This window comes from Mustela lutreola, chromosome 3 (genome assembly GCF_030435805.1).
Source record: "Mustela lutreola isolate mMusLut2 chromosome 3, mMusLut2.pri, whole genome shotgun sequence".
NCBI classification, from domain to species: domain Eukaryota; kingdom Metazoa; phylum Chordata; class Mammalia; order Carnivora; family Mustelidae; genus Mustela; species Mustela lutreola.
The window spans coordinates 1,033,295-1,088,190 of record NC_081292.1 but is presented as its reverse complement, the minus strand read 5'-3'; the positions used below and the strand labels follow the sequence as shown (position 1 = coordinate 1,088,190).

Genomic DNA, 54,896 nt, shown 5'->3' with positions numbered 1-54,896 from the left:
ACCACGGAGGGGACAGGGCGCAGGGCCAGCACCTCCCACTTTCTCTCCAGCTCTTCTCCCCGGCCGGCTCCCTCCTGTCCTGTCACGCTGAACTCTGTCCTCTGTCAAGAGTCAGGAGTCCCGGCGAGAGCCCCTGGGCTTGGCAAGTCCCTCTCACTCTGGCTATTGCTGGAAAACTGGAACCGGGCCAAGGAACTGCAGCAGACTCACCACTCCCCTCCCCACCGCACCCAGCCCGAGGTGTGGCAGCCCCAGGAAACGGCCTCAAGGCAGGCGGGAACCGTGGGCCACCCTCCGTGGTCACCGTGGCCCACATGGCCTAGGTGCTGCCCCTCCTGCCCGCCGATGGCTCCTGCCTGGCGCCCCTGCCTCACGCCCGGTCCCCCAGAGGCGGCTGCGTGCAGGGACCAGGCAGGACAGCCTTCTGGTACCCGCAACCCTGGGTGCGGCACAGGCCTGCGGCCCCCCAACCCGAGATCGCGCACAACACATACAAGCGTGTACAGACCCAAACACGCGCATGAGCACACACGTGGGGCCCCTGGGGGGCTGTTGGCTGACCAACGGCCTGCCGCTCGGGTCGGGCCCCCGGAGTCGTGGGAGCGATTCCCGCGTCAGGCTCCCCGCTGGATCGGGCTCTGCTGCTCCCTCTGAACTTCCCCTCTCATGCTCACTCGCTCCCATTCTCTCAATAAATAAAATCTTAAAAGAAAAGAAAAAGAGAAACAAACCGTGTACACGTCAGCCGTCACTCCCCGACCCCCGCAACCCGGCGACCTCTCATCTACTCTGTCTCTAGGGCTTGGGCGGGCGTTTGAGGCTCATCCGGGTCCCGGGCCGTCAGTATGTCCTTCCCTCCCTCCTGGGTCTTCCCCTGGACGGAGGTCCCGAGCCCGTTCCTCGGCTGATGCACCTCTGAGTTGCTGCTACGCTTTGGTGTTTCAGGGGATGCTGCGTGAGCCTTCGCGGCAGGCGAGTGCGTGAACAGACGCTGCTGTTTCTGTTGAACCCACGTAGGAGAGGAGAGGGCGAGGCTGAGCATGCCTGTCTGCGGCCCCGCAGGGTCCCTCTGCCCGGGTCCCGCTGCCCCCGCCCCCCTGCTCCGTGGGGTCTGTGACATGGGCTGGCAGGCGTGGAGTGGCCTCAGGGCAAGGCCCGGCTGGCGGCTCCCAGCTGGGTGTGGATGTGCACATCTCGGCATGCCGCCGTCTGCGCCTTCAGAGCCACGTCTGTTGGGCTCGAGCAGTGAGAAGGAAGCCACGGGAAGTACCTCCCGCTGGAGGAGGAGGCGAGGGCGCTGGGGCCGCGGGTGGGGCCCCACGGGGTGCACTGGCGGGGGCGTTTCTGGGAGGGCCGGGTCACGTCACTAGACTCAAGTTTCACTTTTGGGTCTGGGCTCCCACAGCCGTGCACTTCCCCGCACGCTTCCCAGCTCCGGTCTGCAGGGCGGACTTGCTTCCCGTGGTGGGCCCGGAACCAGGGGTGACCGTCGCGGTGAGCTGCAGCCCACGCCCAGTGCCGGCCCCACTGCCTGGTGAGGGGGAGCTCAGGCTGAGTGGGGGCGATGCCCCCCCGTTTGGGGGACCACGTGGTCCCAGCACCCTCCCAGACCAGCTTAGGAAACCCTGGGGCCTCTGGGCTCCCCGTCTGGGTTTGGGTTCGACCGCAGGGGGGGCCCTTCCAGGTACCCCGTGGCCCACTCTGAATCCAGATCAGGAGCGGGGCTCAAAGGTCACTGGCTGGCGGGAGTGGTCGGGAAAGGCTGGCTGCTCAGTCTGGGGCCCAGGGCTCCTGTGTCCTGGGTCAGGCCTGCTGTAGGCTCTGGTCCCTGAAGCCTCAGCCTCGAGCTGGGGGCTCATGCAACTCTGGGCACAGGAAGAGCCTTAGAGGGCATCCCTGGAAGCTGGGGACCCTGTGGCAGAGCCTCGCTGTGGCCCCTTGCCAAGTCCCCGGAAGCTTGGTGGGCCCTGCTGCTTCGCCTGCCTTCTGAACGCCTCACTCAGGGAGACGGCTGCTGCTGCAGTAGCGAGAGTGTGGGGTTGGGGGCAGCCTGAACGACCTGCCCTCCCCTGCCCCCCTGCCCAGCAAGCACTAAGAGTCCCGGGCTCTCCGGGGCTTCCCGTGGGCACTCCGGCCACAGTACGGAAGGCGCGGGTGGCCTGAATCCCACAGAGGCCTGCGAACCCCATCCCAGCCTAGAGGCGCACAGAAGCCCCAGGCGCGGCTGCGAGGGGATGACGGGGCAGACACTGTTCCTGTGCTGAGTGGTCAGCAGCAGGAGTGGAGCTTTCTGCCCGTCAGAGCGTCCCAGGCCGGCCTGTGGAGGAAGAGAGCTCCCTGCCAGTGGAGGCATCCAAGCAGCGACTGGTGCCCCCATTCCCCACTGTTCTAGCCCTGAGGGCAACACGGCTGGCCCATCTGTCCCCCTCAGGAGCCATGGCATCTACCTTCGAGGGCGTGGTCAAGAGGGTGATCCGGGAGCTGGACCACGGCGGCAAGCTGATCCCCGTGGACAGCCTGCAGAGCTCTGCCGGCTTCCAGCCCTACTGCTTGTTGCGCAGGAAGCTCCCAATGTCGCGGTTCCAGAAAGTCCGCTACACGGGCATCAACCTGTCCATCAGGGACATTCTGGAGCCTGGCGCCCCAGAACCAGGTACCCCGTCCGCTGGGAGGGGACGGACGGGGGGCCTGCTGCCCGTTCCGCGCCTCTAGGCTTTCAGCCTTCCAACAACAGAGCCTTTCCAACCCTCTGCGCGGGCGGGCGGGTGGCCGACGGGGGGACGGGGCCTCAGCTCTGGTCTGGCTCTAGACGTGAAACAAAGCACGCCCATCCGCGTCTTCGACTGCACGGACGGGGAGGCGCTGGGCGGCGGGGAGCTGGAAGCCGCGGGACAGGGGAGGCTCGCGGGCAAGGCGTCGGTGTCCGAGTACCTCAGGATCTCGATGAAAGTGTGCACACGGAAGGTGGACCCCAACGTCTGGGACGCCATGAAGCGAGAGAGGTGAGCCCCCGGGCAGCCCCCGGGTCACCAGCCCGGGCCATCAGGAGTTACCAGGTGGCCGTGAAAGGCCAAGGGTCAGCACGGCGGCCGGGGTGGGGGGACTACAGGCCCCAGGGGCACGCCGAGCCCGGCAGAGGGGGAGGAGGCTGCCGAGGAGATGGGTGACGGCGTCCTGAGGGCCGGCGTGGCCGGGCAGAGCCGAGCCCACACGCGGCGGGGGTGACGAGGAACAGCAGTGCAGGGTCGAGTTTTGAAATTTCAATCCAGGGAGGGGCAGCGAATGGGGGAAGGAGCAGCTAGAGGAGCAGCGGCCGAGGGGCGGGTCTCTCCAGGGTCTGCCGGTGTCCACGGAGCACTCCTGGGTCTTGTGCCTCCCCCCACCATGGCCCACCCCCCAGGAACACTGTTGGGAGCCCCCAGGGAGGGAATGATGGGAATCCAGGGCCTAGCCCCCCCGGAGGTCCTGGGCTCCTGGGCCGCAGCAGCCCCCAGCAGCGTGGCCCACAGCGGGGGAGGGCAGGACCCCCCCCGCACCCCCCACAGCCTCCAGGTCAACCACCTGCCACAGGCGCCTGCGGCAGCCCGAGCACAAGGTCCTGGGGCAGCTGCGCAACTGCAAGAGCGACGTGTTCGTGGTGACAGAGGTCCTGCAGACGCAGGAGGAGGTGACCGTCAGCCAGACCCAGAAGCACGAGGGCTCCGGCCAATTTGCGCTGCTTGGAGCCTTATCTTTCCAGGTGTGCGGCGAGAGCTGGGAACTGGGCAGGGGTCGGGGAGGCCAGCGGGGTGTCCCCAGGCAGAACCCCCACCACCAGCAACCAGCCTCCTCAGCCCATGACCTAGAGCCCAGGCCCAAGCCCCTCTCCGCCCCTCAGGGCCAAGGCCAGGGCCGCCGGAGCCAGAAGAAGAAGGTCAGCATCCCCGCGGGCACCGTCCTGGCCTTCCAAGTGGCCCAGCTGCTCGTTGACCCTGACTGGGGTGAGCTGGGATTGGGGTGCCTCCTGCGGCCCTGGCAGAGAGGCGAGGAGGCCCAGCTTCCCGGGCGGCCTAGGAGCCATGGTCGGGCCTGGGAGGGGGCAGGTTAGCCCCCGGGGGTGAGGCAGAGGCTGGGGTCACTGGGCGACCTGCCCCCATCTCTGCTCCCACCGGGCTACAGATGTCCTCCTCTACTGGGACAAGAGGGGCAAGAGGCCGAAGACCTTCAGGCCACCCAAGGAAGGTGAGGTGGGCGCCTCCCGACCAGCCCCGGGCCTTTTGCGCAGCCCAGCTCGGCCAGCAGGCCCCGGCCGGGGTCCCGGGTGCCACAGGAAACTCACTGGCACTGGGGGCAGGGGAGCTCTATGGATACACCCACACCAGCCCCGCCCAGCTTCACCCCTGCCTCGGTCCCGCCTTGCTCCTGCCCTGGGCTGCCAGTATTGGTTGGTGGTGATGCACTGTGAGGCCCAGGGCCCTGCTCCAGGCCCTGACTCATCCTGCCCAACCCAGACCGCCAGCCGGTTTTTGAAAGACCCACAAGCGACCGCCAACTCTCTGGAGGCTTAGAGTTACAGTCAGGTCAGACAACAGCTCGACAACACCGGGAACGTGGGTGGGAGCCTCATTCTGCCCCCCGGGAGTCTGCCCTTCCCGACCAGGGTTCTCCAAGGTCAGTGTTAGTCCTCTTGCCACAGACGGGTTTACTGAGGTCGGTCCTGCGTTCACGGGAAGCTTCCAGGGCCTGCAGGCAGAGGTGGCGGCCCAGACCCAGGCCCTCCGGTGCTTGTCCCGGGAACTGTGCGGGCAGCTGCTGGCGGGCTTGGCACAGGTGCTGCGGGAAGAGCGGGGCCTACAAACTCTGGAGGACGAGGTGAGCAGCCCCGGGACTGGAGGGCCTGAGGGAGGGGCCCGCGCCCACTGCCCAGACTCACCGGCCGGCCTCACGTCCCCAGCTGGAACAGGGCCTGAGCTGTGGGGTGGTGCCCACCCTGGAAGGTCCAGCGGGCGCCGTCCTGGAGTGCCTGGTGAACAGCTCTGGGGAGCTAGAAGGGCAGCTGGCGCGCCCTGTCCTCTACCTGGCGGAAGCACTGGCCGGTAAGAGGCTCCTGTGGTGGGGCCAGGCGGGGCAGGGGTAGGGGCTTGTCCGGCCAGGCCTTCTGGAACCCCTTCTGAGCGGAAGTGTCCCCCCAGTGCTGACTGAGACCCAGCATGCGGTGCTCGGGAAGATGCTGGAGACCGGAGAGCTATCTGGGCGGTTGGACCTGGTAAGACACATGCGGGTGGCTGGGCGCAGGGGCTCCTAAGAAGGAGCGATGGGGGGAGGCGGGCACGCGCAGCTCACAACAACCTCCCTCCCCATTCTAGCAGGTGGGGAGCATCTTGGAGCAGAGCAGCCCCTGGCAGCAGCGTAGGGACGTGTCCCTGCCGCCAGAGCTCCTGGGGAGCGGCTGGGGCCCGGAGACGCCTGCCTGGGTCCTGCTGGAGGAATGTGGGCTGGAGGTGCAGGCGGACGCCCCCCAGGTGCGCTGGGAGCCAGAGGCCCAGGACCTCACCTGCGCTCTCTTCGCCTGCCTGGTGCTGCTCCTGGGGCTGAGCCCGGACAGCTGCTGGGGCTGAGCTGCTCTCCAGCTCCCCTGGGCAGCTGCAGGGACACGGGGGTGGGACACAGCTCGAGCCCACCCCACCACCCCACCCCGCAAGGGGCCGAGAGCCCCAGCCAGCCCGTGGCCAGTTCGTCCCGGGGCCGTGCGTTGAGAGAGTCAATAAATGTGGTGTATGAGGGAGAGAGGCTCATGGAGTTGAAGCGGCCCCAGAACCGGGCAGGGAGCACGGCAGGGCGGGGGGCTCCTCCGCGGTCCTGCTGCTGTTCTGCCGTGGGGCTAAGGGGTCTGCCAGGTGTTGGGACCCGGTCCCGCCGGAAAGGACCGGCCACACAGCTGGGCCCCGGCCCTCCCCTGAAGGCCGGCCTCCCCGAGCGATGGCGGCAGAGCAGCTTGCCTGGGAAACTTGAGGACGCCCCGCTGTGGCCTCGAGGACGGAGCGGGGACCAGAGCACGGCTGTCTGACAGGAACACGGACTGGTCCTCCTGGGGCTGTGTCGACCTAACCCTAACCTTCTTCTGAACGGCTGGGTCAAGTCCAGGCACATCTGCTCAAGGCTAAGAGTCTGTCCCTGTGTGTGGGTGGGGTGTCCTGGCCCCTGAAGTGCAGATCCCTGGCCACTCGCGGGCCTCAGCCACCCACGGCAGAGGGGGACCCGAGGGCAGGCACAGGCGGGACCGATGAGGCCTCTTCGCCAAGAGCGTGCACAGCCGGGAAATCTGCCTTTCCTTGGTGGGAACCGCAGTCGGCCTTCCCCTGTGCGCCGGCAGGTAGACAAGGGGGGGTTCCGCCGTGGCTGCCCCTGAGAGGGGGCCCCAGGACTCACCGAACAGGAGGGACTGTAGTCTCAGAGCTAGGACCTCGGCCCCAGAGAATCTCTCGTGCCCCAGCCCGAGAGCGGAATGAATGCCAGGACAAAGCAGCCTGCGCCCCACACGTCCTCCATCCTGCCAGCTGGCGGGCAGAGGGTCTTGGGGGGCACAGCAAGCTGGGGGTGGGCACAGGACCACAAGCCGGGGGACGCACTGTGCAGGACACAGCCTGCGCTCCGGGAGGGTGGTGGGCACGACGGACCTGGGGCGGAAGGGGCCGGGTGCCGCCTGCCCGAGCCCTCCGCGGAGCCCGGGGCCTCCTTTCCAGAGCGCATCTCTGGCCGGCCGTGCCCTGCTTGGTGACGGAAGCGCGGCCATCACTCAGCCCAGGTTTTGTCTCCTGGGCGGCGGCCCTGGGGGGCTGGGCCTGCTTCCGACCTCAGCGGCCGTTACTGAGGCGAGCGTGAGGCTCCTGCCCCAGCCTCGGGCCCAGATCAAACCAGGGGCTCGCAGGACGTCCCCGCACACACCCGCTTCCTCGAGGGACACCGAAGGCGGACACCCAGCCCTGCCCAGCGCCCCCACCCTGGGAGCTGCGGTGCTGCCGGACAGGTGACTGGCTCGAGCCCCCAGGCCCGCACGGCCTCCCGGGACACCCCCAAACGGCCCTCTCCTTCCCTCTCGCAGCCTCCCTCGGGAGTCTGAGGGCCCCGGAGGTCGGGGACACGTTTCGTTAGTTCTAAACGGACACACCAGACCATACCCCCTGCTTCCACACCGACGGGTGCGCTCTGCCTGGCCCGCGTGGGCCTCCAGGACCTAACGACCTTCCTGCCTGAGCTCCGGAGCTTTCTCTCTGTCTGTGTCAGGTGAACCGTGCCTTCCCTGGCCGTAAACACGGACCCTGAACCGGCCTGACTCTAACCCCCGGCGGGCGGACCCTTACTCCTCGCTCGATACTCACTGCCTTATCTACCATCCCAGACTGAGCCAGACCACGGGCCAGGCCATGGTCATCAGGACTCCGTACTTGGCCCAGACCCAATTCCCAGACTCATACCAGACCCCTGTAACGCACCTGTGTTTATTTCACCACTTCCCCCAGGGGACAGGCGGGACCCCAAGAGAGTCCCCAGACGTGGAGGGACGGGTCTCAGCCCTCCAAGAGGTCGGCATGAGCCAAGGCCTCTCTGAGGACATGGCGTTGGGGGTTGGGTCTGGGAAGGCAAGAGAACGTCTGAAGACAGGCGTTCCGGGCGGAGGGGCCCGCCAGGACCCAGAGCCGCTTCCTCCCAGCACGTGCCCTCACTCTGCCCTCGTTCTGGCCCAGGGAGGGCCCTGGGGAGCCACCTGGGGCTCAGTCTGGAGGGGGCAGGAGGTGGTACCCCACACCTGAAGCCCACCTCCAGCCTCCAGTGGGGAAGTCAGGGGGAACCCAGAAAAGGTCTGGTGACCTTTCTGTGACGCGATGCACAGGAGTGTGGGGGCGATGGTGACAGGCCAGTGAGGAGTGGGACATGTGATGGGGGACTTTGGGCCACTGGGGAGGACAGCCCAGACAGGCGGGGGCGGAAGAGGGGGGAGGCCATACGTGAAGACCCAGCAAGCAGGCGGCCTCTCGTGGCACCAGCTCCCGGGGTTGGGCCAGGGTCACCATGACCCCCATCGGAACCCAGCTAGGTGCCAGGTGCCATCCAAACTGGGGGTGGGCACACTCAGGTTGCTGGCCTGAATGGGGACAGATGGGCCCACGCGGGCAAGAGACAAGGCGGGCTGCAGGCAAGATGGCGCTTGGACAGAAGGCGCCCCGGTCCTGGCTCACGAGGCTGTTGTGGCGGTGCGTCCCTAGCGAGGGAGGGTTGGAGCCCATCCAGGCCCGGGCCCAGGGGGGGGCCCTCAAGGGGAGCTGCTCCTGACCTGCCCCTGCCAGGACTGGCCCCGGAGCGGAGCGCTGCCTGTCTGCGACCCCGGGGACCCTCAGGCTGGCTCGGGCTCAGGCGCATTCGGGTCCCAGGCAGCCCCAGCGGCCTATGACGCTCCGGGGCTGGAATGGGCTGTTGGGGTAGACTGGTGGGGGCCGGGGGGGCGGGCTGCGGTGCCAGAGGCCTGGGCAGAGGAGAGGCAGGGGCAAGTTGAAGAGTCCTGGGCGGCGGGGCCAGGCCTGGGCGCGGGCCAGCAGCGCCACCTGTTGGGCGGACGCATGAGCCGCGGCGGCCACGGCGGGCTCTGGGTCACTCTGCAGCTGTCCCAGGTCTGCAGGAACAGGGCAGCTCAGGCAGGGCCAGAGAGCTCTCAGAACCACAACGTATCCCAGGCCCCGGGCTCTCCACCCGTCCATTCCCATCCGCTGCCACCTCGCGCCCCCAGCCTCTCCAGGACCCCACATGCCGGAGAGCGAGCTGGGCCCTCACCCTGGAGCAGAGAGTCCAGCAGGTCCTGGTGGACACGGTCAGGGCTGGTGTGGTGGATGAGGAAGCCTGGACCGAGACATGCCCGTGAGCGCTGGCCGCCGGCACTCATCAGGGAAGGGCCGGTCCGGCTCCCAGAGCTCTGAGCGCGAGGGACAGACACCAGGACTGCCTCACTCACCTAGGAGCACGGCCGCGCCCCAGCGCAAAGGGGTCTGTGGGCTCCGCAGGTAGCCCTGGGTCTGGCTCAGGAAGCTGGGGGTGTGACTTGGGTACCGCTGAACCTGGGGGCAGACAGGGCCATGACGGTATCGCAGGACCCATGGCACATGGAAAGCAGGTGGCAGACGTCAGCCCAGGGCATGGGGGGCCAGGGGAACCCCCAGGGCAATGCCTCAGGGCCAGAAGTCTTAGACCTGCGGCCACCTTGGCTGGGAGAGGGAGAAGACCGAGTTTTGGGGTAGTGCCTGGTGCATACCGGGCCAAGTGGGCAGCTGACCACACCCCATCGCTGTCACCGACCTCCCCCTACTGACCAGGCAGTGGCAGATGCGGCTTAGGGCCTCAGGGCTGTCATAGTGGGCCACAGTGACCGTGTCCTCCAGCAGGCCCCAACGTAAGGCCTGGTCACAGCGGGCCAGGGTCCACTCTGAACTCTAGGGCAGGGGAAGGGAACAGGGTTAGGGTCCACAAAGTGGCTGGAGGGAGCCAGGATGTGGCCAGGATGAGACGTGGAAGAGCCCAGGGCAAGTGGTCAGGAAAGACCAGGAACCCGGGAGCCCTGGACACTGGCACCTGAGGTCCTCGTAGAAATATAAGGAGCTGCGCAGGGTGGGCACGGGTGGGGACAGCAAAGGGACAGTCTTGGGGGGCAGCTGACCTCAGCGGCATCACGGCTGGGATCTTGCAGGCGCAACAGCAGAGGGATGACGCTCTGGAGCACCAGCTTCCGGAGGGGGCCGCGGAGCCCCACCCGGAGCCCGCCCCGGCCCCGCCGCACCAGCGTCCCGAGAAGCCCCACGGCCGAGGCGCGGACCGACTCCCTGGCCTGCGTGGGAGGGCGCGGACAGGACAGACGGAGAAGGCTGCGGTCACGACGGTGATCCGGGGGCCGGGGGGGGGGGGGTCTGGGGCGGGGGAGGGATGGGCCGGAACAGGGGTGGGGCGGGGTGGGGGCGCGGCCTGGAGGGGCGGGGCTTACGTCGTCCAGCAGCCGCGGTAGCCAGGGCCCCAGCTGGGCGCTCAGGAGGCGCACGGGCGCCCGCGGCTGCCGCAGGAGCCTCCCCAGCGCGCCCAGCGCCGCGTCCACGAGCCTCGCGTCGCCCTCGCCCAGCGCACCCAGCAGCGCGGGCAGCAGCCTGCTCCCGTGCCGCACCTGCGGGGGCAGCGACTCGTGGGCGGCCCCTCGCTGCCCCGGCCCGGTCTCCTGTCCCCCGGCCCTGTCCCTCACCTTCCCGCGGTCCAGCGCCAGGTGGCCGAGGCCCAGCAGACCCAGCCAGCGCACGGTGGGCTCGGGGTCGCCCTGCCAGGCCCGGAGCCGCTCCAGGATGACCTCCTCCCGCAGGAGCCTCGCCGTGGGCCGACTCTGCAGCAGCTGAGCGGGGGGGCCCTGCGGTCAGCGCGCGCGAGGGCCGCTTCACGCCGCCGGCGCCCCTCCCCGGCCGGGTGGGAAGCAGGCTCACCCCGGCGAAGAAGGCCATCGCCGTGAGGCGCTGCGCGTCGTCGGGGCTGCGCAGCTGTGGCAGCAAGTTCGCGAACAGGCCTCGCAGGTGGTGGTCCGCGTGGGCCACCATGGCACTGGATGGGAAGGAGATGGGGCGCTCTCTCGTCTCCCCTGCCGCCCCTGGAGGAGCCTCCAGCCGGCCCTGCCTGCCGCCCCCGCCTCTTCCCCCGCGCCCCCTCCCGCACCTGGCCAGCAGCAGGACGCCTTCTAGGTGGGTGTGGGCTCCCACCAGCCTCCTCCAGCCTCCGGCCTGCTCCATGCACGTGACTACCATGCGGCCACCGTCCCCGGCGAGCAAGGCCTTCAAGGCCTCCACCGCGCAGCTGGGTAGGGGCAGCAGCGGGTGGGTGGAAGCGCTGGGAGGGCACCGGCCCCGCCCCCCTTCCCTGGGCTGGGGCTGCGGGCCCTCACCTGGCGTGGCTGGGCGGCGGCCCTCGCTGCGAGGGGCCCCACACCTTCGGGGAGCCAGGGGCGCGCACGCCCCGCGCTAGCTGGTGTAGCTGCGTGACCAGCAGGAGCAGGAGCTGTGGGTAGAAGCCCCGCGTGGCACCCACGCAGCCAGACACAGCCAGCATCTCCCCAAGGGCCCGAGTGGCCTGCGGAACAAGCCGCCCGGCTCAGGCTCCGCCGCCGCAGAGCTAGGACGAGGCCTCGGACCCTTGAGGGACGTGACGAACGCGCCGGGCCTGCCGCCCTGGTGCCCCACCCCGGGGCCAGACCCTCCCACCCCCAAGGTCCACTCCCCGGCTGCGTGGGCCCCTCACCTACCGCCAAGGCCTCCAGCTGCCGCCCGGCTTGGTCCTTCAGCGCCCACAGCAGCTGGACCAGCACCTGCCCGTTCACGCACTGATTCCGGCTCAGGCTGGGCCACAGTTCAGCCACCGCCCTGGGGGTGGGAGCCGCTGAGACAGGGTCTGATGTGGGGAGTCCCCAGGTCAGGGTGGGAGGCAGCCCCGAGGACTCCAGCCTGGGGAGGAGTCGGGAAACCGACCCCAGGGCACTCCACCCACACACCCCAGAGGAAAAATTTGAGCTGCCCGGCGGGGGCAGATCAGGAATCCCTGGGGCCACCAGCAGGGCGACAGACCTGGTGTTGGGCACAGTCCCTGTACAGAAGGAAACCCCAGAGAACTTCTCCTGAGCAGAGTGACCCAAGAGCCAGGGTCGCTGGGGAGAAGCCGCCACCTGGCTCGCTCGTCCCACCTTGGAGCCCCGACCTGGGCTCCCACTGTGACCTGGAGGGGGAAGGCAGGCCGCCAGGCCATGACATCCCTGAGGACCCCCGAGGCGGGAGGGGTGGGGAGGGGACGGAGGACCCGAGTCGGGGCGGGGCGGGGCAATTCAGAGGCTCCGCCCCCGACCCACCGCCAATCAGGAAGGGGGAAGGAAGCTGCTTGGGGGCCTTGGGGATGTGGCTGCTGGCCTGGGGGAGGCGGGTTACCGGTCCGGGGACAGCGAGCTGCGCAGCAGCGCACGCACCACCTCCCGAGCGTGCTCCCGGGCCAGCGCGCTCAGCACCCGGAGGGCCGCCCGCCGGGGCCTCCCTTCGGCCAGGCTGGGCACCTGCGCCAGCAGCCGGCTCACCAGGGCATACACCTGGCGGGGAGGAACAGACGTCAGCGCCCTATGGCCACACCCCCGCGGGGCCGGTGCAGCCGTGCCCCAACCTTAGAACTCAACAGCAGGAGCTGGGGGCGGGGCGGGGGCGATGGCTCACCTGCGCCTCCAGAGGCTGGCCCTGGGCCTCCGGAGCTGAGGGCAGTGTGAGCTCTGTCGCCTGCGTCCCCACAAAGCCGGCCTCCTGCAGGCAGGCCGCGGTGTACGCCGCCAGGTCCGCAAGGGCCCCCTCCTCCCGGGAGCTCTGGGGGTCCTAGGGCAGGGTGGGTGGGATGGACCAAGTGCCCTGACTCTCCCAGCTGTCTTCCTCAGCGACCCCATCTTCCTTCGTGTGGTCCCTGCAGCCTCTCTTCCCACTCACCTGACAGGGTTCCTTAGAGGCCTCACATCCCGGGGCGGAGACGGCAGCCACACTCTTGGGATCCGACTCAGGTTCAAGCCCATGTGTGGGCTGACGGCCAAGGACAGAGCTACCTGGGGTCTGTCCCTGGTTGGCCTGGATCCCTTCAGCCAGAGCTGTCAGGGTTAGAGCCCCCACAGGGACCCCGCGGGACTGGCCCCACGCCCCCCAAGCCATGGCCCCCGGCACACCCCAAGCTGCGCAGCCAGATCCAGCAGCGCCCTCCGCTCCTTCTTCTGGGACGTCGTGCCGGGGCCTGACCTAGAAGCCAGCCCTGGGCAGGAAGGACCGGGGGCAGGTGTGGTAGCGCTTCCTGGGTGGGGGCTGGGGCGCTCCCAGACACACCCCCTGGTGTGCATATCCGGGGCCTGTGAAGGGCCTTCCTGCCCTTGCTGCTGGCAGTGAGTAGCTGTCCTGAAGCTGGAGTGTGGGGGTCGGGGGTCCCGTCTGCCCTCAGGGCCCCAGGGATGGTGCCCTGGGATGGTGCCCTGGGATGGTGCTTCTTTAATAAGAGGGGACCGGGGCCCTTCACCCTGACATCTGACCCCTCTGGGCTGGTGTGGACAGCCCTAAGGAGACCCCGCAGGGTCCAGGTCCAGACAGAGGTCAGGGCCCAGCCCTGAGCTCAGGCGCTGCCTGGGGCCCCGAGCTGGGCTGTCCCCACGGCATTCCGACCCAGCCAGACATCTTGGGGACAAGGATGGTTGAGATACGTGTCACTACCTCGGAGTTCAGGCGGGCCTGGGGTGGAGCAGAGCTGAGGGGGCGGCCCCACCGGCACCCAGGTGCCCTTACAGGGGCCTGCCACCGTCGGGGTGGGCCATCTGGGTCCTGGCCCGTTCTGAGGCTCCCCCTCCACCTGACCCTGGAGCACAGGGCTCCTGGGTCCTGGCCCGAGGAAGTGTGCTGCTGGGCAGCGGTGCCCCACGGGTGCCTGGGCCTGCTTCCGCCCTTGGGTGTTTGTGAGTCTGTATCTGTCCGAGCCTCAAGCTCCACAGGGCTGGCCTGACCGGGCCTCTGCCCCAAATCCTGTCACCCTCCCCCAGGGACGCGGACCAAGGCCCCACCTAAGCCTTGGGGTCCGGAAGAGCCAGTCTGGCCACAGATGCTTGAAGAGCTGACGTGTTCTCGGAAGCACCCCGGGAAGCCAGCACCCCGCCTTGCGTGCCCATGCCACCCGGTGCTGCCAGGGTCAGAGAGGCCTGGCTCCACCGCCCCACGGGACCGAGGACATCTCTCCCGGCTGGTTCTGGTGGAACCTGTCACCCAAGCCAGCGCACACCTGACCAGGTTCGTCCACACTGGAGCCGGACTGGCCCAGAGCTGCTCATCTCTTGGCTGGCTCTAACACACCCCCCGGGCCTTCCTCTCCTTGGTAAGGCTGCGGGGTCCGGAGCTGGCTTCCCCCAAGGCCAGCCTGGCTGGCCCCATGGCAGATGGTGGCGCCCAAGAGGACAGCGACCCACTGGTAGAGTCCTGCAGGGCGGCCTCTAGAGCGGCCACGGACGTCCGGGCTTCTCCTGGGCTTGGCAAGCATGAGGCGTCCCGCTGACCCCTGCACGGGGTACCTGTGGCCGGCAGTGGAATCTGGGGCCACGCCTGGATCTCAGAAATCCCCAAGACCCTCTGGCTTCCTCATCCCCAACCCGTGGCTCTCCCAACCTGGGCTCCTGCAGTAACCGCACCAGCTCCTAGGTGGGCACCATGAGCCGCCCTTTCCCTCCGGCCTCAGACCTGGCCCCACAGCCCAGCTGCACAAGTCTCCAACTGCCAGCCTCGGCCTAGCGCCCGGCCCCCCTCAGACCCCAGCCCCGGGCCGCCTCCCCACCCTGGCAGAGCCTGGGCCTCCCTGGGAGCTGGAACCCAGGTGCTGACCCCCGAGGGCAGCCTCCCTTGCAGAGCCTGGGGGTCCGGTGAGCGGCAACATGGGCAAAGAAAGACACATGACAAGGCGGGCAGGCCAGAGAGTGGCTCGTGTTGGTCTGTGGTGGCCCTGACCCCGTCGTGTTCATGAGGACCCTCTGGCCAGCAGGCTGGCCACCAGGGCCCGGAGCTTATCAGACAGCGCCACCTACAGGAAGGAGAGAGGTTGATGGGTGGCCACGGGGAATAGAGGGGAGGCTGGGGGACAAGGAGGCTGGGTGGGGGCGCATGAGGGCGGGGAGCACCTACGGGGTAGGGGGCAGGCTGCTCCAGCCGCTTGTGCTCCGGGCTCAGATGGCTCAGGGACAGCTGGGCGAAGGCTCTCGATTCGGCCAGAGATGGGAAGGGCTCACACAGCTGGAGGGAAGAGGGAAGGCCAGGGCCGGGTCCGTGGTCAGGGTCAGGGTCAGGGGCCAGAGCTCCACCTGGGTTGGAGCAGCAGACTAAGGGAGGAGGTGGAGGCGGCTACCTGTCCCCGCTGGACCCAGAGTCTCAGCAGGGGCTCCACACGGGCAGGCTTCACGGTCCAGGCTTCCTGGGCCCCTCGAGGCCAGACCCTGAGCTCTCGGCCAGCCTGGGGGGGTTGCTCCTCCGCCAACTGCAGCACGTCCAACAGCGGAGACCCTGAGCGTGTGCCGCGGGGACTTAGGGTTAGAATAACGCGGGGGGCCTGGGGACTTGAGGAGGACCACGGAGGCGTGGGAGGCGTGGGCCGGATCTCACCATCGGCGCGCAGGAGCCGGAAAGCGGCCTTGCTCCCTGGGAGCGTCTGTTTCCCGGGGTCCTCGGTCAGCTTCATGCGCGGCTGGCCTCCCACAGACACCAGCTGCAGAAATGGGTTTGCCGGACTCTCCTTCCCCGGCCAGTGGTCCCTCAGGCCCACCCCACTGGGTCCCAGATCCCACCCCGACCTTATAGACGCAGCCCAGGGAAGGCTGGCGGGGACACGTGACCACGCTGGTGCCGATGCCAATGACGTTGACCTCACTGCCCTGGACCAGGAGAGAGAAGGTGTCACGGAAGCCTGTCAGCGTCTGCAGGCCCAGGGCCCCCTGAGCCCCCCTCCGGCCCGCCCTGGCCCTACCCCACCTCCTGGGCCAGCCGGGCCAGCTCCTCCTCGCCAATGTTGTTGCTGACGGCGATGGAGATGGATTCCAGCCAGGGCGTCTGGAACCTGTGATGGGGGCAGCCCCTCACATGGTCCCTGGTGCACCGATCCGCTCTCCCTCCCCCGTTACGCACCCTCCCTCACACCTGACCGTCTGCCTCCGGCCACAAGGCCCCGGACTGTTGCTTATGAGCCCCCGGGCGAACCCATCCCTGATTTCCCTGTCAAGGTCCCGATGTCTCTACTCTGGCAGCAACGGGGTCAGACCTCCTCCCTTGGGGAGAGACACAGTGCTCCCTCCTCGGCCCCGGCCCAACGCCCCCGCCCCCAAGAGGATCTCTCCGTGGGCATAAGCCGCCCCAGGGGACTCACTGGGCAGAAACGGTCCTAAAGACCCTGCGGATCTCCTGGGCCTGCTGGAGCAAGTCACCGCTGTCCAGTCTCACACCCACCGCTCGGTAGCCCAGCTCCCCCAGCGCCAGGGCCACTGCCAGAAAGTTAGGGACACCGCTCCTGCCAGAGGAACGACCAGGTTCCAGGAGGGCCGCGGCTGCTCTGCAGGGCCCACCCAGGGGAGAACCTGGGCCTCACCTCTGCACACTGTACGTGTCCAGCAGGCCCTGAAAGGCCCGGGGGAAAGCCAGGGCATAGGCCACAAAGGCCGCCCGCTCCCCCCGGTGGGGCTCCCGCACCCCCAGTCCCAGATGGGCACACACGCGATCCAGCCACGCCTCCGCACGAGCAGCCAGATCCACTCTGGGGCCCTGGCCGGCAGCCGGGGCCAACGTCTACGGAAAGGGCTCAGTGAAGGCCGTGCAGCCCATGGGGCAGGGTGAGGACTGCCTAACCCCTGGCTGAGGGCTGCCCGCTCCCCACGCAGCACTGGGGCTACCTGCCGGGGGGGGGGGGGGCGGGGGGGGGGGCTCAGCTGAGCCGGGCCGACCACCTGCCTGTGCAAAGCTGTGGCCAGACCGTCCCTCCCTGGGCAAGGACTGGCTTTGGGGTCTGCTTTCTGGGGCGCAGCAGCGGGAGAGAGAGGTACTGACCGGGTCGGGGGGCACCTCGGTGCCCAAAAAGGACGTGATGAAAGAGTGAGCCAGGGTTCCCGCGACGGGCACGCCCCGCAGCTGTCCTGCCAGCACATTGCTGCTGCCATCAAAGCCTGCGCCAGGGTCAGGAGGGCGTCAGGTGCGGCTTCCAGGGAGCCCCCTCCTTTCCGGCCCCTCCCTCCCTCCTCGGGCTCTTACCGCCCAAGTAGCTATAGGTAGAGGCAGTAAGACCCCCATCAGGGCCCTGGGCTCGGCGCAGCCCCATCTCCCAGAGCCGCTTCTCGGGACCCGCGATCAGGCGCAGCCGCGCAGCGTTGGTGGCGATGAGGCTGGGGGGGGGGGGCAATGGAGCAGGCGACCCGCGTTGTTGGTCACGACGGAACCGCGGCCCCGAGCCCCCTTCACGGCCCCCCACGGTGGGAGCCGGGGGCGCCGGAGTGCTCTCCACAGCCCAGGGGCAGGCGTTGGGCTCCCCGGGCAGAACCACGCCCCATCCCGAAGACCCGCCCCCCGGAAGTCCCCTTGGTCCTCCGGGGTACCGGGCTGGGTCCCCCGCGTCCACCTCCGCTGGGCGGGGCCGCACCTGGCGTAGCCGACGAGGCAGAGGAGGGGCGTCTCCAGCAGCTGCACCACCAGGAGCGGCCCGCCCACCTGCAGCAAGGGCACCTGCAGCGGGGTCAGGGGGCCCGGGGGTGCGGTCAGCTCGGCGCCGCCCGGCGCGCTCGGCCCGCGCCCTCTGCCCCGCTCGGCCCGCACTCACGCCGGGGAAGGCGAGGGAGCCCTCGGGCAGGGCCCGCACCGTCACGTCGGAGCAGTCGACGGCGCGAAGGTACTCGAAGAAGGCGGGGTCCGTGTCGGGCGGCAGCACTGAGGCCAGAAACTGCACGTCTGGGGGGGACAGAGGCCCTGGTGGGCTGGCGCTGGCCGTGGAGGGCTCGTCGGGGGTCCCGGGAGGCTCGCTGGGCCCCGGGGGACGCGGGGCGGGGCGGGGGCTACCTGCGTCCCGCAGGCGGAAGGCGCGCAGGAAGCGCACGCAGTCGCGCAGCCCCGCGGCCAGGGCGAAGGCGCCGCCGAACGGACAGCCGCGGAAGAAGAGCTCGAACTCGGCCTGCTCCCGCGCCCGCCCCGCGCGCCAGTAGCCCAGCGCCATGGTGGCCTGGTAGAGGTCGGTGAGCAGCGGCCGAGCCGCCGCGAGCGCCTCGGGGTCCCGCTCCGCCGCCATCTCGCCCCGGTGCGCGGACTCTGGCCCCGCCGAGTCCCCGCCCGGCCCCGGCCCCGCCCCACCCCCACGTGACGCGAGGTCTGCTGGGGCCCCGCCCCCTGACCCAGCCTCTAGCCTGGCGGCTGGGCGGGACTTGAGAAGGTGCTCGGTGAGGACACGCAGGTGGTGCCACACTGTGGCTCAGGGACCAGTGTGGTGCGACACAGAGCAAGGGGCCGCTGGGCCACCCTCGGCAGGCACGCAGATTTTTGCCCCTCCAAGAATCCACCCTACAACGGGGACACCCTATACCCAGGCCCCCACCATCAAGGGGGGGCCCCTGAGGACACCAGTTCTGACCACAAGTCCCCACAGCACACACCCTTTGTCCCCAGCTCAGAGAATGGCTGTCTCACCAGGCATGCTGGCCAACAGTCCAGGGAGGGGCCGCCAGGGCCAAGTACTACCCAGAGAGGAGCTTGGCCGACTCCACAGTGCATTTATCCCGGGCCTGTCCAGGGTCCAGGTCGCCAGGGAGGGAGGGACCCACAGGCCACACAACAGACTGGGCAGCACACGAAGGGCCTCATCTAAGCAATCAGCCAGGCTTTGTGAGAAGCCTGGCTCGGTCTCCCCCAGGTCCCACTTGGGGGACCCATGAGTTAGGGTTAGACTGCCACTGGAACCTTTCTTCCCTGGGCACCTCTGCTCCCATGGGGTCAGCTCAGCAGGGAATGGAACCTAGAAGAGGCAGAGTGGAAGGGGGTGCCTCCCGTGCCTCAGATGGACCAGCAGCCCCTGCAGAGGGGGTGACCCACATGGTTTCTGGCTGCAACAGCTTGAACTGGGCATGCCCCTTGTCACCGAGGGCGGAGTGCAATCAGGAGGGCAGTCTGGAGATGGACAAGGGGCAGATGGAGAGTGAGGTCACACAGCCACAAGAACACCGTGCCCAGACCAAGAACGGGGAGGGAGGGGTTGGCCCCTGGGGTCACTGGTGGAGCAGCAGCAGGACCGGGGCCCAGCGGGGACACTAATGAGACGCAGGCCAAGTGTGAGGCCCGCAGCCGGGCGGTGCTGCTCACTGAACACGCCCTCCCCCTGGGGCCCAGACAGGACAGGAGCCAGACCGTGCGCTCTCAGTTTTTAATGTCTGTGGGGCCTGGAGCCCGCGCTCAGATCTTGTTGAAAGCAGCTATGTCGACGCTCTGCACCTGAGGAGGAGGAGGAAGGCCACTCATCACAGGGGGGCCCAGTCTCCCGAAGACCCACCCACTTCCGCCGCCCACCAGGCCACGGGTGTGCGCGGGGGCCTGGCCACTCACATGCTCCTCGAACTTGGTGATCTCCTCCTCCAGCAGGTCGGTCCCCACCCTGTCGTCCTCTACCACACACTGGATCTGCAGCTTGCGGATGCCATAGCCCACGGGCACCAGCTTGGAGCCCCCCCAGATCAGCCCGTCCAACCGGATGGAGCGCACGCAGGCCTCCAGCTGGGCCATGTCTGTCTCATCATCCCACTGCGGGGGAAGGGGGTGCAGAGGCTGGGGTCAGGGGCCCGCAGACCCCAGGGAATGTCCCGTTTCCCCCAAGCAGTCCAGGCTTATAGCCCACGGTTCCAAGGCACCAACGGGGCGGAGGCAGGGGTGGGCCACTCACAGGCTTGACATCCAGGAGGATGGAGGACTTGGCCACCAGTGCAGGCTTCTTGGCCTTCCTCTCGGCGTACTGCCGCAGCCTTTCCTCCCGCAGCCGCGCGGCCTCCTGGTCCTCTTCCTCATCGCTGCCGAACAGGTCAATGGCATCGTCCTCGTCGTCCTCCGCGGCAGTAGCTGCCTTCCTGCCGGGGGGCTCCACTTGGCGCATGGGGGACACGTGCTGCCATTGGGGGTGGGGAGGTTGAGGCCTGTGCCACAGGGGCCCCAACTATGGCACCCTCACTAGGCCTCAAAGACGCCAGGCCCCCATGGGGACGAGGGCCAGGAGCACCTTCTGTCCCCCCCACCCCCGTGCCCAGGCGGAGGGCCCCTGGTCTGAGAAGGGTCCTCACCTGGGTCTGTGGGGCTATGGCCCGGTGGGTGGGGGAGCTCTTCTCCAGCGCGCTCAACCGGGCCTCTAGCCGGCAAATGGCCTGCTGCAGGTCCTGCACCACTGTAGGGGCACAGAGGGTGTTGTGTTGGTCCAAGAGTGGGGGACCAGGGGGCAGGGGAGGGCAGGCGTCCCACCCGTTATGCTCAGGGACTCACCTCCTCGCAGGCTCTGATTCTCCACTTCTAGGCTGGCAATGCGGACGGCAAGCTCACTGTGATCCCCGCTGGGTCCGCTGGAGGCCCCAGGGCCCGAGCTCTGGAAGGCAGGGAGGTGAGGATGTGCCCCCCACCCCCAGCTGCTCCCAGGGTGCCCCGGTTCACACCAAGAATCAGAACCCCAACACGTGTGGGGGACCAGCTGGACACTAGGAAGCAGCTCCTGTTGGCCCTGCTCAGTCCACCTGCGGTACTCCAGCCCCAGTGGGGAGGAGGCCCTGCGAGCACAAACCCAAGCAGGAAGCACAGGGCTCAGGGGAGCCGGGCACGGGGTAGTGCCGAACCCACAGCTGGCTGTCACTGCCCATAACCCTGGGACAGCCAGGGCCCTAATGGGGCCGGCAGCACAGCTTGGAACTGCGGACGGCACAGAAGAGAGGGGAGGGCCCGGTGAGGGGAGAAAAAGAAGCTGTTCTGTGCCAGGGACGGACACTGCATAGCACCTTGCCTCCCCCAGGCCATACACCTGTCAACTGGCCCACGGGCTCAGCCCTTGAAGGCTCTGGCTGACCGCACAGCTGCCTGTCAGCCTCCCTCGGGTCCTTCCTGACCAGGAACTTGCATCACCTGACTCAGCAGGGAGCCCCATCTCAAGCCCACGTTACACCTCAAGGGCCGACACCCACCCCCAACAGAATGGACAGGAAGCCCCTCCATGAGGGCAAGCCCACGACCTTCTCCTGTGTTTGATGCACCCCAAATCACAGATGGGCTAATGGGCCCCCGGAAGGACAGGCTGGCAGGCGCCCGGCTCCCTACTGGGGGTCGGTGAGCAATGTAGGCCAGTGCTCTCCGTCCCCCATGACCCAGCAGCTCCCACCTCTGGCTCCTAGCAGAGCCGGCCAGAGGCAGGCTAGCCACCACGCAGCTGGGGCTGGGGCAGGAGCACCGGCACTCCCTGCCTTCAGCTCAACCCCTCGCGCCAGCCGCGGAAAGCTGGGCAGGGCTTGCCAAAGCCCTGGCTGCCGCCACCGGGCACATGGCCCTCTTTCCCGCCTGTGTCCCCAGCACTCAGCTCCCACTGCCATTCTCAATAGCACTTCCCAAGAGCGTCCGTCGCATGGGAATGAAATTCCGGCCATCCCCTCCTGTTCCCCGAGCCCGCACAGCCAGGCCTGGCTCCCCTCTCCTGGGGGCTCAGCACCGGCCGAGCAAATCCATCAGGGTCCAGCCGCAGGCTGAGGACACCAAGTGAAGGTTGCCTGCTGACAGGTCCCAAGGGGGCAGCCCCAGGCAAGCACCCCCCGCCCCCCCCACCACCACAAGGCCAAGGCTAAGCAAAGTGGCAGGCAAAACCCCGGAGACTGGTGGCTACTGCATTACCACCACCGGGCCCTGTGCGCCCCCCCAGGCCTCTCACTGATGTCTATGCCCTGGGACAACCTGAGCCAAGCAAGGACTGAGGACACTAGGCCATCTGGTACCCCAGCCCCAGCCTGAGGCAGCCCGAGGCCGCCCTGTCCAGTCCTAGTCTGTGACAGTGACAGTGGGCCACAGGGGACAGTGCCATCTTCCATCCCCATGTCCAGCCCTACCCCTGGCACCACGCACAACGCCCAGGAAGCTCTGGGTTCTAACATCCCAGCTCTCTCCAACCCAAATCCACGCCTGGGGATTAGCCAGCAAGTCTGTCCTGGGTCCCTATCAGCAGCTGGAAGGCAGGCCTCTGAAGCCCCCGCCACGGCCTCAGAACACGAGCTTACTTGGAGATTGGGCCTCCACAGTGGCAACCCAGTTACTGTGAGGGTCGCCCTGACTCTGACACTGGAGGGAAAGTAACGAAAACACACAGGAGAGCGAGGGCCATGCACATGCCCAGAAGCGGGCTCAGAGCCTGCTCACACCTTGACCTCGGACTCTAGCTTCCAGACTGAGGAAATCAAGTTGGTGTAAGCCCTTGGTCTGGGATGCTTTGTCACAGCAACTCAGCCCCCAAGTCCTAGTAGATGCCCACATGCTTTCCCCAAGACCCAGCAGTCAACCCCTCTCCCAGCCAAAGAGAGATCCCGCAGCCCAGGAACTTCCAGGGCAGCTGGCCCAGAGCTGCTTAGATCCCCAGGCCTGGCCTTCCGGGGGCTGCAGTCTGACATACAGGCCTGGGGCAACAGCAAGTGGCGGCCAAGCAGGAAGAAGGGCCTGGCGGTGGCAACACCCCCGGGGTTTGTCAAGGGCTATCCCGCTGATGGGAGCCAGGACGTCCAAGCCACCTGCCCATGTGCTAATTCCCAGAGCCGCTACAATGATGACCTCCGGTGGCAAAAGGGACTCTACCCAGAGGACAAAGTGGAGGCTCTGGAGACGGAGAAAGGCTGCTGGGGGATCTGGGAGGTCCCTGTGCCCGCGAGAGGCCGAAGAGAAGGAGACATGAGGAAGCAGGGGCTCGAGTCCAGACACAGCTGGTGAGAAGCCACGGGCCAAGGGATGCAGGCGTCTGCTTCAGGTTGGAAAAGGCAATGGAAGAAGTCTTTCCTGGAAAGTCTCCAGAAGGGGGGCGCCTGGGGGGCTCAGTGGGTTAAGCCTCTGCCTTCGGCTCAGGTCATGGTCTCAGGGTCTTGGCATCGAGTCCCGCATCGGGCTCTCTGCTCAGTGGGGAGTCTGCTTCCCCACCCGCTCTGCCTGCCTCTCTGCCTACTTATGATCTCTGTCAAATAAATTAAAAAAAGAAAGAAAAGAAATGTCCCCAGAAGGAACACAACTCTGGTCATACTTGGCTTTCCAAACACAGGACAGCATGTGTCACAAAAACATGACGACGTCCTGGCTCTGCTGGCTCAGGCAGGCAGAGCAGCGGGTGTGTCTCCTCCTAGGGACACAGCTGCCCTGCCGTGCTGGGAGTGGAGCTGGACAGGGCCCTGCCCTCTCTTGATCCCATCTGGGACCTGGAGGCCAAACCGGTGGCACGGCCCCTCTCCAGGCCTCAAATTCTGTCGTTTGGACGGTACACAGCCCGGGAACCCATCTCGCTAGGGAGGCGGGGCCCAGGGAGCAGGAGAAAAGGCTGCAGATGCCGCTGCTCAGGCTTCTCCCCAGGCAGGGCGCCAAGCGAGGCAGCTGTGTCCAGGCCTCGGCGTGTGGAGCGAGCGTGCCAGAGGCCACTGGTGTGGGCCCAGGGGTGGCCCAGAGCAGCAGCCAGGGAAAGGCGGGAGGGAGTCCTGGGCAACCCCCAGCTAGCGGCCCAGAGGCTCCGCGGGGAGGGCTCCTATGGGGGTGGGCGCCTGCCAGCACTGCACACTTTGCCCCGACCTGTTTCTGAGGGCCTGACATGCTCGGCGGCAGGGCCGGGGCCAAGGTCACACATGCCGCTGGGCATGAAGCCAACAGGGCCAGGCAAGCCCGCAGGTACTCACTCCGGCCAGGGATTTCTGGATGTTCTCTCTGGCTCTCGCAATGTCTCGCAGGATCACGCTGGCGCCATTCTCCTGTAGACAATGCAGAAAGAACTGGTCTTTTTTCTTTTTCCCCCATTAAAACAGCTTTAATTAAAAAAAAGAGAGAGCGAGACAAAGCCTCCGACAGAGAGCCAGCAAGAGCGGCACAGAAGGAAAGCTTGGCAGAACGGCCAGGAGCGCACGGAGTGTGCGTCTGCCAGAGTGCCACAGCCGGGACAAGGCCCGAGGAAGCCCGGGGCCGCAGGCCCAGCCCAGGCCTACAGCGTCCTGATGGGCACCGGTGTGTCCAGGGCTCTGAGCTGTGGTGGCGAATGGCCCATCCCACGCAGGCGCACACAAGCAGGCCTATCCAGGGCCACGCCTCCAAAGACCCACCCCCACCCCCAGCCTCTGGCCAACCCCCTTCACGCTCTGAGTCCACCCCTACCTGGTGCGAGGTGCCCGCCACAGGCCCGTTCATCTGCTCGTAGAATTTTCTTTCTGCATCGTCGTATTTGAACTTGTCAAACCAGATCTTCTCGTGCACTAGGAAGTTTGTGGCCATTTTCCTGCTACAAAGAGGAGGAGAAACTAAGACAGTCCGCTGGAAGGAAAAGCGGCATCCCTGAAGGCCCCAGGCCTGGCCGGCATGAGCACCCTGCCAACAGCCCAGATACCAAGGGTGGAGGGTGACCAGGGGTCCGGGTCAGAGCACGGTGGTCTTGGCATGGCTGAACCCCATCTGTAACCGAACCCCTCACGCACCATCCCTATGCCCACCCCCTTGGGTTCTCAACTGGCAGTTCCCAGGCTTGTCGCCAGTTTTGGAGAGCAGCCGCTCTCCACCTGGGGTGAGGAACTTCCAGGGTCCCCTGGGCCTGCCTTTCCAGCCACACATCTGTGCGAGGCTCAATTTATACGTCCGTCAAACAATTCACGTCAACAGACTGAATGCAGAAGCGAGGGGGAGAATCCCGCTGCCTCCTGCTGCGCGACACGCTAAAGAGTGACCGTCAAGCTCGGTCACTCAGCTCGCCGAACTGTCCTCACAGAAAAACCCGCAAGTCGGTAACCGCAACAAGTAACAAACTTTTCAATGAATAAAGTACTTCCAGCATTTCTGCTTTCAATGCTAACACGGCAAAAATCAACAGACACGAGGGACGCCCTCCGAGGTCCAGAGGCCAGGAAGCTTGAGACCCCCGGCTCTCTCCGGAGCCTCACTAGGCCGGCCCGCGGCCCTCCCTCCACTGAGCAGGGCCCCTCCCGCTCCTGACCCAGCGTGGCAGAAATGGACCCAATCTCACCAACTCTCTGTGCCAAGGCCCCAGGCTATCACCAGACCTCATCAAGTACACCCACGGTGACCTCGAGAGGACTAGGTCCTGGGACTGTCCACCCTCCACCCCTGTACCCCGTCAGGAGCAGCCAGGCCGCTATGCAGAGGTTCAGCTCCAGGATCCCTCACATTGCCGACGGGGACGCTCCCACACAGGGGGTCCCACACCCTGTCCAACAGCATGTCCAATGCCACTGAGGAGATGTGGGGTAGCCAAAGGGAACGCGGGGCCGGGGTGGCGCGGCTTCCCCGGAAGCCTGACCCACGCGGCCACCGACGCCCCCACGCCGTCCCGCTGCTGCGCCCGCAGCATTCCCTTGGAGCCGGTCATCTCCGCTGGGCCACCCGACTCTACCCCCGCCCTTCTCCAGGCCCAGGCACCCAGGAACCACCGCTGGTGCCACATGGAACCCTCCTGGGACAAGCCCTGGGTCCCCAAGCTAGAGGCGAGTAGGCCTCTTCCAGGGGTGTCCTTCAGACTCAGGGTGCTCAAGAGACAGCAGGCTTGTGTCCCAGACACACTCACTTCCCCTCAGAGATGGTTCCAGATGAGGGAGGCGGGGGTACGTGCCAGCTCCCATGTGTTCCCCAGTGGGGTTTGGGCCGGGAGCTTTCTCCATGCCCCTGCCCTGCCCTGTGACAGCCAGAAGGGCCTCTGGGAGTTGCCCTTAAGGGAAACCCTACACCAGACGAACTCAGCCCTGTGCTCACCCCCTCCCACCCCCTACAGCCCCAAACCTTGGGAGGATTTTGCTGCACAGCCTCTGGAGCTACCTCGGCCCAACCCACTCCTGGATCCCACTTGGCTGGGACCCAGCCAAGTGGGATCCAGGAGTGCTGGGGAGGCTGTGCCGGGATGGGGGTGGGGAGAGGCGTAGGCAGGGCCCCAGCCCAGGAACCCGCACGGCGTATTTCTCCTACTTGGGTCTCAGGCTGGGCATGGACGGGCCCAAGCGGACGCCAGGTCGGTGAGCCAGGGATGCGGCCTCGAGGCGCCAGGCCATGCGCAGGGCCTCGGCAGCGTGGTGGCGGCTCTCCGCGCTGTCATAGACGGGCTTGCTGAGCCAGGGGGCCTCGGCGTCCCGGTGCAGGAAGTACCAGTAGGGCACAGCAGACGAGGCCTCCCCGTCGACCCGCCGAGGCCCGACCCGCTTGCTTCCCATGGTGTTTCGGCCCCGCCGGTCTCTGCGGCCCCGCCGGGCCCCTTCGGCCGGGCCCGCTCGCTCCTGCAGACGCACCTTCCCCGGGGGGTGGCCGTCAAACATGGCTTCGTAGAAGCCCCTCTCGGCTGCATCATACTGGGGCTTCTCTAGCCACACCTCCCGCACCAGCGCCTGTAGGCTGCCCAGTGGGGACGGGCTGGCGGCCAGTGGGCTGGGCTGGTGGGCAGGCGCCAGGTCGGGGGCGGCAGCCTGCTGGCCCGTGTCGGAAGCCCCGGGCCGGCCACTCCCCTCGGCGGCCAGCAGCAGGGCCTGAGACCATTCCACAAACGCCCGCTCGGCCTGGTCAAAGGCAGACTTATTGGCCCAGACGCCCCAGGTCACGTGGTGGCAGGCCACCTGGCTTCCGTGCGCGCAGGGGCCCCGGCGGCCCAGGGCGGCTGGCTGGGCGGCCGCCAGCCTCTGGCGGTAGGAGCTCTCCGCCTGGTCAAACACAGGCTTGTCCAGCCACACGCGGTCAGCGGAGAGGCCCACCAGGGCCAGGTCGGCCTGGCCCAGACCGCTCTTGGGGGAGCGCTTCCTCTTCTTCTGCGGCAGCTTCTTTCTGTCCAGGCTCTTCCTGGGGTCACTCGTGCCGCTGCTGTCGGGGGCACCTGCCTCCTCGGCGTCCTTGGCCTCCTCCTGCCCTGGCCCGTTCACGGCTGGCCCCTCCGCCGGGAGCTGCTGGGTGGCGGCGGCTCGTGTGGCCTCCTGCTCGTAGCAACGCCGCTCGGCTTCCCCGTACTGCTGCTTGTCCTCCCAGACCGTCTCCAGGGCACAGGAGGCCTTCCCGCTCCTCATCTTCCGCACAGCGTTAAAAAGCAAGCACAAGAAGGCAGTTGCAACACAGCGGGCCACGGGAGCACGGCCCCACCCCCCTCCTCGGCCTGACTTGAGGGGCTGGTGGGCCAGGGAGGGCTCCCCAACAGGGGTGCCATGCGATAGCAAGCAAGGACCTAGAGTCAAGTCCGCGGGAAACTCACGGAAGCAAAGAGCAAACACATGTCTGTGCCCCCTTCACTGTAAGACTCGTCTTTTCTAAGGCACCCAGCTCTGCACTGGGTCTAGACAACACCGTTTCCCAGCTCCGGCCACAGACACCTCCTCTCCTAGAGCCTCCGCAGAGAGCTGCTGCACGACACACAGGGTGCGTGCACTTAATGTGATTCTAGAAATGACAACAGATCGTTCTTAGGACAAGCACGTTCCTCAAAACAAACACTTGTGCTGAAAAACCGCTCACTGCCCATCTGCACTTCTCACCAGACGGCCTTTGATTTTGCTACGTTCAGCCATGTGCCCAGAGCACGGCCAGTTTCCAGAGTCGCTCCAGGGCTCTCTGAGGCTGGCCGACCTGCCCTGGGGCAGCACACGCTCCTAGGGGAGCGGAGGCCGGAGGGTCTGTCCCGGCAGGGCCACATCGAGGAAGAACCAGGCCCCCTGTTAGCAGCAGCCGCCGGCTGGCCGCCCACCACTCTGGCTGTGCTTACAGCTTGGGGAGGCCACCTGACCCTCTCTGGGCCCTAGGGTGTCGTGAGGACGCCCACCCCTCCTTTCAGCACCATCTGACTCAGGGGCCCCTCCCCAGGCCAGCGGGGGAAGGCAGGCTGGGGGCTCTGGGTCCCATCTGCTACAGTGGACAATGCCTCAGCTTCCTCACTACAGGTGTTGCTCCCTCCGGTTTGGAGACCACGGTCATCTGAGCCACGGGTCGTAGCCACTGCCACCATCACAGCCTCTGGCCAGCAGCGGTCAAGCCCAGAATGACCCAGAAGCCAGTCTGCTCTTAGGGCGCACCTAGTGGTCTGAGCACACTCTGCTTCCAGAGGCACGGATGCAAGCGGCAGAGTCCTTCCAGCCACAGATCTGACTCCGGGCCCTGCTCCCCGAAAGCAGAAGGACCTCCACCAGCCAACCAACACCCAGGAGCTACTCTGCCCGGGGGCTGACCGGCATCCCCTCAGGATGTGGGGTCCCGCAGTGACCTATGTGGGGCACCCACATGCTGGGCCCTCATTTCCAGAAGACAAGGCTCCGCAGGGAGGACAGCAAACTGTTCCCACCATCTATACAGGGTCGACACCCCTTTCCTAACAAAACCAAGACCTGGTTCTCGTTACCCAGTGGGACACGTCAGCTGCCTAAACCCCACAGTCACCGGGATTTGGGGACGAGTCCCCCTTGTATTGTGAAGGGACATGCTGGGGGCCTCTGATGGCATAAGAGCCCCAGGCGTGGACAGAGCTCTGACCCCCGCCTCCTGCCCTCCTCCCCAGGCTGGCAACGGTACTCACCAAGGCCAGGCTGGCGGCAGAGGCAGTGGTGGGGGGCGGGAGCGGGGGCCCAGGAGGCATTGTGACATCACCCACTGTCCCAGAGGGGACGGCAGGCCGAGTGGGCAGGGCCTGTCTGCCCTTCAGCCTTGCTGGCAGCAAACCCCTGGCAGACCCTCACCAGGACAGCCCAGGGCTGGGCTGGCCGGACCCCTCAAGCTGCACCCACCAGACTGAACCTCCCGGGGCGGGGGGGGGGGGGGGGGGGCTGCCAGCCGCTACCGGCCTCACGTCTGTCCCTGTCTCCCGGCATCACCACAGGCTCTGCCCAGAGGCGGAAGCCGGCCAGCTACTCCTGGCCGACTCAGGGTCCCCAAGGCAGGAGCGGGCTCAGTCCAGGGAAAGCCGGAGACGCGCAGCCCTGCTGCCACCCTACCCCACGGGACCAAAGCCGAGCTCCAGCAAACCCAGCACCTCCGTGTTGCAGACAAGGAAAGGGAGGCCCGCCGGGCCCCGCGTGCTGTGGCAAGCAGACCAGGGGCTCCCCGGCTGCGGTGGAAGGGGCGCCGCGGCAGGGGACAGGGGTACTTACTTTTCCTCGGGCCTCCTGGGGCGGCATGAAGAGAAAGCAGCAAGGTTAGACACAGTCAGAAAGGGCAGCACAAGCAAGCCACAAGGCCGCTGCCGAGGCGTGGACGGAGCGGGCTGGAGGTGTGTGGTGGGGTGAACTAAGGTCGAGCACCCGACACGCCCACCACCCAAACCCCAGCAGGCGACAGAGTCCACCCACTCGGCTGCCCCTCGAAATGAGCACCTCTTGGGGCTGTCGCTATCCGGAGCCCAGGCAGGCCCTGGGGGACGCCTCTGAGGACCCTCCCACCTGTTCCGACCTGCGGAGAGGTTAGCCAGCACCCCAGTGGCCCCCTGGAGCTGCACAGGGACCCCTACCCAGCCCCACTGTTGTGCCGCCACAAAACCTGGCTGCGGGACAAGGCACAAGACAGCCACACGCAGACCTCGGGCCTCAGCAGCCACGGACCCAGGGCCCGTGCTGCATCATACCAGGCGTGAACAAGACAGTCCTCCTGTTGGGCACGCGAGGACGGGGCTTTCGCCCAATCCCAGGTGGGAAAACAGGCCAGGAACACCCTGTGCCCCACCCCAAACCCAACAAAGGTGGCAGCTCAGCAGCTGAGACAGCCAGACCCTGCCCTGCCCCGGGATCCCCCCAGCAGCCCCCTCACCAGAGCCCTGGAGAGCTGCCTCCTTTCTGCAGCAGGAACTCTGCCTCACATGCAGAGGCACAAAAGCATCAGGTCCCTGACAGACGGGGACTTCCGGGGACCCTCGGGATGTGTGTGTGTGTGTGCGTGCATGCCTGCGCGCGCGCACGCGCAAGCCCCCTCGTGTCAGACAGTGTCCTTGGGACACTCATGTCCTTGGGACAGTCAGCGACCCTGCAGGAGCACAGGCTGCGGTGAGCCCCTCCCGCTGGCCGTGTCACCCGGAGGCAGAGAAGCCAGTGTTGGGACCAACTACCCCCCACGCGGACGCTGGAGGACCAGCCGGCAGTGTACTCCCCTGCCCCCCTCTCAGATGCAAGAGCCCAGCCCCACGGCCTCCGTGCCCCATCTCCGAGAGCTCCCTAGAGAGTTCCCTAGTTCCGTGAAGAGCTGCGGAACCGGAAACCCATCTCTTGCAGGAGGAAAGCAAGTCTGAGCCTGAACGATCGCCTCAGAGAAGCCAAACACGCCTCTGGGCACACAGCGGGGACCCCAGGCTGCCGAGGAACAGGTGGGCCCCTCCTACCATCTCTCCCAACGGCACAGCCACGGCTCGCCAGTATCGGGGCGAGGCACGGGACGACTTGAGAACGCCCGACCCAACACACAGGAGGAAGGGCCCTGCGGCGTCCACCCTCTGCTCCTGTTAGTGGACGGGACTGCCAGTGTCTCCCTGTCCGCTCACCCGCCTGGCAATAAAGCTGCGTGGCCACCACTCGGGGCCCAGCCCCGGTGCCTCAGGACTCTGGCACTGCTCCGAGTGGGCGTGGTCCCTCTCAGCTGCCCAGGGGGCCCCAAGGGCTGGAGGTGCAGGAGGCCCCGGGGGATCTCACCCCACCCGGCTGCTGAGGTCTTCAAGAAAAGCAACCAGCAGCAGAGCTCATCCTGGCTACAGACGGGCCCCTCCTTGGCCACTGTCCCAGCCAGGCACCTTCGACACTCAGGACCACGTGGACTCAAACCCATGCTCCCGGCGTAGGTAGGCACAGCTCTTCTCAGAGGGGGGAAGGGAACCTGGCTGCAGACCCCCAAAGGACACCCCTGGCTGGAGGGCCTTCAAAGAAAGGGACAATGTGGCCCGCCGTGGCTGGGCCCAGCCAGGCACCAGTGCCTCTGAGAGCCTGGGTGACTGGGGAAGGTTTCTGGGAAGGGCTGCCCCCTCCCCCCGGCTCTGCCCTCTGCCCCACTCTCCCATCCCCCCCGGACACCATGGCACCAGTCATACACGGAAGAGCTCCCCAACTGTCCACCCAGGGCTCAAAGAGCCCATCTTCCAGGGGAAGTGGGAGCCGACATGAGGACTATGGGGAACGGGGCGGGGCTGTCTGCAGGCCAACTCGTCTCCTCTGGGCCCCCAGGGTCAGACCTGGGCTTCACCAGAGCGTTCCGTGGTACCTCCCGTGTCTGAGGCACAGTGCCGAGCACCTGGCATGTCCGAACCCGCCAGAACAGCCGCACACAGCGGAAGCTGCCCGGGTCGGCACCGCTCCACACAGAGGCTAGCTGTGCAAGGCAGGAATGCCACCCTGCGCCGGGGGAACCCCTAGCCCCACTCGAAACATCAACCTGTCCTGCTGGCAGAAAAGGGCCCCCCCCCATGCCATCAGACTCAGGGTTCCCGCCGCAGCTGCCCACTTCACCCCGGGCAGGCACAACAACGTCCGTACCTCCAATGCCACAGCCTGTCCGTTCTACTGTCCCAGCTGCCAGAGCCCGGTCTAAGCTACTCGGCCTGGTCCCTGCACCGCCTTCCCTCAGGGTGACCCCGGTACCGCACATGCTTCCCCAACCTTCCCGTAAACACTCGAGTCCTCGTGTGCATCCCGAGGCCTCCCACACAGTGGATCGAGAGAGTGGGGAAGGGGAGCCCCAATCAGGCAGGGGAAGAACTGGGGACCTGGGTCTCACGCCACACCAGCGCCACGTGACCACCTACTGGAGCACCTACATGTCCTCTTACACTGAGCACAGGGCTAGGGCTTAACCCACACCGTTGCCAGCATTTCTGCAGTCCCTGAAAAATACAGCGCACCAGACGTCAAAAATAATTTTTTGGTTTATCTTCCAAAAAAAAAAAATAAAATCAAGAAAGCTGCTGTCACAAAAACGTGGGTCAAGCCCATCAGACCACCTGTGCTGATCCTTGGTACCCTCACCGTGCTCCCCAGGAGCAACGCTGCGGAGGTGGCCCAGCACCAGCCCCTCCGGAGGGCAACTGTCTCCAGACCATCAAGGGCTCTCCCGGGGCGGTGAACCTCACAGCAAGCCCCACTCCAGAGAAGAAAAGGGTGGCCTGGAGGGCACTCCCCAGGTCTGGCAGGAGGCCCAGAACACGGACTGTCCTACGGCGGTGACAGGCTCATGTGTCAGTCACTCCGAAAAACGATGCCATCCAGGGGGCTGGGCCTGGAAGGTTCAGGAAGCACCAGGTCCCCTCTGAGGCAGCACACTTACAGGCTCAGGGTACCCAGAAAAGGTCGGGGTGTCAGAGCCGCTCCAGCAGACGCCTCCTCAGACGTGTCCCTCCCAGCCGCAGGCCAGGGTCAACTGAAGAGGTGCTCCCCCTGGGTTCCCGCCCCACCAAGTAAAGCCAACGACTGCCCTTCCTCCGGGGTGCACTTCCTTCTGGGAACCTGACACTCAGCCTCGCCCGCACCCCGGCTCCAGGGCTCCAGGAGAAGCCCTTCCCTCTGCCCCGCACTCACAGTGCCCTCGTCTCGGGGAGGAATCGCCCACACCCCTTCGGCCCCCGGCTTCCACGGCGCCTCCTGCCGGGGCCAGCCTATCCAAGTCATGGCTCCCGGCCGCTCGGAGAGCCCGGCGCGTTTCTTCCGAGTCTCTCGGCAGACGCGCCCTCGCTCTCTCCGCGCCACGAACCGCCAGGGTTCCACGAGGGCTGGGCCGACGCTGACCCCCTGGCCCAGGGCCGGCGCGCCGCAGCGACCCGACGAGCGCGCGCTGCACAGAGGAGGGGCTCCTGCCCCCCAGCCCGCGGCCCTGTCCCCCCACGCCCGCGCCGCGCCGGGGCCGAGGGCCTGCGGCAGGGGCGCCCGGCCACGTGGCCCGCGCGCCCCGCCCCCCTGCGCCCTGCGCCCGCACGGACGCCGCAGAGCCGCGGGCGCACCCCCGGCGCCCGCCGCACCCCCGGCCCGGCCCCTGGGGTCTCCGCGGCGCGTGCGGCCCCTCCGGGCGCGGGCTGCGGTACTCACGCCTGCCAAGGACGCGGCGACGGGAGCGCTCGTGGCCCGGGACGGCGGGGGAAAGGAAGCGGCGGCCGGGCCGCGCACGGGAAATGAAGCGGCGGGCCGGACCACGCCGCGGGCCGCGCACGGGGGAGGCCGCGCCCGCGCCCCGCCCGCCTCGCCGCCACGGCCCCCGGCGCGGCGCGACGCTCCCCGCGGCCGCCGAGACGGCAGGCACTGCGAGAGCACCCCGGCGCTCGCCGTGTCCCCGCGGGGCCGCCGCGGGCGGCGGGGGGCAGGACCGCGGCGCGCCCGACCCCTCCCCTGCCGGCGCAGTGGGCTCGTCGGGCCGGGGCGGGGCGGAAGGGCCCACGGGCGCCGGAGGACGCGCGGCGCGCGGGGCGGGGCCGGACGGCGCGCGGGGCGGGGCCGGCGACGGGGCCTGCGCGCCTGCGCCCCCAGAGCTGGCTAGACAAAGGGGAGGGTCCGGCCGGCCCCGCCCCCAGCGCCCCGCCCCGCGCGGCCGGCCGGGCCGGCGTGTGGCCCCCGCGCCCCCGCCTCCGCCGCCGCCGCCGCCGCAACCATGTACCCCGCGGGCCCCCCGGCCGCCCCGGCTCTGCGCCGCGGCCGCCACCCCCCGCCCGGGCGCCCCGCGCAGCCGCCGCGGCTCCCCGCGCCCACCCCGGCCCCAGCCGCGCGCCCGGCGCCCCCGGCGCCCGGGCCGCGGCCCCGCGTGGCCGTGAAGATGGCCTTCCGCAAGGCCTACTCCATCAAGGACAAGCTGCAGGCCATCGAGCGCGTCAAGGGCGGCGAGCGGCAGGCCAGCGTGTGCCGCGACTTCGGGGTGCCGGGCGGCACGCTGCGCGGCTGGCTTAAGGACGAGCCGAAGCTGCGCTGGTTCCTGGAGCAGCTGGGCGGCGAGGTGGGCACGCAGCGCAAGAAGATGCGGCTGGCCAACGAGGAGGAGATCGACCGCGCCGTCTACTCGTGGTTCCTGGCGCTGCGCCAGCACGGCGTGCCGCTGTCGGGGCCGCTCATCCAGGCGCAGGCCGAGGCCTTCGCGCGCCAGATCTACGGGCCCGAGTGCACCTTCAAGGCCAGCCACGGCTGGTTCTGGCGCTGGCAGAAGCGCCACGGCATCTCCAGCCAGCGCATCTACGGCGAGGCCGAGCCCCTGGCCGCGGGCCCCGCGGCCGGCCCGCCCGTCAAGCAGGAGCCCGCGCAGCCCCCCGGCTCGGGCGCCGGCCCCCTGCCCGACCGGGCCCCAGCCCCGCCGCCCCCCGCGGAGGGCGGCTACGGCGACGAGCAGATCTACAACGCGAACGTCACTGGCCTCTACTGGAAGCTGCTTCCGGAGCAGGCCGCGCCCCTGAGCGCGGGGGACCCCGGCGCGGGGGGCTGCGGCCGGCGCTGGCGGGGTGACCGGGTGACCGTGCTTCTGGCCGCCAACCTGACCGGCAGCCACAAGCTGAAGCCCCTGGTCATCGGTCAGCTGCCAGATCCGCCTAGCCTGCGCCACCACAACCAGGACAAGTTCCCCGCCTCCTACCGCTACAGCCCGGACGCCTGGCTCAGCCGTCCACTGCTGCGGGGCTGGTTCTTCGAGGAGTTCGTCCCCGGCGTGAGGCGGTACCTGCGCCGCAGCTGCCTGCAGCAGAAGGCTGTGCTGCTGGTGGCCCACCCGCCCTGCCCCAGCCCAGCAGCCAGGATGCCCGCCCTGGAGGACAGCGAGGACACCCTCCGGCGGTGTCGGCCTGAGCCCCTCAGTCCCCCAGAAGAGCTCCAGACCCCGGACGGGGCTGTGCGCGTGCTCTTCCTGTCCAAGGGCAACAGCCGGGCGCACATCCCGGCACCACTGGAGCAGGGTGTTGTGGCCGCTTTCAAGCAGCTGTACAAGCGGGAGCTGCTGAGGCTGGCCGTGTCCTGTGCAGGGGGCTCACCGCTGGACTTCATGCGCAGCTTCATGCTCAAGGACATGCTCTACCTGGCCGGCCTTTCCTGGGACCTGGTGCAGGCAGGCAGCATTGAGCGGTGCTGGCTGCTGGGCTTACGGGCGGCCTTCGAGCCCCGGCCCGCCGAGGAGTGTGCTGGGCAGCCCGCCTGCCAGGCCGAGGAGGCCGCGGAGCACAGCCGGGTGCTCAGCGACCTCACGCACCTGGCAGCCCTGGCCTACAAGCGTCTGGCGCCGGAGGAGGTGGCCAAGTGGCTGCACCTGGACGATGACGGGGGGCTGCCCGACAGCTGCAGAGAGGACGCAGGCCCTGGTCGGCCCCCTGTGCTGGTCCCTGCTGCCCCTCCCACCCTGGCCAGCCTACCCTCTGTCATGGGGGGTGGGGAGGAGGAGGAGGAGGCTGCCGTGCCCACAGCTGGGGAGGCTGTCCGGGGTCTGGAGACAGCTCTGCGGTGGCTGGAGAATCAGGACCCCCAGGAGGTGGGGCCCCCCAAGCTGGTGCAGCTGCGCTCCCTGATCAGCATGGCCCGGAGGCTGGGGGGCATCGGTCCCTCTCCTGCAGTCCCCGAGGACGGGGTGTGACCGAGCCAGCCTGAGCAGCCCCCACGGTGGCTGTTCTCCTGCTGCACTTGGAGGGAGGGGACACACGAAGTCTTCCATTTCCTCTCTTTCCCTCCTCGGGGATGGCCCAGCCCATAGCTCAGGGGGCTCCAGGGGTCCCAGCCACAGGCTGGCTTGGAGGAGCTCTGTTAGGCTGTGCTCCACCAGTCCCCATCTTCCTGAGGGGGAGCTAGAAGAGGGGCCCCGGGCACCTACATCTCCTCCCTGGGCAAGCACACTCGGGGTCTGTGGTGTTAGCTGGGGTCCCTTGGCACGCTCACGACGTAGCGCGCTAACGAGAGCCGATCTCGGTTTTCCGGCTCTGGCAGTTGTGGGGCTGAGACCTTGAGCCCGGTTCCTGTACCTCCTCCCTCCTCCCCGGTGGCCCATCACATGCACTGGACGGGGGCCGGCACTCCCGCAAGTCTGGAGCTCTGGTGCTTCACGGTTCCCATGCCTGGCCACGCAGTCATGGCAGAGGCACACCGCTCCATTTTGGTGTTCAGCACGTTACACCCGTTTTTACAGATGCCTTGCCTGGCGGCCAGCACAGTGTCTCATTCTGCAGCCTGCGGCTGGTCTTGGAAGTTGGCTCCGCAGAGGCTGGGGAGGGAGGATGGGGCCCAGTGCCTGGGGACCCCGAAGTGCTGGACGCAGCAGGGAGTGAAGATTTCTCTTCCGCTGGGATTGTTAGTTTTCCTTAAAATTCCACTCCCAAACCGCTGTCCTATTCTATGGAGTTAGCAGCCTTCTAGACTTGGGCCCCTGGACCGGCCACGCCATTCACCCGGAGCGGGCTTGTGGTACTGACAGCCACATGGGGGCAGCCCGACAGTGCCTTAGTGCTCCTCTGAGGCCGCCCCACCGCTCCCTGCACTGCCAGGGCTGTGGCTAAGGAGCCGTTTCCGACAGCCCAGCACCCAGGCTTCTGAGGGGCTCCACTTGGGAAAAATTGTGCCGTGCTCGGTGTCCCCACCCAGCTCTAGCTGCAGGCCGGCTGCTGGTCCATGGCCCAGCCCGTGTCCCCCAGGGGCAGCCGTTCTGCCCTCCCTTCACCCCCACCTGCCTCTCATCCTCCTGCTGTAGGTGGGCGGTGTGTCTATGAACTGCGGAGGCAGCTGGAGGGGACTCCAGAGCAACCTCCTTACGAGTCAGAACAGAAATCATCCCGTGGAACTGTACTGTCTGTGTGTGGGTTACACACATATATCTCAAATCTGGAAGCTGAGGGAGGGTGAAAAAAATCTGGGGGCAGGGGCCTGACTTGCCAGGCCCAGGGCAGCAGCCCCCCAGCTGGAGACTGTGCACCCGCTTAATAGCTGACTCAAGCCCGTGGCCCTGGAGGCCCCTTTGGCCGTCTGGCTGGTCCTGCGACTTGAACCCAAGCAGCTGGCACGGGGTTTCGGGACATCTTACCTTTTATAACATCTGACGGCAACTCAGGGACCTAGGGCTGGGAGGCCCTGGCCTCTGCTCTACCAGGCCTGCCCCCCAGGGTCATCTGGAGAGGAAGACCTCAGGGCCCACAGGGGCACCAGGCAAGGGTGTACCTGGGCCTGAGTTTCTGCTGAATGGCTGCATACTCGAAGCAGCTGCTCTTCCAAAAAGCGGCTCTCGGTGAGGGTCCTTGTTAGGGCCTCCAGTGGGCTTGGCAGTGGGCTGGGAAAGGGAGGCGCGGGAGATGAAGACAGGCCAGTGTGCAGGTTCCGCTAAAACTGCCCTTGACCTGCACCTGTTGGGGGGATGAGACCAAGCTGCAACCAGGAAAGGGAGCCCGTCTGAGAGCCACGGCCTTGCTGAAAGGGGCTGCAAGCCTGGGAAGCTACCCCCAGCCAGCCAGTGGGCTGCAGGGGCCAAGTCAGCATGTGAGGGGAAGAGTGTGCCTCCCAGACCAGCAAGTCAGGATCACGGTGGAGAGCTGGGCGCGGTTTGTCCTCAGATAAGAGAGCCTACAGGTGAGGCCTGACTCTAGGAGCGTGTCCTGAGCAGGCCAGGGGCTTCCGGGGTACACGCGCTGTTGAGGGACCTTTTCACACCCATTCTTGCTGATGGGGCAGTTCGCGCAGTCAGATGGGCCCAATGTGCATTATAATAAAGGTTCATGTCAACTTCGTGTGTCCCTGTTCCAAAGTCTTATTTTAATACATTTTTTTGAGTTTTGGCGTCTGTTTTAATTACTTTATTTTTTAAAGATTTTATTTATTTGCGAGAGAGAGCGCATGAGAGGAGAGGTCAGCGGGAGAAGCAGACTCCCCGCTGAGCAGGGAGGCCAACACGGGACTCGAGCCCGGGACCCCAAGGTCACGACCTGAGTCGAAGGCAGACACGTCTCCAACTGAGCCACCCAAGCACCCCGTTTTACTTATTTAAACAATCTCTCCGTCAAATGACTCTGAGCTCATGACCCTGAGGATCAAGTTCCGTGCGCTTTACCCTCAGCCAAGTAGGTAGTTCTGAAGTCTTAATTTTGTAACTTCTGGCGCAATGCTTAGATCTTGAACACCTCATAACCTGAAAACATGAGGGAGACACGACCGCTGATGAAAGAAGTTCAAGTAACCTGAGCATGGGCTACTAGAGGAGCTGTGGGGCAGCCGCTCATGAGGCTGCAGCCTGACCCCCAAAGCCACTCGCATGACTCCTGTCCTGTCCAGGGCACGGCTGCCCTCCCGCCTGGGCCTGCCAGAGGTGCGCCCCCGTCCCACGGGCCCACCCAGCCAGGTTCTCGGGCTGTATGAGAAGGCGCACAGCTGAACCCCCACACACCGGGGGGCGAGGAGCAAGGTTCCAGCCCACAGGGCTGACAGCCAGGACCGGTGACCGGCATCCCCACACCACCTGCACCCTGCCAGCTCCCAGGGCCCGAGCCTCAGCTCACAGGTACCTCCAGGCCCCTGGACTCTGCTTTCTCAGCCTAAAGATCGGTTACTCAGAGCGATTGGACAGCGCCTTTATTCCCACCTCCCAGGTCGGCCAGGTGCAGAAGTGGTCTGGGGACGTGCGTGGGAGGCCAAGCTGGAGGCTGGGGACGGAGGGCGGGAGCAGGGGAGCACTGCCGCAGGGTGTCCCCAGCCGCCACCCGATGGGACCGACTGGCTGCAAACCAGAGGTGGCCTACTCCCACCTCGTGGGGGCCTGGCACCGGCAGCCTGGCAGGTGGGAGCGAGGGGAGCTCCGGCACTCCAGGGCCTCGGTGGGGAGGGGGAGCTCCAGGAGCCACGGGGGTAGCGTGGGGGGACAGCGGCAGGCAGCCCACCGTCCACCCAAAGGCCCCAGGGCCTTGGTTTGAGACCAGAGTTCCCGGCTTTCCCCGCTGGGTGCTCCATGTGGGGTGTGCCGAAGAGCCACATCCTTCAGTCGGAGGCCAGGTGACCCTCGGGGATGACCCAGGGATCGGCTGTCAGGGTCAGCTGTGCCTGCCACCTGCCAGGAGCTTAGCGGGAGGAGGGGGCCCACACGCAGCTGAAGCCAAGTCGTCGCTCTGCAGCAGGCTGGGCACATCCCCTAGGACCTCCCCTGGCCTGCTGGGGACCGGCCCTGTGGCAGACCTACCCAGGGCTCTGTTTGTGGGGCTCCCCCAGGGAAGGACCTGGTGTGGCTTCTCCTCAGCCCCAGGGTCTTCTCAGGGGCTGGCAAGGTCAAGGCCTAGCTCCCTGTAGCTGACCTGTCGCTGCCCCACGCGTGGCAGATCAACCTGGGGACAAGATAGATGCGGTGACCTTCCAGCGCTGGCTTCAGTGAGGAGGAGCCTATTTCCCGTGCAGTGTCCAGGTCCTCCCCCAGTTCCCTGCCCCCGAGCTGGCTGCAGTCACACAGCTGTTGGAAGGGCTGACCCACCAGCTGAGCACACGGGGCCCCTGGCCCACACTGCCACGGCTCCAGCCCTCCAAACCCAAGTCACCTGTGATGGTGGCCACTGCTATGATGCCTCTGCCCTGTGCTGGCGGGGGTGGGGGGGTACCCATGGTGAGGGACGCCCAGCCTGCGAACCCTCTAGTCCTGTCCCTTCTCACTTGCTCCCTTGGAGGTCGGGGGTGGGGGCAGCCCGGAAGGCTCCTTCATGGTGGGGGAGCTGCAGTCCAGGGCAGGGGGCAGGGAAGGCTGGGACTGGGGGAGGGAGCGGGTGGGCAGCCCACAGCCAGTACCTGTGCCCTACTTCCCGCTGAGCTCCCTGGCCCGACAGGTGGCGGCCTCCACGGCGCTCATGGCGGCGGCCCGCAGCCCACCCTGCTCCAGGGCGTGGAGCCCGTAGATGGTGGTGCCGCCTGGCGTGCACACGTCTGTCCGCAGCTGAGCTGGGTGCTGCCCGTTCTGCTGCAACATCTTGGCTGTCCCCTGGGGAGAGGGGCCCTGGGGGTGACTCGGGGGGGGGGGCAGGCACCCTCTTCTCCTCTGGTGCAGCCTGCTCCACGCCCCACCCCCTTCCCAAATCTCCATCCAGGCTGCCTGGGCCTGCTGTCCCTCCTCCAACTGCTCCTGGGAGACAGACCATGCATGCCCCCTCCCACGAGCCCTCAGGGGCTGCCCTCGCTCACCAGCAGGGTCTGAGCGGCGATGCGGTGGGCCAGGCCGCCGGGCATACCCATCTTGATGGCACCCTCGGCCAGGGCCTCTGAGAAGGCACACACCTGGAAGCAGGGGCGGGGGCACTGTCAAAGCCAACACTCTCCCGCACGTAGCTCCCAGTCTGGGGAAAGCTTGCAACCTTCAGGAACACAGCCCAGAACACTGGCCACCACTGCAGGAATTTGGCCTGAGGCTTGAGCCCAGGGGTCTGACTGGATAAAGGCCCAAGAAGGCAACGACATAGCGCAGAGTTGAGCTCACAGGCAGCCCAAGTACCAAGTCATCGAAACCCAAAGGCTGGGGTCATTGCGGGGACTTGAAGTCTCCACTTTGCCACGGGCTGGCCTAGGGGTGGGGGACGAGGCAACACTTACGAAGGCGACACCGCTGCCACTGAGGCCCGTGTGGATGTCCACATGGGCCTCAGGCACCTCCTCGCACTGCCCGCAGGCCTCCAGCAGGGCCTGCAGGAGCTTGGCCTCACTGCTTCCAGCGTGGCGGCCCCGGGCCATCACCATGGCCCCTTCCTGAACCATGCAGGGCAGGTTGGGTGAGACCCGCAACACCCGTGCCGTCGGGGGCAGCAGCTGGTCAGAAAGAAGCCGGAGTCAGGGGTCATGTGGGATTGGCCCTGCAAGGCAGGCTCGTGCCGCAGCCAGCTGTGGGCTCCCTCCCCTGTGTCCTGGGTGGGGTGCCTGCAGGAACCTGAGTCCCAGCCCCCTTGGCCACCTGGCCATCTCTTCAGGCTGGGGTTGGTCTGAGAGGCTGTCAGTCGCAGGTGTTACCCATGCCACCTTCCTAAAGGGCTGAACCCAGGCTGCAACCAGTCTGGGATGGCAAAAGGAGGGACGTTCAGACCAGCAGAACGGACTCTGGGGTCAGACCCTTAGCTCCCACATAACTTCCCCCCGCCCACCCTGGGCCACTCACCTCTTCCAAGGTGCTCAGAGAGACCCCGGCAGCCACAGACACCAAGATGTGCTCAGCCGTTACCAGAGGGGCCACCTCTGCCAGGACAGTGGGCAGGACATGGGGCTTGGTAGCAAAGAAGACCAGCAAGCAGTTCTGCAGAACCTCCTGGTTGGAGTGGGTGGTCTGGCAGCCCAGAGCCTACAGTGGGGACAGTGAGATCGGGGCTAGGGTACATGGGACACTCCCAGACCGTGGCCCTACCTGCTGGAGGCCACCCTGCATCCCCAGGGGCCCCCACGGGTCTCTCCCATTGCAAGTGCCTGCACCACCCGACATCCAATGGCCAAGACTCACCAGACCACCCGTTCTCTGCAGGACCAATCCTGCACCTCACAGGACCCCTAATGTCAGCATTTCTTCACGCCCACTGACCCCAGTGAGTGCCCACAACCATCTCTGCCCCCCAACACACAGGCACACAAACCCTTCACTGTGTCCTAGCCCTCGGCAACTTTGACTTTTCTTCTGGTCTTTGGCCTCCCCTTTCCCAGTCCAGCCCAGCCAGTCTCAAAAGTTTAGCACTTCTCTGGCTCCAGGAACTGTCTCAGAGGAACAGGGGCCAAGAGCCACTATGAGCCCCCCAGGAAGGCCTCAATTCTGAAGAGCTGGGGCCTAGCTCACCTGGAAGTGGCAGAGGTTCCTGTCGGTTGGTGCGCTGGCCAGGATGTGCCGAGCTTCCACTTTCCCTGGAGAGAGGCAATAGCAGAAGGGTCAGTGCCGAGCTGGGGTGGAAGGAAGGGAGAGCGGGAACCAGCCTGGCCTGTCCCTTACTGAAGGGCGTGTCACGCTCAGCCATCCGGGCCACCCTGGCCCGTAGCTGGCCTGACACTCTGTCAGAACCCACGTGCTTGGCAGGGGCATTCCCAGCACCCAGAACCAGACACAGCGCCATTCTATCCTGCTTGTCAGTCGTCACCACCTGCCTGCCCTGCGGAATCCACAGGCGGCCTAGACGCAGGGCCCAAGAGCTTGGCTAGTCTCATGAGGACACAGCACTCAGGGATGGGAAGGCTGGGGTGGAGGAGTGGGCACAGTGGGGAGGGGGACACAGTAGGGCCTGGGCTTCCCTGGGTGTTGGGGGTGTGTCTGTGCTGGGATGTCCAAGCAGAGGCTACGAGCCCCCCGGTAGAAATCACCCGCATTTGCGGTGTACAGGGCTGGGGAGATTAAGTCTCTGTACAGTCTAACAGGAAGGCAGAGGCGCACCCACCAGCAGACCGCAGAGCCCACGAGTCATGACGAGGACAGCACCCCACACCGCGCGGCTCTACAGGTGAAACCCCTGCGACATGCACTCCACTATCTGCTGATGATTCTGACCCTTCGGAACCCTGACTGTGGCTGAAGGCGGAAAGCCAGCCCATGACCTGCACATAAGGCTTTCCAAATCCCATGGAGAGAGACCAGGACAGCACTGTGGTCCTCCTCCCGGGAAGTTTTGGCCCTCAACCCCAGGGACATGTGGTAACCTCTGGGGACAGTTTCGGCTGTCGTCACGGCGGGGATGCTCGTAGCATCTAGTGGGGCGAGACCAGGAAAGCGCCCCACACGCAGCAATGCGAAGGACGGAGAATTCTCTCTCCCCACGGGGAGGACACCTGCAGCCTGCGGCGCAGCGGGGCTGGCACCCAAACAGGACAGAGTCGCCGTCTCCAAGTCAGGCCCTGGGCCCGGGCGGCGGACCAGAAGTTCGCGGGGGTCCCAGCCCCGCGGCGAGGCTGCCCGAGGGCCACGCGGCCGCCAAACCCTGCGCCTCACAGTCCCGGCAGGCGCGTCGAGCGAGTGCGAGGGGAAGACGAAGTCGCCGCCGATCCACTTCACTCGACCCAACGCCAGCAAACGGCACCCGCGCCGGCGCTACCACCCCCGACACGCCACCTTCTCGCTCGCTGCGCTCCGTCCCCTCGGACGCGCCCTGCACGAGCGGCCCCTCGAGCCCCACGGCCGCCGCGGGCACCGCCAGCTCTCCGCGCCCCCGCGCACCCCGGCCGCGGCGCGGAGGAGGCAGAGTCCGCGGCCCGCCCCGGCCCCGCCGGCGGCCCCGCGCGGAGGGCCGGCCTGTGGCCCTCGTCCTCGCCCGCGGGCGCTGCGCGGCGCCTCCCCCCGGGCAGGTGAGCCCTTCCCTCGCACGTCGGGCGCGCGTCGGACGCCCGCCGGCTCGACCCGGGCACCCACGCGCCCACGCCCGCGGCGCCCCACCTGCGCGGATGAAGCCCTGCGCGATGGCCTCCGCCATACGTCCCGCGCCGACGAAGCCCACGCGAAGCGGGCCTGCCCCGGCCTCCGCCGCCGCCGCCGCCATGTTGCCACGGCCCGAGCCGACCGTGCCCCGCCCCACGCCCGCGGCCCAGCCAATGGGCTACGCCACCTCGCCCCTGTCCTCGTCGATTGGCTCCCGGGGCTTGACGCTCTGCCCGCCCCCTTCCGGGCCCCGCGCTGCACGCGCGCTCCGAAGCGAGTCCCTGCCCCGGGGCTCATTGGTCCGAGAGAGAGACCGAGAGAGACAGAGAGCGCGCGAGAGAGCGCGAGGCGCGGGGCGGGGCGGGGGCGGGGCACCCAACGGTCCGCGAGACGCTGGCTGCGCGGCGGCGGAAGCTTGGGCCGCTTGCTCCGGGCCGGCGCTCGCGTGGCAGGCTCCGGGTGCGTGGTGTAGACCGCTGGAGAGGCCCCATTCAGAGGCGAAGGGTCGGGAAGAGTGGGGGTTCCTCTGACTGTCCCGGCGGTCTGCGCCCTGGAGCGTGCGTGGTGGGTGTCCCTCGCGGGGACGCTGCGGAGGCCGGAAAGCTCCGGCGGGGGCTGCGGGGCAGCTTAGCTTCCAGGAGGAAGCATTCGCCCTGACTCTGATGAAAGGCCGGGGCCGGCAGGGCCTGGACCCCGGGCCCCACACCCCGCCATCGGGACATGGCAGGAGCTGGGGAGCGGAGCCGTGCCAGCCTTTGGCCGGTGTCTCTGGGTGGGAGCCGCGTCCTCGGGGCGCCCTGGGCCTCTGGAGCCGGGGAGTGGACTCAGGTGCGGAGGGCAGGGCTGCCGGGTCGGGGCTTGTGGTCAGCCCCTCTGCAAGCCTTAGCGAGTCCAGGTGCCAGTGTAACGCGGGCGCTGCCAGGGGAACGGGAGCAGCGGCCTGTCGCTGAACTGGGTTAAGAAGCTCCAACAACCAGCTTGGATTCCGGTTTTCCTGGGCCTCCCAGGCTGCTGCATGAGGCAGGAGAGGCCTTCCTGAGGCCGGGGTCTCCAGTGGAGACCCGGCCCATCTTGCTGATCCGAGGGAGTGGGGGGCGGGGCGATGGAGTGCTCGGCGACCGCAGGGGGCCAAACTGACGGAGGGTAGGGGTGGAGTACTTTAACTTTTAATTGACACGGGTAAAATAAGGCTTGAAAATCTAAGATTGTAGGTTTCTTTAAAGATTACATTTAGGGGCGCCTGAGTGGCTCAGTGGTTTAAGCCTCTGCCTTCAGCTCAGGTCATGATCTCAGGATCTGACCTGGGATGGAGACCCGCATGGGGCTCTCTGCGCAGCCGGGAGCCTGCTTCTCCCTCTCTCCCTGTCTGCCTCTCTATTTGTGATCTCTGTCAAATAAATAAATAAAATATTTTTAAAAATAAAGATTGCATTTTTTAAAATGTTTTGTTATTCTAAACTCTACTTTGACACATTATAAGCGCTTCAACACTAAAACCCCCTCCTTTATTCAGCGCTACCCCCACAGTATGTGAGCCCTGCCCTGAGCAAGTGAGAAGGCCACCTGGCCGCAGAGGATGGGCAGCTGTTGGAGGACCGCCTTCCAGTTGGGGCCCCCGCCCATCTGTAGTAAACACAGTGGCGCACTCACAGGAATGGAGATGGAGCGTGGCTCATGCTTCCTGAACAGAGGAAAAAATTATCATGACGCCAGGCACTTCTGGGGTCCAAAGGAGTCTAGGAGCCACCAGCATGAGGACGACAGAGGGTGACCCAGGAGCAAGGGCAGGTCTGGAGCCAGGGAAGGTATCTGAGGATTTTGGAGTTGGGCACTCCTGAGTCCACACCCCAGCACTGACTGACCACCCTGGGGACTTGGCCGGATTCCTGCTGAGATCCGGAAGGTCTGTGCGGCTCACCCCCACCCACCAGGCCCAGCAGGCCTCCTTTGTGACACCCGCTACTCCAGGGTAGAAGGGCAGGCTAGGCCCCATCACAAGCTGCCGTCCGAGGGCTACGCAGAGGAGGGCCCAGGCCTGGTACAGCTCTCTCCTGGGGGCCGCTCATCACCTCCCCCTTGGAGCCATCCACATGCCTACTCAGCCTGTCCAAATCCGGTACCAGCTTTGTCCCGCAAAGTCCCAGCACTGACAGGTAGGCCCAGGGAGTTCAGGTCACCCAGGCCTGCACAGGAGATCCATGGAAAGACTAAGCTGTGGCCACGGCGCCTGCCGGGACTGCTACAGGTACCCTATCCTGCATCCCCACCAGCTGACCAGCCACCACCTCCCCACTGCAGCCGGCCTGCTTCTCACCTGCACACCTGCTTTGCCAGCCGCTGCTGCCCTACTACTCCAGGGACAGTCAGACGCCTTGGCCCAGCAGGCTGAGCGGTCAGCAGATGAATGGTTAGCCTGGGGTTAGTCTGGCTCAGGGTGGGAGGGGGTGGCAGAGAGCTGCTGGGACCAGGCCTGGGAAAATGGACTTTATTACCTCCCAGGGAGTGGGAGAGCAGGATTAGGAGGGGACACACTCAGGACCCCAGGACTGGTGTTGGGGAGCAAGGTGCCGGGCCTGGCCAGCCCTTGGTTTCCCTGAGGACAGACATGAACGGCAGCCCCACTGCACAGCTGCCCAGAGCCGCCCTGGCAGAGGACTAGAAGGTGGGCCCAGATTGCCAGGCAGTGCCCTCCACTCCCGCAGGATCTGTCTCCGAGGCCTCGGCGGCAACCGGCGCCTACCCGCACGCCACGCTTCACTTCCGGGCCTGCTCATAGTTCTGGGTGAACCAGGCGCAGGTCTCCTTCACAGCTGCAGAAGTGGGCAGGAGACAGGTGGAGGCAGGTGAGGGCTGGGCCTGCACTGATCTCCGCTGGAGGACGGGGGGAGGCCAGAGGCCCCGACGACACAGGCAGTTACCCCTTCTGTGTCCTGCCTCCCCGACAAGGGTTTGGACACCAGACCCTGAGGGGGTCTGCAGCTTGAAGCAGGGATGCCCAAGCCAGGAAGGAGGGGACAGGAGGTCCCGAGGGATGGGTGGGAGGACCAGGGGGCTCACCCTGCTTGAAGGGTGTAAACCGGAAGTTGGGCAGGTAGGTCCGAAGCTTCCTGTTACTGGCCGTCTTCTTAAACTGCCCATCCGATTTGGTTGTATCAAACTAGGTGCCTGGTCAAGGCCACAGCAGAAGGGGTGATCCTGCCCCAGCCTGCCCTTGAACCTCTTCTGCCTTTCCCAGGGGGAGCCTTGGGGACAGAGCACCACCCCTCCTCTCCAGCTGCCAGGGGAAGAGCCATCTTGGGTGCGTCAGAGCCAAAGGATACGGTGACCTCCCCATGGAAGTCCATGGCCTCCACCACAGCTTCAGCTGCCTCCTGGATGGAGACCTCATCCTCCTCGCCCACTGTGGGGGAGCGGGGGCGGGGGGGGGGGCAGGGGCCAACAGCCAGGTCAGGCCTCCTCCGCCTGGCCTCGCTGTCACCCAGTCCGCCACGATACTTATTCCCAACCCTAGCTGCTCCCAGGACGAACATGGGCTCTGCCCTGCCCCAGTGGCAGCGGCGCCGAGGGGGACGCACCTGACAGGATGATGGGCTCCACCTCATTGTACTCCCGCAGGACCCAAACAAAGAGCCGGGCCAGGTCCTAGAAGTCACACAGGGTCAAAGGCCACAAGTTACGGCCACATGGACCCAAAGGCCACCCCTCCTAGGTGCTCTGCTCGGTGAGGGCACAGCCTGGGCTCCACTGGGGCCAGAAGTCTCTCTCTTTGGGTGGCTCTCAGCCAGCTCCCCCCAACAGAGAGTCACATCTCTCACTGAGCTCAGTGCTACACCTGGCGACACCCAGAGGGACAGGTGCCTACAGGGACCCAGGGAGCACCTGTGACTGCTCAACCTGGACCCTGGCTCCTTTCCCAGGCTCCCTCACGCTATGGCCTTCCCACAGCCAGGAAACACTTGGGAGGAGAGCTAGACGCCACCCCACACCAACCCGTGAGTAGATGAACTGCCTCCGTGGCCTCCCGGTGCCCCAGACCGTCAGGGCGGAGCCGCTGCCTGTAGATTCAGGGAGGGGGCAGGTGTTGGGGAGGGCTGTGCCAGCCACCATGCCTCCTCCCAGCTGAGGCCCTGGGGCCTCACAAGCAGGCACTCACTCTTGGCCAGGTGCACCTTGTGGATGAGGCCGGGCAGCACGTGGCCGTCCTCAATGTTGAAGTTGTCGTGGGGCCCAAAGACGTTAGTGGGGATGACAGCGGTGAAAGTGCAGCCATGCTGCTGGAAGTAGGCCCTGTGAAGTCCCAACGTCTTCTCCGGCCCTTGCCCTGGGACCGCGGACCCACCGCACCCGCCCTGGCCTCATGGATGCAGAAACCCAAGCCCCGCGAAGAGGGCCGTGAAGGGTGCGAGCCCTGCCCGGGGAACCCACGGGGCCCTCCTCCCTTTTCCTGTCGGGTCTCAGCTAGGCACGTGGGCGGAGGACCTGTTCTGCACGTCGATCATCCTCTTGGCATAGGAGTAGCCAAAATTGCTGCTGTGCGGCGGCCCATTGTGGATCTAGGGGAGCAGGGGAAGCCTTTGCTTTCCTGGCCCCGCCCCTGATGGCCCCGCCCCCGATGGCCCCGCCCCTCACCATGGTCTCGTCGATAGGATAGGTGGTCTTGTCCGGGAAGATACAGGTAGACAGGCAGGAGACCACTTTACGCACGCCCACCTCGAAGGCCGAGTGCAGGACGTTGTCGTTGATGTGCACGTTTTTCCTCTGCCGTGGGGGGGGTGGGGCAGGGCAGATTCAAGCCCCTCCAGGCAGGACTCCAGCCCATACCTGCCCCTCCGGGGACAGAGCTGGACACACTCTGGTCCCTCCCACGAGGGCAGCACCTGAACCGCTTCCTGGGACAAGCCAACACCTCCCAGCATAGACCTTCCAGAAACCACGGCCCCTCCAAACCTACATCCTCCCCATCCCTACCCCAGCCCTGGGGTTCTGGGAGGGCGCCGGAGGACAGGACCACACCCCCTAGCTCAGGGTTGGACCTCACCCACACAGATGCTGAGGGCAGGCCCAATCTGGTCCAGCGGCAAGGATGGGGAGAAGGGGTCCCTCCATTCCTTTACCCCAGAGGAGCCTACCCAACCACACCACCCAATAGCAGAGAAGCCTTGGCCAGCCCCACTCCTCCCCTGCCCCCCCTTTCCCTGGATCCTGGGAGGAAACTGGGCATTTGTACCACTTTTAGGAGAGGGAGAGACGGCACCCAGGCAGGCTTCTAGGACGAGTGCTACTGAGACAGGGAGATCTCTGGCATGACATGGGCCTTGGGCAGAATCTGACCCGAGCCTCTGCCATCGCTTTGCCTGATGCAGAGCTGAATCACACCAAGACCAGATGCCCAGAGCTAGTGGGGTCAAGCCTCAGGGGAACAGCCTGGCAGAAGCAGGGCTGTAGGCAGAGAGCTCTGCTCTCCTCCTGCCCTTTCCACACCTCATGCCCCCAGGCCAGATGCCTCAGACCCAGAGCCCAGCTCACATCTCTGCACCCCAGAAGGCTTGGCAGGCCTGGTTCAGTGCGGCTGGACCACAGAAGTCCAGGAGCAGGAGGGTCTAGAGGCCCAGAGGGCTCAGGGGTAGAAACCAACCCTACCAGGGTCAAGAAGCAAATACTTGTTTCTCTCGGTTCCCCCAGCCCCCCAGTCAGCTCCATGACTTCTCCTACTGGGCTCACAGGCCTCCCAGCTTGCCTGTCTACCTGCCAAGCAAATGTGGATCACTGGGGACTCCACACGGACTGCCCCCACCCAGTTGGGCCAAGATTGACCTTCAGGGACTTCCTGGAGCCAAAACATAAGCATAGGAAGCCAACCAAGAAGTTCCCAGTGCTGCATGGGGCCCTCACACTCACCCAGAAGTCCAGGTTGTATTTGATATTCCGGAACAGGCCCCCCACCATTGCCGCAAGGTGGATGACATGTGTGGGCCGGACCTTTTCAAACAGGGCTCGGGTCTGTGCAGCGTCCCTGGGAGGAGTCAGGCCATCAGAGGCCTGAGGAGGCCTCTGGAGGCCTGAGGGAAGGAACTAGCGCCCTGGGGTTGGGGCACTGGAGGCTGGAGGCAGGGCTGATGGCAGGAGGTGCTGCCAAACAGGAAAGTGGCCGGTTCAGGCACTGGCTCTTATGAGGGCGTGAGCTTCCAGGAATAGATTTGAGGATGTTTGCTGAGAAGCAGAGCTGCACACACCCAAGCCGGGCCAGCCACCAGGCAGGAAGGACCCAGACATGAGGCTACCAGGCTCAGGGACAGGGCTGGCCTGGAGCTCTGGTTCTGAAGGCTTTGCTCCACGGATGGGTCCACTCACGTAAGATCCGCGTCCTTGGAGGAGACGAACACCCAGTCCTCTCCAGGCAGTCCAGCTCCATCTGCTACCACCTCTTGGATGGCTCTGCCCACCAGCCCAGATCCCCCTGTCACTAGCACTCGGACTGACCCTCCAGGCTCACTCATGTTGACTGCACCTGTGGAGGCAAATGGTGGGAGGCAGACAGAACCCCACTCCCTGGAGATGCCCCTGCTTGGGGTCACTCCCCTTAGCACTGGATCCCACAGCAACCATCCACGGGCTAGCCCAGGGTTCCCCGTGGCAAGTGGAACAGGATGAGAACCACCCCACGCCCCTCCGACCACAGGGAGAAAAGAGGGCCTGATAAGGACCACAGAGACCCAGATAGCCTGAGTCTCCCCCTCCCAGCCCCATTCCCTACGGAGCCCGAGATCTGCACAGAGGCCTTGGTGCTGCCACCCAACCAAGAGAGCCTGGTCCCAGACTGTGCCCTGCAGGCCCAACCCAAGACCCACACTGCGCCAAGAAAGAGGACAGTCGGCACACCTCGAGCGGACACGTGGTTAGGCCGACGATCTTGGGTTTGGGGGCTCCTGGCCCATGCCATGAAGGTTACTCCCAGCCAAAGTTCACATGCCACAGGCAAGGAAGGGGCAGCACCCTGTTTGCGGTTCAATGCCCACCCTCGCGGCCAGCTGGTCCAGGAGAGACTTTGCCAGCCAAGTTCCTCCTGGGCAAGTGGGGCTTCCGGCTCAGAACCGGACAGGCCTCAGGGCACCACCACCCTTGAGTACTCTATCCTCGGGCCAAAAATCTGCTCGCGTCCCTGCAAGATGGCTCTGACCCGGCTGCAGGGCCCCATGGTCAGCATCGCCGGGAGGGGACACTGCCCCGACATCGGCGGCTCCAGGCCGCGCGGGCAGCCCCGCAGCAGGCTGGGGAGCTGGTGAGGACTCCTCCCACGCCACGCCCATGCCCTGGGGTCCCCTTCCACGCCCTCGGAGCCCCGCCACCCCTCAGGACTCTCCGGCTGTCACGGAACAGCCAGGGCCCGGGTCCCGGCTCGCCACGCCGGGTTTCGTGCGGGGACCCTCGGAGCCCCGCGTCGTCTCACCTGCGACCTGCCCGTCGCCTGGAGAGCGGCTTCCGTCAGGGGCTTGAGTCTCCAGCCTCGTGCGGCTGCCAGGTGGAGGGGGCGGGACCGGGAGGACACCTACGGGCTTGCCCTCGGCACTCTGGGAAATGAAGTCCTCGGGGACGCCCCGGGCGCTGCTGGGAAGTGGAGTCTGGGGACGCGCAGCAATCTGGGAAATGTAGTTCTCGCGGCTCGGCCCGGGCTGGGCGGGTCCCGCCGCGGCTGCCGCCGGGCGCTGGGCGGAGACTCCCTTCTCCCAGCCCCGGAGGGTGGGGGACGCTGAGACTCCGCAGCCTCAGCACCGGGGAGCGGCAGGCGCTGGTCCGCGGCTCCAGGGACAGCGGCCGTCCGTGGGCCGGCCTCAGGGGCTGAGGTGCCGGCTGCCGGGGCCGAAGGGATGACGACGGCCAGGGCACAGTCCGGACGGGTCCTTCGGGTCCCCGGGTGACAAGCCCTGCCCTGTCCCTCGCCCTTCTCCCGCCACCGTGATGGGTCTGCCGGGTCCGTAGGGTCCCCCGGTGACTTGTCGCCCTGGACCCGCGGGCCTTCGCTGTAAATGCAAGCAGTTCCCGGCAACCGGCCTTGCTCAGGCGGGCGAGCTGCGCTGCGCTCCGGTGTGGACACCGCCCCGCGGGAGGGCACACCCCGACGAGGGCACACCCCGACGAGGGCACACCCCTTTGAGCTCGCCGCGCAGCTGGGCGTTGGCACCACTGGAGCCCCGCGTCTGGGCGCTCGGGGGTGGGGGAGGGGTGACCCCAAGGCCGCCTCCCCGGGCTGCGGGCGCTCCCCGGCACGACCTCCTTCTCTGGCGAGGGTTTCCCCAGTTACTAATTGCGCTGTTAGAATCGGACTGTGCCAGTGATTTGCATTCGAGTGACCTGAACGCCAAAGTAGACACTTTCCTAAGTCATTACCGTTTTGGGGTTTGCTTCGATTTGGAGAAAGCGCGTTGCTGAGGCCGGAGCGCGGGGAATCGCGCGTAAACCCCAAAGCGGTGCGGGGCCCGGAGACGCGCCGCGCGTCGCACCCGCCGCCCGCCCGCTGCGGGAGCGCGGCCCGGACCCGCCCGCCGCGGCGAAGGTTGGTGCTGGACGCGAACTCCTCGCCCGGCGCAGCGCCCTGCCCGTCTGCGGGGTCTCCTCCGTCCCGCGTCAGAAGGCGGCGGTCGTGGAGAGAAAACCTCCGTTTCTGTGCAGCTTGCGTAACTGCCATGATGCTTCCATCGGGAACGGTCAGAAAATTGCTTCTGGGCTTTATAAAAATTTTAATTTTTTAATTCGAATTCAATGAATTAACACGGTGTATCATTCATTTCAGGCGCAGAGTTCAGATGCATGAGCTGCAGCCCCAGTGCTCGCTCGTCACGGGCCCTCCGCACTGCCCACCACCCAGTCACCCCGTCTCCAGTCCCTCCGCTCCGGCAACCCTCAGTTTGCTTCCTAGAGTTCAGTTCCTCTCACGGTTTGTCTCCCTCTCTGATTTCATCTTATTCCACTTTGCTCCCTTCCCCTGTGATCTTCTGTTTTCTTTCTTAAATTCTGCATGAGTGAAATCGTAGGACAGTTGTCTTTCTCTGATTGACTTATTTCGCTTAACATCATATCCTCTAGTTCCATCCGTGTATTGCAAATGGTAAGATTTCATTCTTTTAAAAAATATTTAATTAATTTATTTGACAGAGAGAGACCACAAGCAGAGGGAACAGGAGAGGGAGAGTCTGTCTCCCCGCTGAGCAGAGAGCGCCATGTGGGACTCCACACCAGGACCCTGGGATCATGACCTGAGCAGAAGGCAGAGGCTTAACCCACTGAGCCACCCTGGTCCCCTGATGGCTGAGTAATACTCCATTGTCTATATGAACCACATCTTCTTATCCATTCATCTGTCAGTGCACATCTGGGCTCTTTCCACAGTTCGGCTATTGTGGACATTGATGCAGAAAGCACTGGGATGCAGGTGTACATTTGGGCTCATTTTTGTGAGAATTTTCTCCCTCATGGTCATACAAACATTTTTGTTTCTCATTTTCTCAACATCACATATTTATTGGAACATTACTCTTGCATGTTTCTATTTTATTTTATTTATTTGTCAGAGAGAGAGAGGAAGAGAGAGCATGCGCAAGCAGGGGGAACGGCAGGCAGAGAGAGGGAGGGAAGCAGGCTCCCCATGGGGCAGGGAGTCTGAAGCCGGACTCGATCCCAGGACCCTGAGATTATGACCTTAGCTGAAGGCAGAGGCCTTCCCCACGGAGCCCCCCAGGAGCCCCTATATTTTCGATGATGTGTCTGTTCAGATCTCTTGTGTTCTAATTAAATTATTTTTCTGGGTGCCTGGGTGGCTCAGTGAGTTGAGGCCTCAGCCTTCAGCTCAGGTCATGATCCCAGGGTCCTGGGATCGAGTCCCGCATCGGGCTCTCTGCTCAGCGGGGAGCCTGCTTTCTCCTCTCTCTGCCTGCCCCTCTGACTACTTGTGATCTCTGTCTGTCAAATAAATAAATAAAATCTTTATAAAAAATTATTTTTCTTTCTTTGTTCAGAGAATTTGTCACATATTCTGGATACAGATCCTTTGCTGGATGTGTGATTTGCTGGTATTTTCTCCCACTTCAGGGGCTCTGTCTGGAGCCTGGAAGTCTGTGGATTGTGCAAGGGAAGGTGAGTGGTAGAGGCACTCGGTAGGCAAAAAATTACCTTACAGGTCAGATTTTCTTGCTTTTCTTCCTGTTTTGATCTGCAGTGCCAAAGAAATTAATGTAGTATTTGCAATAGTGGCTGAGGAATATGTTGCAATATTAACTCATATTCTCTTGAATTTGTATATATGTAGGTCTAGGTGAAACACGCATTTGACTTAAGGCAAGGACTGGAATAAAGCAAGAAACAATTTTAGGCACTGATTTACAATTTTTTTTATATTAAAGATTTTTATTTATTTGACAGACAGAGATCACCAGTAGGCAGAGAGGCAGGCAGAGAGAGAGAGGAGGAAGCAGGCTCCCCGCTGAGCAGAGAGCCTGATGCAGGGCTTGATCCCAGGACCCTGAGACCATGACCTGAGCCGAAGGCAGAGGCTTTAACCCACTGAGCCACCCAGGCGTCCCGATTTACAATATTATTGAGGGCAAGAAGGTGACCCTGGCGCTGAGAAGCTTGGAGAAAAGTGAACAAGCCAGAATTTTTGGCCAAAAATCCATGTTTGTTTGTTTGTTTTTTTTGATGCCATGTATCATGTCTTGGGAGACCTGACTTCAGTCGTACTGATCATGATCACATCCTCTAGGACAACTAGAAGGTCAAACACAGTATTTTCTGGATCGGCCCAAAGATGAAACATCTTGGAAAAACACATCACATTCGACCTTGGACCCGAGATGGGAACGCTAAGTGCTTTGAAGCAAGTAGATTTATTTGGATGCCGGAAGGCCCTGCCGAGCTACGCATACACTGGATGATTCTCAGGGAGCAAACAGCGGTCTCACGTGGAAAATGAGGTCAGTCTTGAAAGTGCAGTACCCGCAGATATTGGAGAGGGGCTGTTGCTTGTTAATAAAACTGACCAAAATTTTAACCAAAAAAATCCCAAGTTTGGCTATTCCCCCCCCTTTTTTAAATTGGTGAGCCAGTATTGATACACCGTTATTAACTCCAGTGCATTTCTTCTGTACATTTATCAAAATCAGCTGGACGTGGCTCTGCATCCAGCTCCACAGACCTCAGTATCCGTCCCTCCACCAGTGCCACACATGCTCGATGACAACAGCAATGCAGTAGGTCTTAGTATCAGGTAGAAGGAGCCTCTCACTTTATTCTCCTTCTTCAAGATTGATTTATTGTTTATTGATTTATTATTTTTTAGCTATTCTAGGGCCTATCCTGTGCATATTAGTTTAAGTTTATCTGTGTCTACTAAAATTCTTTGAGATTTTGATGGGAATTGCATTAAACTTTTAGATTAATTTTGGGAGATCTGACATCTTTTTCTTTTCTCAGGCTGAGCGCAGTCCTTAATTCCCATCCCCTATTTCCCCCGTCCCGCTGCCCCCGTCCCGCTGAGCTGGGAGCCCGACCTGGTGCCCCACCCCAGAATCCTGGGTTCATGACTGGAGCTGAAGGCAAAGCTTCACCGATGGTGTCACCCAGGCGCCCCAGATCTTGCTCATGTTCTCAGAGAGGCCGTCCTCTCTCCCCTGAGGCATCGATAAGAGGCCTCCTCCTCCAGGAAGCTTTCCCTGGTGTGCTGAGGGTGAGGGGGATCAGGAACGCCTCCTTGGGGCCCAGGGCCCTTTCGCGATGCTGACTGTAATGGTTCCTTGTGAGTCCCCATGCACTGGCATCTCAGCCCTTGTGAATACTGTCCTTCCCCAACTCCAGCTAGATTTC

The 54,896-nt window shown here is 65.4% G+C and overlaps 7 protein-coding genes and 1 long non-coding RNA gene across 21 annotated transcripts; 3 read left to right on the top strand and 5 right to left on the bottom strand.

The window, feature by feature from the left end:
• The first annotated feature begins 1,364 nt into the window (after nucleotides 1-1,364).
• GSDMD (gasdermin D) lies at nucleotides 1,365-5,764 on the top strand. 3 transcript variants are annotated; one of them, XM_059168768.1, is made up of 11 exons: nucleotides 1,365-1,494; nucleotides 2,432-2,653; nucleotides 2,810-3,002; nucleotides 3,571-3,739; nucleotides 3,878-3,980; nucleotides 4,159-4,221; nucleotides 4,491-4,559; nucleotides 4,676-4,851; nucleotides 4,934-5,075; nucleotides 5,172-5,245; nucleotides 5,346-5,764. In XM_059168768.1, the coding sequence occupies exons 2-11, from the start codon at nucleotides 2,437-2,439 to the stop codon at nucleotides 5,595-5,597; spliced, it is 1,458 nt and encodes a 485-aa protein (XP_059024751.1). In that variant the 5' UTR covers nucleotides 1,365-1,494; nucleotides 2,432-2,436; the 3' UTR covers nucleotides 5,598-5,764. The 3 variants fall into 3 exon arrangements, with proteins under 3 accessions (XP_059024751.1, XP_059024752.1, XP_059024750.1); XM_059168769.1 differs by having other exon boundaries at nucleotides 1,389-1,534; nucleotides 5,349-5,764; XM_059168767.1 differs by having other exon boundaries at nucleotides 1,391-1,534.
• Nucleotides 5,765-7,464: 1,700 nt separating this feature from the next.
• MROH6 (maestro heat like repeat family member 6) lies at nucleotides 7,465-14,307 on the bottom strand. Of its 7 annotated transcripts, none has more exons than XM_059168728.1 (15): nucleotides 12,504-14,299; nucleotides 12,243-12,395; nucleotides 12,005-12,121; nucleotides 11,613-11,760; nucleotides 11,294-11,439; nucleotides 10,937-11,049; nucleotides 10,711-10,848; nucleotides 10,485-10,599; nucleotides 10,253-10,396; nucleotides 10,004-10,177; nucleotides 9,683-9,850; nucleotides 9,339-9,458; nucleotides 8,984-9,086; nucleotides 8,806-8,871; nucleotides 7,465-8,647 (listed from the first exon to the last, which is right to left on the bottom strand). In XM_059168728.1, exons 1-15 carry the CDS (start codon nucleotides 12,717-12,719, stop codon nucleotides 8,388-8,390), a joined length of 2,181 nt encoding a protein of 726 aa, XP_059024711.1. In that variant the 5' UTR covers nucleotides 12,720-14,299; the 3' UTR covers nucleotides 7,465-8,387. The 7 variants fall into 7 exon arrangements, with proteins under 7 accessions (XP_059024711.1, XP_059024710.1, XP_059024709.1 ...); XM_059168727.1 differs by having other exon boundaries at nucleotides 10,937-11,121; nucleotides 12,243-12,326; nucleotides 12,504-14,294; XM_059168726.1 differs by having other exon boundaries at nucleotides 10,937-11,121; nucleotides 12,504-14,293.
• Nucleotides 14,308-14,496: 189 nt separating this feature from the next.
• On the bottom strand, nucleotides 14,497-17,897 carry NAPRT (nicotinate phosphoribosyltransferase). 2 transcript variants are annotated; one of them, XM_059168763.1, is made up of 13 exons: nucleotides 17,619-17,894; nucleotides 17,383-17,510; nucleotides 17,206-17,288; nucleotides 16,821-16,951; nucleotides 16,620-16,735; nucleotides 16,165-16,361; nucleotides 15,946-16,086; nucleotides 15,555-15,639; nucleotides 15,377-15,457; nucleotides 15,189-15,291; nucleotides 14,935-15,089; nucleotides 14,715-14,822; nucleotides 14,497-14,613 (listed from the first exon to the last, which is right to left on the bottom strand). In XM_059168763.1, exons 1-13 carry the CDS (start codon nucleotides 17,842-17,844, stop codon nucleotides 14,551-14,553), a joined length of 1,617 nt encoding a protein of 538 aa, XP_059024746.1. In that variant the 5' UTR covers nucleotides 17,845-17,894; the 3' UTR covers nucleotides 14,497-14,550. The 2 variants fall into 2 exon arrangements, with proteins under 2 accessions (XP_059024746.1, XP_059024747.1); XM_059168764.1 differs by lacking the exon at nucleotides 14,935-15,089 and having other exon boundaries at nucleotides 14,715-14,890; nucleotides 17,619-17,897.
• Nucleotides 17,898-18,955: 1,058 nt separating this feature from the next.
• On the bottom strand, nucleotides 18,956-32,952 carry EEF1D (eukaryotic translation elongation factor 1 delta). 2 transcript variants are annotated; one of them, XM_059168745.1, is made up of 10 exons: nucleotides 32,801-32,885; nucleotides 28,901-28,915; nucleotides 25,758-26,836; nucleotides 23,946-24,069; nucleotides 23,477-23,548; nucleotides 20,070-20,169; nucleotides 19,874-19,974; nucleotides 19,483-19,701; nucleotides 19,149-19,343; nucleotides 18,956-19,037 (listed from the first exon to the last, which is right to left on the bottom strand). In XM_059168745.1, the coding sequence occupies exons 3-10, from the start codon at nucleotides 26,834-26,836 to the stop codon at nucleotides 18,999-19,001; spliced, it is 1,929 nt and encodes a 642-aa protein (XP_059024728.1). In that variant the 5' UTR covers nucleotides 28,901-28,915; nucleotides 32,801-32,885; the 3' UTR covers nucleotides 18,956-18,998. The 2 variants fall into 2 exon arrangements, with proteins under 2 accessions (XP_059024728.1, XP_059024729.1); XM_059168746.1 differs by lacking the exons at nucleotides 25,758-26,836; nucleotides 28,901-28,915 and having other exon boundaries at nucleotides 32,801-32,952.
• Nucleotides 32,953-33,208: 256 nt separating this feature from the next.
• Nucleotides 33,209-37,437, top strand: TIGD5 (tigger transposable element derived 5). The gene has a single exon (XM_059168744.1). It carries the CDS (start codon nucleotides 33,357-33,359, stop codon nucleotides 35,304-35,306), a length of 1,950 nt encoding a protein of 649 aa, XP_059024727.1. The 5' UTR covers nucleotides 33,209-33,356; the 3' UTR covers nucleotides 35,307-37,437.
• A 51-nt stretch (nucleotides 37,438-37,488) lies between these two features.
• Nucleotides 37,489-43,209, bottom strand: PYCR3 (pyrroline-5-carboxylate reductase 3). 2 transcript variants are annotated; one of them, XM_059168789.1, is made up of 8 exons: nucleotides 43,062-43,209; nucleotides 41,484-41,548; nucleotides 40,821-41,000; nucleotides 40,265-40,477; nucleotides 39,860-39,952; nucleotides 39,470-39,659; nucleotides 38,209-39,018; nucleotides 37,489-37,835 (listed from the first exon to the last, which is right to left on the bottom strand). In XM_059168789.1, the coding sequence occupies exons 1-6, from the start codon at nucleotides 43,162-43,164 to the stop codon at nucleotides 39,477-39,479; spliced, it is 837 nt and encodes a 278-aa protein (XP_059024772.1). In that variant the 5' UTR covers nucleotides 43,165-43,209; the 3' UTR covers nucleotides 37,489-37,835; nucleotides 38,209-39,018; nucleotides 39,470-39,476. The 2 variants fall into 2 exon arrangements, with proteins under 2 accessions (XP_059024772.1, XP_059024773.1); XM_059168790.1 differs by having other exon boundaries at nucleotides 38,877-39,018.
• A 2,303-nt stretch (nucleotides 43,210-45,512) lies between these two features.
• GFUS (GDP-L-fucose synthase) lies at nucleotides 45,513-50,642 on the bottom strand. Of its 3 annotated transcripts, none has more exons than XM_059168788.1 (11): nucleotides 50,491-50,642; nucleotides 49,395-49,551; nucleotides 48,942-49,056; nucleotides 47,673-47,801; nucleotides 47,523-47,596; nucleotides 47,197-47,330; nucleotides 47,034-47,098; nucleotides 46,619-46,685; nucleotides 46,364-46,443; nucleotides 46,101-46,200; nucleotides 45,513-45,853 (listed from the first exon to the last, which is right to left on the bottom strand). In XM_059168788.1, exons 2-11 carry the CDS (start codon nucleotides 49,538-49,540, stop codon nucleotides 45,798-45,800), a joined length of 966 nt encoding a protein of 321 aa, XP_059024771.1. In that variant the 5' UTR covers nucleotides 49,541-49,551; nucleotides 50,491-50,642; the 3' UTR covers nucleotides 45,513-45,797. The 3 variants fall into 3 exon arrangements, with proteins under 3 accessions (XP_059024771.1, XP_059024768.1, XP_059024770.1); XM_059168785.1 differs by lacking the exon at nucleotides 50,491-50,642 and adding an exon at nucleotides 49,923-50,380; XM_059168787.1 differs by lacking the exons at nucleotides 47,673-47,801; nucleotides 50,491-50,642 and adding an exon at nucleotides 49,923-50,388.
• Nucleotides 50,643-50,721: 79 nt separating this feature from the next.
• Nucleotides 50,722-54,480, top strand: LOC131827800 (uncharacterized). The gene is made up of 6 exons (XR_009352143.1): nucleotides 50,722-51,745; nucleotides 51,832-51,975; nucleotides 52,194-52,350; nucleotides 53,054-53,171; nucleotides 53,797-54,007; nucleotides 54,197-54,480. It is a non-coding gene; the product is annotated as an uncharacterized LOC131827800 (long non-coding RNA).
• Nucleotides 54,481-54,896: the final 416 nt, after the last annotated feature.

What these genes read in the sequence shown, in the direction of transcription:
- NAPRT (XM_059168763.1), bottom strand. Translation starts at nt 17,844, where the DNA reads ATGGCGGCGGAGCGGGACCCCGAGGCGCTCGCGGCGGCTCGGCCGCTG. An exon ending in GCTCCCTCGCCTTCCCCGGC is followed by an intron (nt 17,289 to 17,382) that starts GTGAGTGCGGGC and finishes ACCCCGCTGCAG; the next exon opens with GTGCCCTTGCTGCAGGTGGG. An exon ending in AGCAGCCTGCCCCCTACCCC is followed by an intron (nt 14,614 to 14,714) that starts GTAGGTGCTCCC and finishes TCCTTCCTGTAG; the next exon opens with GTGGCGCTGTCTGATAAGCT.
- PYCR3 (XM_059168789.1), bottom strand. Translation starts at nt 43,164, where the DNA reads ATGGCGGCGGCGGCGGCGGAGGCCGGGGCAGGCCCGCTTCGCGTGGGC. An exon ending in GGAACCTCTGCCACTTCCAG is followed by an intron (nt 41,001 to 41,483) that starts GTGAGCTAGGCC and finishes TCCCCACTGTAG; the next exon opens with GCTCTGGGCTGCCAGACCAC. An exon ending in GTGGCAGCGGTGTCGCCTTC is followed by an intron (nt 39,953 to 40,264) that starts GTAAGTGTTGCC and finishes CCCTGCTTCCAG; the next exon opens with GTGTGTGCCTTCTCAGAGGC.
- TIGD5 (XM_059168744.1), top strand. Translation starts at nt 33,357, where the DNA reads ATGTACCCCGCGGGCCCCCCGGCCGCCCCGGCTCTGCGCCGCGGCCGC.
- EEF1D (XM_059168745.1), bottom strand. Translation starts at nt 26,836, where the DNA reads ATGAGGAGCGGGAAGGCCTCCTGTGCCCTGGAGACGGTCTGGGAGGAC. An exon ending in TGGCGGGCACCTCGCACCAG is followed by an intron (nt 23,549 to 23,945) that starts GTAGGGGTGGAC and finishes CATTGTCTACAG; the next exon opens with GAGAATGGCGCCAGCGTGAT. An exon ending in GAATCAGAGCCTGCGAGGAG is followed by an intron (nt 19,975 to 20,069) that starts GTGAGTCCCTGA and finishes GTGCCCCTACAG; the next exon opens with TGGTGCAGGACCTGCAGCAG.
- GFUS (XM_059168785.1), bottom strand. Translation starts at nt 49,983, where the DNA reads ATGGCATGGGCCAGGAGCCCCCAAACCCAAGATCGTCGGCCTAACCAC. An exon ending in ATCCTATCGACGAGACCATG is followed by an intron (nt 47,597 to 47,672) that starts GTGAGGGGCGGG and finishes CTGCTCCCCTAG; the next exon opens with ATCCACAATGGGCCGCCGCA. An exon ending in ATGATCGACGTGCAGAACAG is followed by an intron (nt 47,331 to 47,522) that starts GTCCTCCGCCCA and finishes GGGACTTCACAG; the next exon opens with GGCCTACTTCCAGCAGCATG.
- GSDMD (XM_059168768.1), top strand. Translation starts at nt 2,437, where the DNA reads ATGGCATCTACCTTCGAGGGCGTGGTCAAGAGGGTGATCCGGGAGCTG. An exon ending in GCCTGGCGCCCCAGAACCAG is followed by an intron (nt 2,654 to 2,809) that starts GTACCCCGTCCG and finishes GTCTGGCTCTAG; the next exon opens with ACGTGAAACAAAGCACGCCC. An exon ending in TATCTGGGCGGTTGGACCTG is followed by an intron (nt 5,246 to 5,345) that starts GTAAGACACATG and finishes TCCCCATTCTAG; the next exon opens with CAGGTGGGGAGCATCTTGGA.
- MROH6 (XM_059168726.1), bottom strand. Translation starts at nt 12,719, where the DNA reads ATGGCTTGGGGGGCGTGGGGCCAGTCCCGCGGGGTCCCTGTGGGGGCT. An exon ending in GCCAGCCTCTGGAGGCGCAG is followed by an intron (nt 12,122 to 12,242) that starts GTGAGCCATCGC and finishes CCTCCCCGCCAG; the next exon opens with GTGTATGCCCTGGTGAGCCG. An exon ending in GGCAGCTGGAGGCCTTGGCG is followed by an intron (nt 11,122 to 11,293) that starts GTAGGTGAGGGG and finishes CTTGTTCCGCAG; the next exon opens with GCCACTCGGGCCCTTGGGGA.